This window comes from Ostrea edulis, chromosome 6 (assembly GCF_947568905.1).
Source record: "Ostrea edulis chromosome 6, xbOstEdul1.1, whole genome shotgun sequence".
NCBI classification, from domain to species: Eukaryota; Metazoa; Mollusca; class Bivalvia; order Ostreida; family Ostreidae; genus Ostrea; species Ostrea edulis.
In genome coordinates, this window is record NC_079169.1 from 7853801 (window position 1) to 7925889 (window position 72089).

The 72089-nt window shown below is 34.4% G+C and overlaps 3 protein-coding genes across 3 annotated transcripts; 1 reads left to right on the plus strand and 2 right to left on the minus strand.

Moving 5' to 3' along the window:
• Positions 1 to 27526: 27526 nt before the first annotated feature.
• LOC125645454 (uncharacterized) lies at positions 27527 to 28033 on the minus strand. Its single transcript, XM_048870979.2, has 2 exons — positions 27967 to 28033; positions 27527 to 27921 (listed from the first exon to the last, which is right to left on the minus strand). Exons 1-2 carry the CDS (start codon positions 28031 to 28033, stop codon positions 27527 to 27529), a joined length of 462 nt encoding a protein of 153 aa, XP_048726936.2.
• Positions 28034 to 29948: 1915 nt separating this feature from the next.
• On the plus strand, positions 29949 to 36310 carry LOC125648302 (uncharacterized). The gene is made up of 14 exons (XM_048875282.2): positions 29949 to 30232; positions 30344 to 30416; positions 30551 to 30719; positions 30834 to 30931; positions 31044 to 31507; positions 31616 to 31752; positions 31869 to 31991; positions 34039 to 34144; positions 34266 to 34338; positions 34467 to 34635; positions 34742 to 34839; positions 34949 to 35412; positions 35525 to 35655; positions 35766 to 36310. The coding sequence occupies exons 1-14, from the start codon at positions 30064 to 30066 to the stop codon at positions 35949 to 35951; spliced, it is 2460 nt and encodes an 819-aa protein (XP_048731239.2). The 5' UTR covers positions 29949 to 30063; the 3' UTR covers positions 35952 to 36310.
• An 18395-nt stretch (positions 36311 to 54705) lies between these two features.
• On the minus strand, positions 54706 to 58238 carry LOC125646502 (guanine nucleotide-binding protein G(s) subunit alpha-like). The gene is made up of 8 exons (XM_048872832.2): positions 57914 to 58238; positions 57714 to 57786; positions 57543 to 57597; positions 56278 to 56391; positions 56043 to 56140; positions 55459 to 55922; positions 55235 to 55371; positions 54706 to 55140 (listed from the first exon to the last, which is right to left on the minus strand). Exons 1-8 carry the CDS (start codon positions 58080 to 58082, stop codon positions 54955 to 54957), a joined length of 1296 nt encoding a protein of 431 aa, XP_048728789.1. The 5' UTR covers positions 58083 to 58238; the 3' UTR covers positions 54706 to 54954.
• Positions 58239 to 72089: the final 13851 nt, after the last annotated feature.

The window sequence follows — 72089 nt, forward strand, 5'->3', positions numbered from 1 at the left end:
TGTAACTTCAACGAACTTGGTTACAACTACACATTTGATGATAATTAGTCATTAGGTCAAATAAATATGAGTTACAGTACTATACTGGTTTCCGAAACTTCACCAAAAAACTTACAAAGAACATTGCAAGATCTAGTAAATGCTCTATCAAGCCTTTATCTTTACTCCTCACCAAAAACTAACTGCTTTGTAGGAAAACCGATAAATTAAAGACTAGGCATTTTGTCTTCATAGACAGCTGCTCAATAAACACGGAACTAGGAAATAATCACATATTGTCATCAATCATCCAAAAATTATTTTTCTCAACATCAATCTTAATTTATGCACACGTACTTCAAAGTCGACGATAAAAAGATGCTGGAGTTTTTCATTGATAATATCTACATGTACGTAGTCTTTGGTGATTAGTTCTTCAAACAGTCTTTTGGAAATTCCATGGGCATGAATTATGCTCCTTTATTAGTTTACCTGTTTGTGTATTCTTAAGAGGAAGAAAATTTATCCAAAAGCTTCTAAATAAGAAGAAAAGAATTCTTTTGTGACTATCAACTCGACATTTAGATACATAAACATCGTCAATAATTTAACTATTAACCGTACCAGTATTCATTTTCATTCCAATGTCGATTCGATATATTCATGTGAACTCCCGTGGGGATCCGGGTTAGAATAGTTCCTCAGTACCCCTTGCTTGTCGTAAGAGGCGAATAAATGGACGGTCCTTCGGATGAGACCACAAAATCCGAGACCCTGTGTCACAGCAGGTGTGGCACGATAAAGATCCCTCCCTGCTCAAAGGCCATAACCGCCGTGCCTAGGCCTAAATTTTTTCTGCCTTTCACCGCAATGGCGACGTCTCCATATGAGTGAAAAATTTCAAGAGGGATGTTAAACAATATACAATCAATCACATTTATGTAAACTTGAAATGAAACACGCCTCAGGTTCTTTTCACGTCTGCTTCTTATTTTTATATACATTATTTATATAGATTTCTCCCTGTTCACACAGAGATTAACGGCAGACTAACAACACAATTTTATAAACAGGTATGATTTCAACTTCCCATATTTCTGTAGCAGTGTTCCATTGTTACTTGCCAAGGTTGTTGATGTCTCTTAAATGATTCCACACAGGAGAACATGTTCTGCGTATCATGAATTTTGCAATCGAGACAGACTGCTGACGAGACACACTACTGACAAATTACTTGAAGTTACAATTTCAACACTTTCGTTTAAAGTCAACATTTTGCCAATTCTATAATAATGAAAAGGTGAAGATAAAAATCTTGTAATCCTATAAGCAATACAAATTAAAGAGTTGGGCAAACACAGACTCCTGGATATACATGTACCAGAAGTGGAAAAAGGTGCCTCGGAGGAGTAAGCATCCCATGTCGACCGCACACACCCGTCGTGAGCCATATACCTTGATTAGGTAAACGGAGTAATCAGTAATCCATATAACTATTTGGCCCAATGACAGGTTGTATTTGCCGGCAAATTATTCAATTTTGTTTTCCTTACATGAGTTATGAGATTAATGAGTGTTCGTTATCGTCACCTTTTCATGCACCAGATGCGCATTTCGACAAATAATGTCTCTTCAGTGATGCTCAACCGAAATGTTTGAAATCCGAAATAACTATAAGTTTTAGAGCTAAATATAGCCAAAAATAGCGGGCCAAAAAGTGTAGTTCACCGGATATTGTACATGTATGTGCATGGCCAGTGACTTATATAGGGCTAGAAAGATAGTGTGATCATTCTGTTGATTTCTCATGACCAGTGACTTACATAGGGCTAGAAATCTGTTGATTTCTCATGGTGTGATATTAGTTTCAATGGTTACATGCAGCTACTAATAATAACTTTCCACGAATCATGAGCAATGCGTAGTTAGCGTGCATGATATCAAATCGCATTCGTCAAGGTAAATTGTGGCAGTGGTTTAGAGAGACGCGGAATACAGTGCATGTCTGACAGACCACTACTAGTGATGTGTGAAGTTACAGAGATACTCATCTACAGATGTACCCGTATAAACATGGACATATGTCATAGATCGGCAAATTACAGAAATTAACATAGATGTACTATTATATATACCATTGTTGAATCTTTTAACGTATTTCTGTCTTTTAAAAACAGCAATTCAAACACATCTCATTTAACTTCGTTTCAGCCTTGAGTTTTCAAATCATATCATTATAATTGTATTGTTCCGGATTCTTTCACGTAATTTTTGTATTCCTAAACCGTGATTCATTCAAATCTAATTTAGTGGTAAATTTAATTCAATGTACTACTTACCGGGCTCACAGCGGGTGTGGCCGGTCGACAGGGGATGCTCACTCCTCCTAGGCACCTGATCCCACCTCTGGTATGTCCAGGGGTCCGTGTTTGCCCAACTCTATGTTTTGTATTGCTTATAGGAGTTATGAGATTGATCACTGTTCATTATTTTCACCTCTCATAGGGGTGTACAGCAAAGAGGACACCTAGGTCATATATATTCTTTATAAACTTATATAAATATTTCAGTGATTTAATATTTGAAATTGTCATTAATCAAGGATGCTAATATATGTTCCTTTCCTTTGTGAATTTTAAACGAATATAGATCACATTCTAGGAAATTTTCAACAAAATATTACCTTATCATTCCTTAAAGGAACTGGTTCACGATTTTTGATAAAAATATTTTTCATTTTTGATGTTAAACATTAGAAATATAGCTCATTTGATGTAGACAGCCAAAATTTTGACCTACTGAATGCAAGAATAAAAGTAATATTTTAACCTTAAATATGTGTTATGTAGACAAAGATTCGAGTCTTTTTATGTAAACAAACAAACAAGTGAAATATTGATTTTGCAATATAATGCATCTTAATTTTGCATAGTAACAAATTTTAACTTTTAGATGACATATTTCACCCCAAAAATGCTTGAAATGTGAAAAATACTTAGATCGATGTCCATTTCTTTTGAAAATTTCGTAAACAATAGCATACCGCAACCTTTGTTTACAAAACAAATAATAAACTCTCTAAAATGAGATTCTGTGATGATGTATCACCTTAATTTTCATGTGAAATCTTTCAAACACATTAGACAGTAGATTTTGATCATTAAAAGTGAAAAACAAAATTTTGGGTAAAATCGTGAGTCAGTCCCTTTAAGAAATCAAGAGATATAAAAAAATAAATTGGTTTATATTTGCTTAAAATTTGATTAATATGTAGGTCAAACAATACTGATTTCTTTATTCTAAATTGTGAATACCAGTTAGTTGAATTTGTGGAAGATAATAATAGATTTATGATAAGTTAAAACTAGATAGCAGAATGACAAATGACATAAAATCAACTTGTGAGAACCCCTTCCACTTATTACTATTAAATAAGTCCTATTAGCGAAACCTCAAGAAAAAAGTGATTGCTACAAACCGGATGCAAACTCATCTGATTTGCCGAAGTTTAAAGTTTAATTTTGACAGCTCTCTTAATTTTGCGGTGTCATTGCTGTAATTTGCTGTCGGCGAATATTAATTACAATTTACATGAAAAGATATCATCATTTGTCAAATACACATTTCTTTAGACAATTTGTTAAGACAGCAATTCTGGGTATAAGGGTAACATGAAAATAGATTCTTCATGATGTCTGATTGAAAGACAAGCTTCCAAGATGTGCCAAACATATCCCCTCATACTGTGACGTGATTTCAAATAGTTCCATTTTTATAACTTAGACCTACTTTCAACATGACACACGTGTGCGTGTGTGTGTGTGTGTGGGGGGGGGGGGGTTAACTCACACTGTCTCACACCCCATATGGTGATTTGTGAAGTGGGTGGGTCGCTACATGGATTGAATTCGTAACTTTCAAGGTTAAATATTGTAATGTACATGTACATTGTTCTCACACTCAATCACTGCTATCATCAAATAGGTGGCGGATCCAAGATATCTTTAATATCGTCGTCAAAAACAATGGAAGGGAAGTCTCCCCCCCCCCCCCCCTAACATTGTATTAGTGGTGTATATGCGGATAATATCAGATACTAATAACTAGGAAAAAGGTGAAAATAATGAACAGTAATCAATCCCAATCACCATACCAGCAGAATTCAACATGCACGAAGATGTTTTATGTTTTCACTCAGCTCTACGTACGTGTACGTGCCTACTCTGTACGTATATTATACACAAGCTTTTTTTTTTAATCGTTAAATATTCCCCTGCAAAATAATCACACGAAAAATAATGTCTCTCTAGGGGGCTATTCAATGGAAGCTATATAGAATAAAATCATTTTATTTCCAAATCAGGGCTTCATGGGGCATGGCATGCCACACTATAATTACACGTGCACGTATATATACACATACATAACATGCCAACAGACAGAATAAACTCTTTTTCAGCTTATAGAACAACTACATAACTTGATTTAACATTAAATACTGTTCGATTGTTTTGTTGTTTAAACTTATAATATATTCTCTAAGTGTATACCATTGAGAATATGACTTAGTTATGTGTTGTGATGGACAAAGTTACTAGGCATTCGTAAGTATTTATTCATACGTTATTCCCTCCCATTGGGGATTTTAAGTTTAGTAATTGTAGATATAACCACCATTGCATTCAAGCAAAATAGATAATACATTTCACTAACATTATGTGTGGGAAAAGAGAAAAGCTATACACAATTAGATGATTAAAAGAGAAAAACAAATATGCTTAGTGGTGTGCAGTCCAACATACGAGTATGCGCATTAGTAGTTGGTCCTCTGGATTCAATGGAGCGCCGGTTGTCATTTGTCCGAAGCTCATCGCACCAGTTTGAAAATTAGCAAACGAAAGAATGTACTACCCAACTGGTTTAAAGGTGCCACCAACCTATAGCAGTGCACACACATATCAATTTTGTTTAATAACATAAAACCATGATTAGAATAATAATTGCACACGTGAAAAAAAAATGACAACTGGAAAAGTTATAACGATATATCAAAATGTTTTGGGACAAAATAAAACGTTTCAAAACTCGTAAACATATTTCAAATCTAGATATATATTTTTTTTCATGTGACAATTTCAAAGGTAATTAAATAGCATTATTCATACAACCTTAAGATAGTCCTTTGACCCACCCTGCTTGGTAAGTTTTAACTTTAAAGAAATATTAATTATCGCTTGTTATTAGCGTGAGGTTGTCAATAAAAGATTGATTAAGTGCTGACATGATACACGATACTTATCACCGTTACTGTCAGCTTAAGGTCGTCTCTCCAGGGGTGAAGCGCGAGCACCTTGTCAACATGGCCGTACGTCGGTTCCTGTGAGGGTAATATGTTTCCAGAATTTTAAATAGATGTACTCCTATATTTCATTTTACATATAAATCTTTTTCTAAATTCGGGATATGTATTTTAGCAACACTTTATACTGCAGAAATATAAGTATATCAATCATATTGGGTACCAGTATCTCAAAGAAACGTGTCTTGCTTTGCAAAGGAAGAATTTGCTTTGTAAGTGGATCCAATGCTCTGTAAAAAAAAAATATATATATATAATAATAATAATAAAATTTTTAAAAAATGGAACGAAAAATCTCATATATGCATGTATATATGCACCTTAAATTTCAAGAAAACAATAGAATTATTAGACTGTTTTACATGAAAGATTTACGACTGCGATTTAGAATTGTTATGATGCGACGGAACACCTGTTGCACCGTTACGTAATGATCTCACCTGCTACAGAGTCATAGATTATGTGGCAGACGATACGTGTCCACCAACATAGGACGACCGTGTTCTGCGTTACTTAGTTATTACATAATTAAGAATGATGATGCTAAAAAGCATACCCACAAGACCACACACAATTGGACAAAAGGAAATCTTTCTCTAGAGTGTCATTCCACCTGAAAGAGGAAGATTAAAACGCTAAATAATGTATAATTAACTATTTCGATAAATTAGCTGCATGAACATTAGAGAAAACAAATTTATAGCCATTTCGCCTGTAAACTAGATGTGACAACAATCAAAGAGTGATTAAAGTTCACTTTGTTGGGAAAAGTCTCCCCCCCCCCTTCATTTCACGTAATAGTAAGTACAATGTACATACATGTATGTAGATTCTTTAGAAATATAAAAGTCAATTCTGAATCTTCAAATTCGTAATTACCCTCATTTCTTATAACTTTGGCGTGACAAACTTAATTTGACAATGTTCAAAACATTTCAATTCCTCGCGAACGTTTGGTTCTAATGAAATATCGTCAATACTGATCATTAAAAGTTTCATGTGTCCATGTTATTTATTCGACTACATAAAAATTGTTTCTATTTTCAACAGATTCGTCAATAGATATCGGTTTTCCTTTGTATGATCTTAATCATTTTACTCCAGTTTGCATTTTCTTTCCAGATAGAAAATCTACTTTTAAATATGGTATGGTGACTAAACCCCTTTTGATGACATGATTAACAAGCACGATTCATTCTTTATAAGAACTACACGGATTTTGAAATTACGCGTCATGTTCTTCATTTGTGACCAACAGCCAGTTCATTCAGGTCCCGCAGCTCTCTAGTTTCTCCACTTTTTAGTGGAAAATGTCATTTTATTTTGATTGATTGATTGATATTGTTTAACGTCCCTCTTGAGAATATTGCACTCATATGGAGACGTCACCATTGCCGGTGAAGGGGTGCCAAATTTAGGCCTATGCTCGGCACTTATGGCCTTTGAGCAGGGAGAGATCTTTATCGTACCACACCTGCTGTGACACGGGACCTCGGTTTTGCAGTCTCATCCGAAGGTTTAGTCGCCTTGTACGACAAGCAAGGGGTACTGAGGACCTATTCTAACCCGGATCCCCACGGAACCATTTTATTTTGGTAGAAAACTATAAAAGTTAACGTCAAGTAAAAAAAGAGGTGAAAACATCAATGAGAATTAAAACATGAAAGTGAAGTCAAATTTTTGAAATCATACCTAATGGAATCGTGTATAAATCAAAATATGGTCCTGAAATCTGTTTCTTTTTGTTTATTATGATCATTCAGATCTAGATTGTGTTCTGTAAGTAATCCAGATGGTAAAAAGGTTAAGTTGCCAATATGTCTCTGTTTTAAAGAGGAATCTTTTAACTGACCTTTTCACAAGCGACAAACAAAGCGAATGGTCTTCCTGCAATTTCCGGTTTTAGTAAGGTCATAAGGATAGTACAAAGGTCAATTTGTCATGTGAATCCGAGAACAGCCACTGCCTTGAATTAAGAAAAATAGTCTCTACTTATAAAATGAATCTTGCAGACTGACCCTTTTACCAACGACAAACAAAGTGATAAGTCTGCAATTAAACTAGTTTCTTGTTGTCGACAACGCAGCGTGGAATAACCGTCCTGACGCTGAACAACTTTGACCGCACTTTAACAATCACTCAGGTATGTGAGTCACAAAGTCTGAGTAATGTTTAAGCTGTTGAAAGGTGTTAGAGTTGAAGGATAATTCCACCAAATCCCGAAAAAGTATCTGTTTGAAAGGAAAATGCAAAAACAAACAAATGAGACTCATCAGATTTCCTGATTTAATTATGCAATAAACATTACGATTCATTCTGGCCTGTTTTTCCTTTGTTTTCAAGCCACTGAAATTTTCAACAACCACCGTTTCCCCTTCCTGTCCCATTTATAACTATGCTTCACTAATCAATTATGGGTTTATTATTGTGTATTTAGTGTGTGCCCTTTTTGTGCATCACCTTTTTGCTATAGTTAGTGTTTTTTAACATCTGTACATGGTTTTTTTATTGAACCACTTTGTGTCATGTGACTAGTTAGCCTGTTAAAACTATCTAGTCAATTTTTAGTTATTAGTCAATTCTCTGATGTAGGCTCAGCCAATTAATTGCTATGTAAGATTATGTAATATGCAATTTTAGCTGTTAGTCACTTGTTATTTTAATAAATGACAAATTCACACAATGGTATTCTTTCTTATTTTTTAATTTGTAATGTACATCAAAAACAAGCTGCAAATTACCAGAACTATTTTTTCTTAAATATACATCATTTGGGCAAAATTATGAATATAAACACTATCATAAGCAACGTACAGGAACGTGAATGTCCCCTAGCGTTGTTATCATGAAATAAAAATGTAAGAATTGATAATCAACTTCAATACTTTTTATCTTGCTTGTTATCGTATAGCGGGTTTATTTTAGCGGTTAGATAGTTTTCTGCCAAAATTTCACTCGCGAAATATGCACCCAATTTGCGACTTCAGTATTTTCAAAAGGGATAAAATTCCTTGTCCGCAAAATATATTACGCTAGATTTATAGAAGTTATGAGATTGATCATTGATCATTATCTTCACCTTTTTATTATTAGCATACCTTTGAGCAAGGAAATCGCCAAATTTTAGACCCGCGGAAAAAAACCGTTACACGGTATTTGAAATAGAAGCGTTTTGCCTGTGACAAAACGAGAAAATAAAGACGGACATGTCATGTGCTGCAAATATGTTGTAAAAACCATGCGTTCTCCTAGTTGTAGTAAAACCAAAGTTATAAATCAGGTTGAAAATTTTATAGTTTCCGGGTTGTAGGAAATTATGGGACAGAAGTTTTTATCCATCGGGTGATAGTCAGTACAACACGTGCAATATCATGAAGTATAACTTTTACATGCATTCTAACTTCCGGAATATTTACACCCTGACATAAACAACAATATCACATCATGTACAAAGAAGTAAGACAAAGCATTTTCAAACAGCAACAAATATGTATTATATCATTGCTATTGAGTATTGCGTGACAGTTTTCCTCTCTTTTAAAGATGGTATGTCTAAGGTACACACTCTAGTATATGTAGGTAAATCTTCAGATGTTTGAATAAAGTACACTTGTGATACTTTATGTCTTCCACACACACCGTTCCAAGAATCATATTTCCATAAAATAGAAAAATATAAAACGGATTTTGATTGGTCATTTTTACTCAATGTACGAAGTGATAAGAAATCGCAATGCGATTGGATGCTTTTTATATTTTTATGTTTCTGTCAATTTAAGCACAAATCCTATTAATATTCATAAATCTGTTTATAGCTATCAATCATTGTGGTATTTAAACATGCCGCAATCTACAGCTGTGAGATTTACATGTAAATGAGTGGTATTTTTAAGCTGGATTACTAGAGATGCTGTCCAGGTGATACATCGATAAACAGATATACACCAGTGAAGGGTTTGAATGTACTGAGGCTAATACAAGTCTATCGCAATACGAAAACGCTAAATTAGTAGCAGTTTCTTCTCTGCATGCGTGTCATCTTTTATATAACCCTTTACTACAGGTTTACATACCGATCACTTTTAAGACAGGGATTCTGATGAAGACCGAATGGGCAAACATAATCGAGTTCATAAATTAAAAAGAAATAACGTTTTTATGTGAATAAGGCTCTCCCCTTCATTAACACTACCTGGCGATATCGCTGTAGGACCTCTCAGTAATCATCATCGACCTTATATATAAATCATATCTTCAAGGTGCTCAGTATTCCATTATCATTGAAATACATGTGTATACCATTCATGAAAGAAATATAGACAGAATGATAGACACTATGCCTAATGTAGATTACAATATGGTTAACTGGTGAGAATCTGCAAACATTATCACCTCCTTGATAAATTCAATTTGCATATTAAAATTGATTTCTTAACATTCTTACATGCTGATATTTTGTGATTTTTACGTGTCATCGTCAACTGCAACGAGCAGTAGTTTTGGGCATGAGGAATGTAGCTTCATGTTTCTAAATATAGTGGTTTCCATCTGACAGCCAAATCTTTATCATAAAGACAACAAATGTCGTGTCCTACTTATTTGACCTATATAACCTAATATTCCACGAAAAAACTGAGCCGGGATTTCAAAAGTATCACTTTGCATATTTCCAAGGGGAGGTCTTTAAAGCTACTGAATACAATAATATATTTTCGATTTTGGCAGAAAAACCTGAAATGTTCTTACATTGACCTTAAAAAACGGAGACCCCGTGTCACGGGTGGCGTGTACAGTGTATATGATAGAGAACCATCTCTGCTACGGTCGGAATTATCGCACTAAAATTGGTGACATCTCTAATGTCACTTAAAACAACATACAACGCGGGTATGGCTGGTGCACAAGGAATGCCTACTCCCAGGCACCTGATCCCACCTCTGGTATTTTCCAGGGGTCCGTGTTTGCCCTTCTTTTAATTTTGAATCTTTATAGGATTTATAAAGAAACAATCAGAATATTGGCCACTGTATTTCATGATGTGGAGAAGACAAAATATAGAATATCTACTAAATGAATACACTGTCAGAATGAATGGATGAAATATGTGACAGTGTATTGTATAAAATTTGCAGCTGGTTTAGCAAGGATGTTCTTGTTTGATGGTGTGGTGTTTGGAATGAGTTCCCCCAAGGTCATTATGGCTGCTGTAGCAACAACTGCCTAATGACCTTGAACACATTTTGTGATTTCCTTCTGATCCATGCCCAACTGAAATTTTCATATACATTGTATCTCCCCATACCTCATTGTGACATTGGTACTGCACATGCTAAAACTAACAAAGCTAGAATTGTCTTGAACATTTGGATAATTATAATATGAATTATCTAAAATCAAATTATTTTCATCCAAGTCGCCATGAAATATTTCTTAGAAATCCTCCATGGACCAAGTCCCAGGTAAGAATGGTGCACTGTTCTGGAAATTGTAAACAGTTTTTACGCATTTCAATGGCATCCTGAGCCCGATGTTAATTGTGGTGTAAGGCCACACAACATCCGGTAAATGCAGGGTATTTTCTCGTGTATATGCTAAATAGTTTATTATCGTTTTATGGATTATTTTCAATAGAATTCAAGATCATTTCAAATTTGTCAAACTAAAATAGGTCTCAGAACATAGTCACTGTTTGGTTTAATTACTTAAAAATCACTTAATTTTTTCCAAAAATTAAATTCATATTTAAATTGCCAACATCAGTACATCTGGGCGTTAAATTATACATGCACAGGTTCCTTCAATGAATCTTCCAACTGACAAAAAGATACGGTATAAATGAATATGAGATGCATTTTTAGGCACACCATGGGACGGTCTTTTGAGGACACGTCAATGACACAACTGGTATACTACTGCACTTTTATACTTTGTTATAGATATGTAGAAATTGTTGACAGCAGAATCTTTAATAGAATTTGAAGGAAAGCGTGTAAAGCAAATGACTAAACTCAAGAGTTCCGCAAGGTGGGACATTCCCCTCACAATATAGGCAATCAGTAAATATAAGTATCTAGCTGAATCGATTTATTACACCTTTGACTTTTTGACCCCCAAATCAATAGAATTCTTCCTCTCTTGATAACAAAGTTATATGTGAAATATCAACTCAATGAAGCAAACAATATGCGACCTCTAGAGTGTCTACAAGCGTTTTGTATTCTCTCCCCTTGAAACCTTGACCTTTTGCAATTGACCTCAAAATCAATGGGATTCTTCCTGTCTTGATCACCAAATATCTGTAAAGTATCAAAACAATCAGACAGAAACGCGGTCTCTAGAATGTGTACAACCCTGACCTTAGGACCTCAAATCAATAGGGTTCTTCTCCTCTAGAGTGTCTACAAGCTTTTTGTATTAAGTACCCTGACCTTAGGACCTCAAATCAATAGGGTTCTTCTCCTCTAGAGTGTCTACAAGCTTTTTGTATTAAGTACCCTGACCTTAAGACCTCAAATCAATAGGGTTCTTCTCCTCTAGAGTGTCTACAAGCTTTTTGTATCAAGTACCCTGACCTTAGGACCTCAAATCAATAGGGTTCTTCTCCTCTATAGTATCTACAAGCTTTTTGTATTAAGTACCCTGACCTTAGGACCTCATATCAATAGGGTTCTTTTCTACAGTATCTACAAGCTTTTTGTATTAAGTACCCTGACCTTAGGACCTCAAATCAATAGGGTTCTTCTCCTCTAGAGTGTCTACAAGCTTTTTGTATTAAGTACTCTGACCTTAGGACCTCAAATCAATAGGGTTCTTCTCCTCTAGAGTGTCTACAAGCTTTTTGTATGAAGTACCCTGACCTTAGGACCTCAAATCAATAGGGTTCTTCTCCTCTATAGTGTCTACAAGCTTTTTGTATGAAGTAACCTGACCTTAGGACCTCAAATCAATAGGGTTCTTCTCCTCTATAGTGTCTACAAGCTTTTTTGTATCAAGTACCCTGACTTTAGGACCCCAAATCGACAGGGTTCTTCTCCTCTATAGTGTCTACAAGCTTTTTTGTATTAAGTACCCTGACCTTTGGAGCCCAAATCAATAGGGTTCTTCTTTCCTATGCATGGCGTTCCAGATCAATGGAGCAAACGATGTTGCTTCTGGAATGTTTACAAACTCAGAGTTAAACACAACCGCGCACGCACAAACACCCGTTACTATATCTCTCGCAATGTACTGCGAGGGGATATTAATCAAATTTATTTCAAGTGTAGTCAATCATTGAGATGTTTGAACTGGTGAAAAAACAAATATATTTTTTTATTCCGAGACTTAATTGCTAGAAAAATCTCTGTCAAAATGAATGTGACCCCCCCCCCCCTCACATCCCTCCTTAAGTATTCGCTATTATAGAGGGAACTTGAATGTTTATAAGTTTTAGGGAAAGCTTTAATTTCTGATCATCTGTTTAAGAAGTACCTGCCCCCTCTGTTTATTGAAAAACAGTATCAAATATGATCAACTTCAACATGGATGTCAATAGTTAGAGTGCAGACAATTCCTATCACTCATGTGAATGATGGCTTGTTTACTAATACCAAGTGTATTGTTCTGTTTTCTTTGTCAGTGTCGTGCTGATGCGAGACTTTAAATTCATTTTCTTTTTTGTAATAAACAGATAATTGACCCCGCACATCCATCACACTCTGTCCGTCTTGACACGTTCTGAGGTAAGAATGGATGAAAACAATGGTAATCTCATTTTAATCATCAATATCTTCATAGTTATTTACAAACGTATGTGAAATTTCTTTATCTGGAGACATTCCCACATTATAAATTCACAATCTCAAGGTAAGATATTTGAAATTTATTCAGGTCATGTTCCTGTTTCATCAGCAGATGACGAACTGACAGCTAAAATACCTAGTACCTACATGTTCAATATTTGAACATAAACTGCAACTTGGTATAGAAAACTTCTTCTTCTTCATAACTACTTAGAGTAAATATGGAATCCCTTGTCATTTAGCTGAAGGTCTTTATAAATCCAAGAACCTCGATGCTCCAACTTCAAGTTTTTAACGCCCACATGATATCAGGAACAAAGAAATTTCTTGGAAATCTTCTGTGAGGAAATCTAAATCGCCAAAAACTACATTAAACGGTTGATGATACACCGAACAAGACGGTCAATTAATCTCCCATACAATACAGGAAACAGCTAAGTGGCAGTAGTCCACTGTTCTTGACAAATTAAAATATTCCAGAGAAGCATCCGTTTTAAAGAAGAACAAGCGGAAGGCGAAAGTCACCAAAGTGTCACTAACGATTGTATTAAAGTGTTGCAGAACCACTTATAGGACTAGCGACTAAACTGTACAACCTGTTGACGATTGGTAGACTGTGAGTGATGTAAGACATCTGATGAAAGCAAATACAGCTCTAACACAGAGTTCCCGTATTCCATTCACATATCATAGTTCCCGTATTCCATTCACAGATCATAGTTCCCGTACTCCAGTCACAGATCACAGCTCCCGTACTCCAGTCATAGATCTTAGTTCCCATACTCCAGTCACAGATCATAGTTCCCACACTCCAGTCACAGATCATAGTTAACCTACTCCATTCACAGATCACAGCTCCCGTTCTCCATTCACAGATCATAGTTCCCACACTCCATTCACAGATCATAGTCCCCACACCCCAGTCACAGATCATAGTTCCCGTTCTCCAGTCACAGATCATAGTCCCCACACTCCAGTCACAGATCATAGTTCCCGTACTCCAGTCACAGATCATAGTTCCCACACTGCAGTCACATATCATAGCTCCCATATTCCAGTCATAGATCATAGCTCCCGTAATCAAGACACATATACATGTAGCTCCAGAAATCCGGTCAACATCACAGCTCAAGAAATTCAAAGATCATAGCTCCAGTACTCCATTCACAGACTATAGCTCTCTACTCAAGCCACAGATCATAGCTCTAGTACTCAAGTTAGATCATTTAGTACTCCATTCACATAGCATAGCTCCTGTACCCCAGTCACAGATCATAGACCCCGTACTCCAGTCATAGACCACAGCTCCAGTACTCCAATCACAGTATAATTATAAGCAGAGAAAATTTCCTGATGCAAGTCAGTTCTGAAATCATTTCCACCTTCGTGACACGAACGTACAGGATGGATGTTTTGGCTGAACACTGGTATCATTATGAACAGGAGAATGTTTCACTGGTATCATGTTACATTTCATCGCTTGATTGTTAAATCAAATAACAATTCTTTTGGGGGTTTTGTTATTGCTCTATGACTCAGATACAATTTTGCTCGCCAATTCATTCTGGGCACCTTACATTTCTAAGAATTCGTTACATGCAATTTACATTATTTTCTGTGTCCACTTCATATAAAAGAAATTGTTTTCTAACAGCAGAGTCGTTGGACTTTTTGTTCTTATGTGCGGTGGTTGGACTCTAATGATACCTTGTATAAGGACCTGGCTCTTATTGGGTTTCAAGGTTAAAGTTGGACGAACAAGGTCACATAATGAGAATATCAAATAACTATGAGTAATGTTTAACTAAGCAACATTTTATCTAGATTTTGTCAAGGTTGAAACATTTGTTCCTATCGGTTTTCAAGGTTAAATATGATGTTAAGACCACTGGAGGAGAACGTTTTGATTTTTTTTATGGAGATGGGTATTCGAAAATTAATGGTCCGACGAAATTCTTTAGTATGTACATGTCGTAATTAGCATTGGTAGTATATAGAATTGCTTTAACAATGGTATTAAGCCACAGTTTCCATAGAAACCAACACTTGTCAATCTTCAGTGATAAATACCATATGTGTTTCAAATGAGTTATATAAATGTTATAGATAGAAGGTCACACCTTTTTAATGTCGTTATTGACCACATATTGTTAATGTCAACACTTTACACGACAATTCCTCACGAAAAATTAAAGACTAGGTTTTTTGACATCACAGACAACTGCTTCTTCAATAAAAATGAAACAGAAAATATACCTTGTAATCAGTTAACCAAAAATCATTTTGTCAAACACCACACTGATTCTACGCACAGGTACTCTAAAGTTGAAGTTAAAAGATGCTGGAATTCCTCATTAACAGTATAATAGCTATTTGGTATTTAGTGATCAGGTATTCCAACAGTCTGTTGGATTTCTATGGGTACGAATTGTGCTTCTTTATTAGATGACCTGTTTTTATATTCTTTCGAGGAAGAATTCATTCAAAAGCCTCTACATGAGAAGATTGATTGATTGAATATTGTTTAACGTCCCTCTCGAGAATATTTCACTCATATCGAGACGTCACCACTGCCCGTGAAGGGCTGCAAAATTTAGGCTTATGCTCGGCGCTTATGGCCATTGAGCAGGGAGGGATCTTTATCGTGCCATACCTGCTGTGACACGGGACCTCGGTTTTTGAGGTCTCATCCAAAGGACCGCCCCATTTAGTCGCCTCTTAAGACAGGCAAGGGGGTACTGGGGATCTATTCTAACCCGGATCCCCACGGCTGTGGCCTTCAACTCGAGATTTAGATAAATCGACGATGTTTCATTTATTAACATTAATCATTTTCATTCATTATATCCATTCGCAATATGCCAGTAGACACCACAGAGTCATATAATTTGCGAAATGCTGACTTTAAGAGACTGTTGGAACCCCTGTAATATCAACGTATTTGTAGCCTGCCTCGATTAAAAAAAACTTATCATACGCAGAACGAGCTCTTGCGTATCGAATCAGTTGAGAGACAGAAATGCCATGTGCAGAAAATAATGCAATATTGCTACATCAATAAGAGAAGTTGACGATGGATATGCTGAGGCCATCTCCTTTGTCATATTTGAGTGGATAGTTTGAAGTTAACATTTATCTAAATATGAATCATATGTGGAAGATTCCATGGTGGCTTTGATTTCGAGTCCACTGGGATATATCAAATAATTGATCGTATATTGTTTAACTTTCCTCTCGAGAATTTTTTCACTCATATGGAGTCCCGTGGGGATCCGGGTTTGAATAGATCCTCAATACCCCTTGTTTGTCGTAAGAGGTGACTAAATGGGGCGGTCCTTCGGATGAGACCGCAAAAACCGAGGTCCCATGTCACAGCAGGTATTGCACGATAAAGATCCCTCCCTGCTCAATGGCCATAAGCGCCGAGCATAGGCCTAAATTTTGCAGCCCTTCACCGGCAGTGGTGACGTCTCCATATGAGTGAAATATTCTCGAGGGGGACGTTAAACAATATACAATCACTCATATGGAGACGTCACCATTGGTGATGAAGGACTGCAAAATTTAGGCCTATGCTTGGTCTTTTGAGCAGAGAGGGATCGTTAACGTGTGACACAGGGCCTCGGTTTTTACGGTCTCATCCGGAGGACCGCCCTATTTAATCGCCTGTTACGGCAAGCAAGGGTTACTGAGGACCTCTTCTAACCCGGATCCCCACGGGACACAGACTTATGGATGAAAGTAAATATTGTTACCTAAATAAAACAACGTCAGTAAAAGTCGAATTAAAGCAACAGAAAGAGAGATATTTCCATCTCGCGTAGGAGTTTTAGAATAACTTCTGCCTCAAAACAACATAAAACCAGGTCAGTTACTTTACAAAAACGATCATGGTTTTCAGGGTTCAATAATTTGGTAAAGGTCATTTGAATGGAAATTGTACATCATGGGTGTTCTAATTTCAATTACACTTAATATGATACTATATTCGAAATAGGCATGTTGCGAGGGGATTCCCCGCCGTGTGGGACTCTCGTTAGCTAAAATGCGAAATTTTAAAATTGAAACGCGACTTCGTCAGCGAGACGATCAAAGAGGGTCGTTGTGCATATAGACTTAACCCCGTCCTGTTATCTACTTTTGTCTCTATGCATTCTATGATTTGTATGAGGACTGGGCTATACACAAAATAAACGACACCTACTAAGGATAATGGGCTTCGGAATCATGAGAGTCAAGGTCGCAATGCCAGAATCTTACATGTGATTAACCAATGACTGGGAAGATAATTTGGCAACAAAGATGTTTTTAAACAATGTAAAAGTACACATGCTTCGCTTTCAATTCCTTGCATGCGATTATTACACTTGGCTGAAATTGAATATAATTACGTCATTCTTTCCTCTGTTTATCCTCCTACTACTCCTTGTGTTGTGTGATCTGTGGTCGGAAAATTTCTTTGATGGAGACAACAAATCTTGGCTTGTTCTTATTAATTATACTAATTACATGCTACCGATTTGATTAAAAACAAAGTAACGGTTTTGGTTTGTTTTTCAGTATGTACTTTGGAGAACATGCAACGTTAAAACGTAATGTTTTTACAGATTGAATTCAAAGAAGAATGCTGCTGTATTTGTGTTCTTTGTGTGACAGTCTTGAATCAGTCTCTCAAACTGTTATATATGTTGCTGCTTTTCTAAACAGATCTGTTTTCCATTTGCGAGGCTTCTTTTTTTTTTTTTTTTGATTCAGAGTCTATATATACATTACTGTCCAGTAATATCAAATGCAAGATTTTATTATCTTAAATTCATTTACCAAACTATTCAATGAATAATTCAGTTTTGTTACTTATTTCCAAGTTAAGTGTAAATTTCAAGATTAATTCAAATGAACCAAGGAATCATGAACATTAATATATCAATCACTTGTCCAGCGGTACATGATACTAACATTACTTACATTGTATAATTAGCGCTGATCCAGATTACGACACCAGGCATGCGAAACAAGCATATGATTGCGTCAGTTTACCTAGTTTCGTTGCCCTTCTCCTTCTTGAAATACACAAATATATCGTTCACTATATGCAAAAAAATGAAAATAAATAAGGTTTCACAAACACTAAATCTTAAGCTTGTCTCGCACTAATTTCTCCACACCTTACAATTTTTCCATTCTTATTGCAGTGATTAATGTTTCCAGCCGCTACTCTCTGCCTGCTCTATGTCTTGACAAAAACTGACCATTGCCAGGTGGTGAAATATCCTTTATGCAATAAACACACGTATATTTCAATCATGCAATTTAATAAATTCATATTTATTCCAAGAATATTCTCATTTATCCTGCGGAAAATTTGGCGAGCATTGGGGACCTTGACATACAGATTTGTCGCGTAAAGCGGCAAGCAATTATCGCAGGTGTCGAAGATTTAATTATTAAGATCACTGTCGTGTTAAATTGATCAAAATATGCTATTTCTTAAAGTCTTATTAGTGTAAAGCATGCATAGAACAGTAGTAAAACTTCCGTTGAACCCCGGTATGATTATTTTATCGACTTTGAACTCGCATTGTAGGTCTATGCATAAACGCATGAATTTCCATATTATTGTATATAGCGTGTTAGAATTGCGTACGAAGAATAATTTCAATATACTCTTCCTTGATTAAATAATTGCAACTTCAGAACAAGAGTAATATGCAATGATACTAAATCGTTTCAGGAGATTAAATACTTCACACCATTTCTTTATTCGGTAACATTAATTGCAAATGGAATATTAAATTCACATCGAATTCATTACCTCCATTGTCGACGGAATGTTTTCAAAAAATCTATCAACTGTTAATCATGGATAAAAATATTTCTAGTGATTGATAGTTTAATTTTAATATTTCGGTACGCTGTTACTTTTTTTAACACAATATCTCTGATAAAGTCCACTCTGTATTGAAGTATGACCCTATTCTTCGAGTGCACCTAAAATTGGTTGTATAAACGTTATATGTTTCGAATCTATTTTAGATTCTTTAGCAACTTGCAAATAATTATTGTGAGTTTATTGCCTCCAATAAACCACGTTATGGCCAGTATTTCTGCTTTATAGCATAAACTTACTTTACTAGATTTTTTATTATTTAAATCTACTACGCGACCTTCTTTTAGCGAAGAGAAGATTTAACGCCGAAACCATGAAATAAATCACAATAGCAGTGCCTGTTTCTTTCATTGTAAGTAATCATGCTTCTCCAGCTAAGAAAATAAAGACACGATACCGTTTATCCAATTACAATCGTCCTCACATACGGTTACTGCCCTGCTGTTTAATTTTTTATACATCCAAATGCACCTTAAGAAGCCATAAGATGCTCGTGTCCGAATGGCATTGCTATGTCAGTTTCGCACGTGACACATCGATGCTGCTATTGGACCCTCTTCTGGGTTACTGCTTTCCAACAAAACCCCAACAGAAAGAGAAATGGTATTAGATTATATGTGTTTGTGCGTCTACAGTATCATGTGACGGGAAGTTGATACAATAGAAATGGCTGACGTTGTTTTCCACGTGCGGAAAGAGGAATACTCGTTCCTTTTAGTGGTTAACCGAAGTGATCCAACGATATACAGGCATATGGTTAACCCGCTCGTCTGGTCTCTACATGAATACTTTGATAACATTATCTTCATCCATTTATCACGTATAGGGACATTCATTTATTGTTGTTTTGTTATATTTATTTACTCCAATCATCATGTCGTAGCTTGTTTTTATTTTGTAATAACAATCAGAACTACAATTGTACTTTATATAGTATATGTCTTGGAAACTCTTCTGCAGAATACTGAAAATTCAAGTTCAAATCCAAAAGAATTAAAAATGAGAAGTAATTCATTTTAGAATATCAACAGGTGCACGTTTTGATAAAACGTTTGAAAAAGTTGCGTTCTTGTTCAACAATATCATGTCGATATATTTTTTTAGATGAGATAGTAATAATATCATGATCAGTTTTGAAGAAAAAATATTTTGCAGATCTTGATATCTCATAGAATGACTTTTGATTCGCTGATCACTTGAAAAGAAAAAAAAGACACAGCATTTATAATGGAAATACCAGTTAAGTCATGCAGTTTAGTTTAAAAAGACACTACAGCTCACTTTGCGCAAAAATCATGAAATGAAAATTTCCCCAGCACTTTATCAAATTTTGTTGCATATTTTAATGTATGAACTCTGCGAAAATAACACTTATCTAAAGTTGAAATTCTCATTTTAACGCAAAAATTAATACTTTTAGATGACCTATACAAAAACAATATCAAGTCTCCTCCTTTCGGTCTTCAGACGCATGCGCATAGACGGTAAACAGCGCAGTATGTCGTCCAGTAAGATAGATAGATAGATCCAGAAGTTTGACAGATTCTGCGAGAAAAAAGTTAAAATAGAATGAGATTAACTAAAATTTACGTTGGGATCAGTATGACCGTTGGAAAACAAATAGCTAGGAGAAACGCACGCACTTCTCAGTGGCGGATCTAAGATTTCTGAAGGGGAATGCGAAATTCAAATATTAGCCAAATTACACAGTCACTTTGCGCGCCAAATTTGGAGTTACACTCATAATCTGTGTCGAAAAAAGGGAGAGGGGTCCTGGCGCCCTCTAAATCTGCCATTGGGACTAGCCCCGAAGACCCTGCTTTAAAAGTAAGACTACGGATAACTCCGTTTACCTGATCAGGATATAGGGCTCACGGCAGATGTGACCGGTCGACAGGTGATGCCTACTCCTCCTAGGCACCTGATCCCATCTCTGGTATGTCCAGGGGTCCGTGTTTGCCCAACTACAGTATCTATTTTGTATTGCTTGTAGGAGTTGTGACATTGATCACTGTTCTTTATCTTCACCTTTCACTATAGTGCTATTTTTTTTTTATCTGAACACGACACGTACGTGTTAGTTTATAAACATTGGTCAATAGGAATATGGAAGGGTTTCTTTTAAATTTTAAACTACTGATTAATAATTTCTTAATTATAAGAAGCAGGGAATAATTTCATACCTGAAAGGCGTGTGTGGACTCCCTAAGGGGTATTTAAATAAGTTTCTACACAACACCTTTGCTGTCATTCAAAATCACGTGATGGAAATAAGCATTCAAAAGTCTGAGTCAGCATGAAGAAACCTTTTATATCCGGATGATCTTCAAAGTGCTGTTGAGAGCAAATTGATGCATCCAAATTGTTCAAAATTGTCAGTATGGATATGCCTATTATCATTTTATCAATACACTTCATTATGATGTTGAAAATGCGCTGTAGTGTCTCTTTAACTATGCGGAATATATTTAACATTGACATACATGCTAATTTTAAAGAATATACATGTACGCTTTCTATTTGTAAAAAAAAAATATTTTTTAAATCAAATATCTATTCAAAAAACGAATTTTGTATCCAATTCCATACAAAAATTCTGTTTGAACTATGCACAGTCTTTATGTATATGATTAACTTCCACAGACAGATTTGAAGAGTGCGGACGAGATACCCCCACCCCCATCCGACCCACCCTTAAATATTTCAATGCATAAACAAATCATTATAACATTTCAAATAAATATCATTTATAAAACATTCTAAGGTAGATAAGCAAGAACCGAAAATATACAAATGGAAATAAATACATGTGTACTTTTACATAAATGTAGGAACCTCCCTAGAAACCACTAAGGCTCACATAAGACCTGTCTTAAAACAATGTGTTTAGCTTCACGTGACTATAGATTTCTGAACTCGACTCCAGTTTTGTTATTGTTTACTAAAAATTTTAAAAACATTCATAGTTATGTTCTTGCATGCACTTGGGCTACCGGGTACCTAAAAATTTTAAAATAAATTTTAGCAAAATTTCTTTTAATTTGAATTAAAAATTGTATGTACACCCTTTTTCATGAGATGTTTCAGATGACAAAAAGATCCTAAAACATGGCATCATAAATGCTCGACGTTTCCAATGTTTTTAAAAATTGCAATTTTGGGTACTTTTTTTCTTTCCGTAAACTTCAAAGGCACACTACACAATATATATTCAACAGGTACGTGTATGTTCCGAGAGTGAGCATATAAGATATATAGATATTTAATATCTAGTAGTATTTACATTCCTACACTGAATTCTTCTACTATACGCTAAATATACATGTATATATATTTTCCTAATTTACAAAGTTCATTAACACTTTTAAAATTTGTACAATTTTTCATATACTCTGTGTGTTTGAAATAGATAATACTCTTTTAAGTAGATAGGTACATGTTCATTAAAAGCAATGCAAGGTGAAGATAACGAACAGTGGTTAATCTCATAACTCCAAAACGCAATACAAAATAGATAGTTAGGGAAACACGGACCCTGGACACACCAGGCGTGGGATCAGGTGCCTAGGAGGAGTAAGCATCCCCTGTTGACCGTTCACACCCGCCGTGAGCCCTATATCCTGACCAGGTAAACGGAGTTATCCGCAGTCAAAATAAATACACAAAAAAAGCACACGATGAAATGTCACTTTCCAACTTCAAAGTGCTACGTGTGGATATGGCGCAATTTTTTTTTATCAACCAATTACAAAAGTATAAGATAAGTTTTAATTCTCGAAGATCACGCATAAATTTTCTACTGAATTTGATAGCGAATGCGTTCATGTAACTAACATGTGTGAAATACGTGATTTGATTTACCAAAAACAAGCAATTGAAAAAGATATGAGGAAGAAAATGCGTAAAACGAATCTCGAAACACGATAATTCCTGATAAATACTGGATATAGTAGTGCCAACTAATGCGCGCGCATGTGGATACATTTGTTGGATACCTCAGACGAACCGAAAGTGAAAAGCCGAGATCGATCTAATGACAAAACGTGCGGTCTGTTAACAGACCACTTTATGAGGGTATATGAATTTACCTTTTGCAAAAATAATTCTAGTGGAAGTTTATTTATACACTCCTATCCATTCTAAAAATAATTCTAGTGGAAGTTTATTTATACACTCCTATCCATTCTAAAAGTAATTCTAGTGGAAGTTTATTTATACACTCCTATCCATTCTAAAAGTAATTCTAGTGGAAGTTTATTTATACACTCCTATCCATTCTAAAAGTAATTCTAGTGGAAGTTTATTTATACACTCCTATCCATTCTAAAAATAATTCTAGTGGAAGTTTATTTATACACTCCTATCCATTCTAAAAATAATTCTAGTGGAAGTTTATTTATACACTCCTATCCATCCTAAAAGTAATTCTAGTGGAAGTTTATTTATACACTCCTATCCATTCTAAAAGTAATTCTAGTGGAAGTTTATTTATACACTCCTATCCATCCTAAAAATAATTCTAGTGGAAGTTTATTTATACACTCCTATCCATTCTAAAAATAATTCTAGTGGAAGTTTATTTATACACTCCTATCCATTCTAAAAATAATTCTAGTGGAAGTTTATTTATACACTCCTATCCATTCTAAAAATAATTCTAGTGGAAGTTTATTTATACACTCCTATCCATTCTAAAAATAATTCTAGTGGAAGTTTATTTATACACTCCTATCCATTCTAAAAATAATTCTAGTGGAAGTTTATTTATACACTCCTATCCATTCTAAAAATAATTCTAGTGGAAGTTTATTTATACACTCCTATCCATTCTAAAAATAATTCTAGTGGAAGTTTATTTATACACTCCTATCCATTCTAAAAATAATTCTAGTGGAAGTTTATTTATACACTCCTATCCATCCTAAAAATAATTCTAGTGGAAGTTTATTTATACACTCCTATCCATTCTAAAAATAATTCTAGTGGAAGTTTATTTATACACTCCTATCCATTCTAAAAGTAATTCTAGTGGAAGTTTATTTATACACTCCTATCCATTCTAAAAGTAATTCTAGTGGAAGTTTATTTATACACTCCTATCCATTCTAAAAGTAATTCTAGTGGAAGTTTATTTATACACTCCTATCCATTCTAAAAGTAATTCTAGTGGAAGTTTATTTATACACTCCTATCCATTCTAAAAGTAATTCTAGTGGAAGTTTATTTATACACTCCTATCCATTCTAAAAGTAATTCTAGTGGAAGTTTATTTATACACTCCTATCCATTCTAAAAATAATTCTAGTGGAAGTTTATTTATACACTCCTATCCATCCTAAAAATAATTCTAGTGGAAGTTTATTTATACACTCCTATCCATTCTAAAAATAATTCTAGTGGAAGTTTATTTATACACTCCTATCCATTCTAAAAATAATTCTAGTGGAAGTTTATTTATACACTCCTATCCATTCTAAAAGTAATTCTAGTTGAAGTTTATTTATACACTCCTATCCATTCTAAAAGTAATTCTAGTGGAAGTTTATTTATACACTCCTATCCATTCTAAAAGTAATTCTAGTGGAAGTTTATTTATACACTCCTATCCATTCTAAAAATAATTCTAGTGGAAGTTTATTTATACACTCCTATCCATTCTAAAAATAATTCTAGTGGAAGTTTATATATACACTCCTATCCATTCTAAAAATAATTCTAGTGGAAGTTTATTTATACACTCCTATCCATCCTAAAAATAATTCTAGTGGAAGTTTATTTATACACTCCTATCCATCCTAAAAATAATTCTAGTGGAAGTTTATTTATACACTCCTATCCATCCTAAAAATAATTCTAGTGGAAGTTTATTTATACACTCCTATCCATTCTAAAAGTAATTCTAGTGGAAGTTTATTTATACACTCCTATCCATTCTAAAAATAATTCTAGTGGAAGTTTATTTATACACTCCTATCCATTCTAAAAGTAATTCTAGTGGAAGTTTATTTATACACTCCTATCCATTCTAAAAATAATTCTAGTGGAAGTTTATTTATACACTCCTATCCATTCTAAAAATAATTCTAGTGGAAGTTTATTTATACACTCCTATCCATCCTAAAAATAATTCTAGTGGAAGTTTATTTATACACTCCTATCCATCCTAAAAGTAATTCTAGTGGAAGTTTATTTATACACTCCTATCCATCCTAAAAGTAATTCTAGTGGAAGTTTATTTATACACTCCTATCCATTCTGAAAATAATTCTAGTGGAAGTTTATTTATACACTCCTATCCATTCTAAAAATAATTCTAGTGGAAGTTTATTTATACACTCCTATCCATTCTAAAAATAATTCTAGTGGAAGTTTATTTATACACTCCTATCCATTCTAAAAATAATTCTAGTGGAAGTTTATTTATACACTCCTATCCATTCTAAAAATAATTCTAGTGGAAGTTTATTTATACACTCCTATCCATTCTAAAAATAATTCTAGTGGAAGTTTATTTATACACTCCTATCCATTCTAAAATTAATTCTAGTGGAAGTTTATTTATATACACTCCTATCCATTCTAAAAATAATTCTAGTGGAAGTTTATTTATACACTCCTATCCATTCTAAAAATAATTCTAGTGGAAGTTTATTTATACACTCCTATCCATTCTAAAAATAATTCTAGTGGAAGTTTATTTATACACTCCTATCCATTCTAAAAATAATTCTAGTGGAAGTTTATTTATACACTCCTATCCATTCTAAAAATAATTCTAGTGGAAGTTTATTTATACACTCCTATCCATTCTAAAAATAATTCTAGTGGAAGTTTATTTATACACTCCTATCCATTCTAAAAATAATTCTAGTGGAAGTTTATTTATACACTCCTATCCATTCTAAAAATAATTCTAGTGGAAGTTTATTTATACACTCCTATCCATTCTAAAAATAATTCTAGTGGAAGTTTATTTATACACTCCTATCCATTCTAAAAATAATTCTAGTGGAAGTTTATTTATACACTCCTATCCATTCTAAAAATAATTCTAGTGGAAGTTTATTTATACACTCCTATCCATTCTAAAAATAATTCTAGTGGAAGTTTATTTATACACTCCTATCCATTCTAAAAATAATTCTAGTGGAAGTTTATTTATACACTCCTATCCATTCTAAAAATAATTCTAGTGGAAGTTTATTTATACACTCCTATCCATTCTACAGAGACCTACATGTACGATGTTTTAGATTATTATTTAACGGGTACACCATTCCTTGTAATGTTAAAATAACAGATAAACATAAAATGCTTAGATTTAAATTTTCTCGATACAATGCTTTGATCTTTTGAAAATTATCGCACACGTGCTTTGTAAAATGGACAGCAGGACAGTTGGTTCGACTTGCCCGCTACTGGTTTTGACCGGTACCCAAACACGAGCTCTCTGTAGTGCTAAGTCAATGAGAGGCTGGAGAATGAGAATTGAGTGAAATGTCCTTTGGGTAAACACAGTGGGATAAAAGTATTTCCATTACCCAATATTCAGTCATTAAATTTGATGTTTCGCCAGTTTCTATTAGAACACCGTGGTATTAGTTGCAGGCGTGGCTGATAAATGGGGAAGTGACTTTCTACTTGACAGAAAACGTATATATTTAGATTTAAAATACATGTACAATGCAATGTATGAATACATGGAAATATTAATAATGTTTAAATTGTCAGGATTATGAGAGGCTACATCTGCATCAGGTGGTTTCTTCCTAATTAGCTTCTAGACATTTATGCCTGAATTTGTCTAATTCTTTGACACCAAACGCTCGGCAATGGGTAAAGTCGTTAGGGTAGGAGTAGTGAATTTGTGTATAGTACATGTAATTAACATTTATAGATGATGCTTTGTCGATAGCCGTGGAGTTCAGAAGGGGAGAGAACTACGTGACTGTGTACCCATGAGAGTCAACGAATCACAGAAACCTTAAAAGTTCTTTTGAAGACCTCGATGAATCATAGATCTATCACACGTTTCGTAGTGAGAAAAATATAGATTTCTTAGTCACAGATTTGAAGAGTTTACAACACTTTTGTGGCGAAAAGAAATGATTGATTATTGATCAGTCATGAAATGATTGAGTGGAAAAGGATGATCTAATTTAATTTCCATTTTTATGATGGAAGAAACATAATTTTCGACCGATTTATGTGACTTACTAATTCTCGTTATCTAAGTTCAATTAAGGGTGTACCTTGGAATATATGGATACAAACTACAGTATAAGACTATTTTAGATGTAGACTGAGGTGTTTTGAACACAGCCCTGATTCATTCTAGTCCACAATTCTATCACATCTTTGAAATGCCCTCATAGAATAAAATGCACATATTTTTATTATATTTGAAGAACAGAGAGGCGAAAATCAGTTCGTAACGAGAGACTGCATATGTAGTATTTGAAACTCGTGGACGATATATAGAGGTTATGATCATTGCTGACAAGTCATTCAATTGCATATTTACACAGAGGATAGCAGACGGTAGATGTATTGCTTTAGTAGATTGCAACCCTTATCCGGATACTCTGGTAGATTGCATTCCTTATCCGGATACTCTGATAGATTGCGACCTTCATCTGGATACTCTGATAGATTACAACCATCATCTGGATACTCTGGTAGATTACAACCCTTATCCGGATACTCTGGGAGATTACAACCCTTATTCGGATACTCTGGTAGATTGCAACCCTTATCCGGATACTCTGGTAGATTGCGACCTTCATCTGGATACTCTGGTAGATTGCGACCTTCATCTGGATACTCTGGTAGATTGCGACCTTCATCTGGATACTCTGGTAGATTGCGACCTTCATCTGGATACTCTGGTAGATTGCGATCTTCATCTGGATATTCTGGTAGATTGCGACCTTCATCTGGTTACTCTGATAGATTGCGACCTTCATCTGGATACTCTGATAGATTGAAAACCTCATCTGGATCCTTAGCCATGCTATCCACACGCATCATTCTTGTAGCATCGGTTAGGAATCGTGTTCTGTTGCTGAACACGACAGTCTATTTTTGTGATGAATCTCTCTGAATCATTATCTAACAGTGCAAGTGATCTAACATCTATACATATAGAGTACATATTCCCAAATTATTTTCTTAACCAATGAAATGACAGAAACATCAAATCAAATCAATTCTGTCAAAGCTGTCATGTTGTTTAGGGATGACTGAGACATCTATCGCGTCTTTACCATAAAGGTTAACGAGAACAAACAAACCTTACAGGTAAAATACGCTAATGTTGATGAAGATTTTAAAAAATAAGGTATATTATCTTGAATGCAATGCATATGTAACACATATGGGTTATTTGTCAATCTGTGGTATTTGATGTACTTTTTTTTGCAAACTTCATTAATGCCGTGACCTTTACAGAATGTTAGAATGTTTTCTGGTCATGGTGTAATCAAATAACTATTGTCTTTACATGTCTGGTTGGAAAATGAATTTTTAAAACTAAAGTAATAATCTTTTGCATATCTGAGAACTATTTTTTTTTTCTAGTTCAGAACACACGGCAGAGGAAGGACAAATGATTACCTTATTGCTTTGAAATTAATGCTCACACCTGTGTGGAGAAACAGATGACTATGGCAAGATTTTTCAAAATGCTTATTTCAATTATGCATTCTAAGTTAGATGTTACTAAATCTTGTTCACTCAAATTAGAATTAATAGGGATTACACATTTTCTGTGGTCTTTCTCACAAAATAATTTTCAGGTAAGATAAACATTTTCTTTCTTCTTTTCATTTCAATAGACACCACAGGGTCATACAGTTATAATTTATATAGTAATTGACAAAATCTGCAAGAGTTGAGCTATAAGCAAGTTGTAGTATTTCCTCATTTTAATCTCAGTCGTAAGATAATTTGTGAAAAAGTCACTCGCTCACATTTGCAAAAACTATATGAAATTTTGCAGATGTTGATATCCATCATGTCTTAATAAAACTCCTTGTAATGTTTAACCGATCATTTGTTTGTATGTGTTATATATGTAACATGTTGACATTAAATAATACTAAACATTCCTTGATTTGACGGTTATGATGTTGAGAAATTATGAATATTTGCAATCATTAACATGTCCCATACTCTCAGTCGTGTATGGAAATAAAAATGTTCTGCATACATATATCATATTTAGCATTCATATGAATAAGAAGAAGTGTACGGTCTGTAGGGAGATTTTTAACGAAATAACCTTTACTTTTGGATGATAATGCAAAATGAAAGCAAAGTACGGGTTATAGGGTGACAAATATTTCGTAATTTGTTTTAAATTTAATGTTGTGATAATACATATTTCATTTCAGAAGAAAGGTCTTTTTCGTGTTGCAGGGATTTTTTTCTCCAGAAAAGAAGACAAATAAGTGCATTAGTGATGAAAAAGAAATTCGATATCAATAGGAAACTAATTTCAAAAGTCAAGCATTCGGTATATGTTTGTTCGACTTTGACGCTTTTGAACATCATTCCGCATGATGAGGAACAAAATCACAATCCTTTGCAGTGCGTCGTATTTCTTTACACGTTACCAAGTTGCAGTAGCTTAAAAGGGATAAACGATTTCTCGATTTCTTTTTCTTTTGGATACCAGTATTATTTAGGGGTTAACATTAACCAACGACAGTGTATCGAGAACACAAATCATTCTTGATCTTTGAAAAAACCACACCAAGTGAATAAAAAGTAAAGAAAAAGTGCCCGTAGCAAGATAAGAAGGCTAATTGGAGAATCGAGCGCGAATTTAATATACTGCATAATTTGACACATTAATCTCGCTGCTACCGCGTGTGGCTGTATATAAGGACTGTCAACACGACTTGAAGTCAGTTTAACGAGATCAACTGTCGAGTTTACATACAATATTTAGAAATTTCAACGTTGATTTTACTGTTCAAGGACTGTGTGTTATTCATAGTAATTACGGATTATGTTGTGATGCACTTAACATTCTTGGGATAAAAGGACTTAAAATGCAAGAAAAAATCAAGTCAATATTCCGACCTGCTTGTGAGGATCGCTTTAATTGCTATCAGTCATCTGAAGAAGCCAAGAAAGCAAAGCTAAGGAACAAACAAATCAGCAAAATTCTGAAGCAGCATAAAAAAGAAGAGCTGAGGAAACTGAAAATCCTGTTGCTTGGTAGGCTTTGATCATTTTTCAACAAGTTTTATGTTTGCATAGTATTGTTTTGCCTGCAATACATTTATATGGCTAATAGTGGGACTTATGCATCTCTTTATATTTTTACAGGGACTGCTGAATCTGGTAAAAGCACAATTACGAAACAAATGAAAATAATCCACAGCAATGGATTTGACATGAGGTAAAGGCATACATCTGTATAGACTATTAAAATAAAGGAATGACATGCAGGTTTAATATGACTATACAAATGCATGTTGTATTCGTAATTTGTGAACTATGAATAATTCATTTAATCTTTTATTTACCTTGTAGTGAACGATTAGAGAAAATTTCGGACATCAGAAGAAATATCCAACAGTCTATTGTGGTGTTATTATCAGCCATGGATAAACTGGACATCCCTTTTGAAAACGAGGGGAATAAAGAGAGCCGAGATTTTATTATGAGTGAAGCTGGAGACCCAGAGAGTCACAGACGAAATGTACGTTCAGTGCATGATTATTTTGAATTCATTTACCGTATTACTTTTTCAAACATACAAAGTTCGTGAACTTTAGTAGTTGCACAAAGCTAACAAATCTTTTAATTCTTGTAGGAATGTCTGGATCATGCTGAAAAACTGTGGGCTGATGCCGGAGTTAAGACATGTTACAGCAGATCTCACAAGTTCCAATTGATTGATTGCGCTAAATAGTAAGTGCCTATGTCGTATCATTTAACATCATCGGAATACATAAAATTTGAATTTGTTCAATTTCTATAGTTTAAATGTTCGAGAGTAACCATAGTTTTGTTTTACTTTCAGCTTTCTTGACAAAATCTCTGAAATCAAAAGTCCTGCCTATGTACCCTCTGACCAGGACATCCTCAGGTGTCGAAGTTTGACAACATCGATTCAACATACCGAATTCGAAGTCCCTGATGGAGGTCATCAGGTGAAATTCGATGTTTACGATGTTGGTGGACAACAGGGGGAACGAAAAAAGTGGATCCAAGTGTTTGACAGTGTGACGGCCATTCTTTTCGTTGTGGACTGTAGCAGTTTCGACCAAACACTTCGTGAAGATCCAACAAAGAACAGACTTCTGGAAGCCTTAGAGAACTTTGAACAAGTGTGGAACAATCGATTTCTGAAATATGTATCCGTTCTTCTGTTCATTAACAAAATTGACGTCTTAGCAGAGAAAATTGCCCGTGGACGTGATATCTCAGAGCTTACCAAAATGTATCCAGAAATGTTCCCGGATTTTGAAACATTTACTCCATCAAGTAAGTATCAAAACATTGTAGTTTCGTTATCTTAAACAACTTTCGAATCAATTCTAATAATTTTACCCTTTTTCTTCAAAAGGCACTTACAAAATGTTTATTCTTCAGAATCTGACATCTTGGAGTTCCTGGAGGCCTATCCGTCTTACAGCAGTGAAAGTCACAAGAAATCCAGGTCCATTTCACGCTGCGACGTCCACCCCGACACGGTTAAAACAGCCGCCTACATTAAGCACCTCTTCATGGTAGGTAGTGGCTTTTCATGGATTACTATTGCATATCGAGAACGCTTTTAACAGTATTTCGGGCTGTCAGCTAACGAAACTGTGAAATTGTAATAATCTTGTGTTCGTTTTTGCAGAAAATTGTCAGTGGAGAGTTGCAGCTTAAAGAACGAATCACAACACATACACCAAACTGGCACGATGGTCACAGCTGTGAATACTTCTATACATGTGCAATCGACACGAACAATGTGCAAAGAGTATTGAACGGTTGTCGGTCTTTAATAATCCAGAACCATTTAAGAAGATTCGGAATTATCTAATATAAAAGAGAATTAGCTTGGACTAATGACTTTCGTTTGCCGTCATCTTTGTGTTTCGATGAGGACACGCTTTGTTTTCTTGGGATGGATTAAATCTGTTAGATTGTTTACTAACATGGACAGTATTGCATTGAGTGAACCTTATTAATTCTGAATGTGGATACCTAGAAACTTTGCCTTTCAATGTGATATGTGTAAAACCGTGACATGTACTTTTATGCAAAAGAAACTTTTCCTACATCTTGTCGTCCATTTTTGAGTACCAGCCTCATTATTTGCCAATTTGAACATTCTGTATGCCTTTGATTGAGTCATGTTATACAGCATATCTCTACCTTATTGTTTCCATTGATTTATCTTTGTTGTTCTTGATATTTTACATTTACCTGTTTTATCATTTTACCAAGTTTTACTTCTATTTTTACTCTTTTATCAACATATACGTTTTATACACCTTGTGATAATAGTTGTTGAAATAAATATGAAACAAAATGAAAATGGCATATTTTACTTTTATATATTCTGATACATCATACAAAAGGACTGAATTGGAATTGCATTTTAAACATAGGGTGTCCAGGTAGCGTAGTGGTCAACATCCTTTTCACCGCTGTGACCCGAGTTTGATCCTCGGCACCAGTAGTAGTTGTATGGGAGAGGATGATGTGGTTGCTAACTCAGACATGTGGGTTTTCTCCGGTTACTCCGGTTTCCTCGTACATGTATATATCAATGACCCCTTTGCGCCAATATCCAAGCCGACGAGATGCATTAATATCAGTTGTAGAACTTGTTTGTTTAAAGTTTTAACTTCAGAATGAAAACGATATGCTGCCTATGTTATAGCAAAAAAATGTATCAAGAAAGAAATAAGTTGAAAACAAGACAGAAATAATGGAAATACCCCTCTTGTAAAGAAATCATCATTTTTATCCCCCCCCAAACAATTTGTACGTCTCCATATTTTTGTTACTTCGTGTATTTAGACATCCAGGTGTTATTAAAATTGAGTTTCAATGTAAACACCTGAACATTTACTCCCATATTAATTTCGCAAGACATTGGACATCGCCACGGCTAATCGTGACAGTAAATATAAGACCACAGTTAGTATTATAAGTCAGCCTATTTTTAATATTCAAATAGCATGGTTGTTTATAGAGAATGAAATAAAAATAATGAGGGAAAATCTCTATTTCTCATTAGCTCACCGCCACCTTTTCTGGTTTTACATAAGAAAGGACATACTATGTTTTTTTCTGACACCTAGTTACCACCGATTCACCACGAATTGCTTTGACACGTATTGACTGCTCTGTGGTATTTAAAAAATACAGTCGTTTCGACATATTTTCAATGACGTTCTATCATCATTAAAACCATGTCTACAATAAAATGATCTTTCTGGTACTTTATTTCTTCTTTAGAAAATACGTTTCACCAGTTCATGATTGCCCTACATTTCTAAATGCATAAGTAAATCATGTACATGTAATAAAAACGATACAGTGATAAATCATATATCCTTAGTTTTATATCCATGACAGAAGTACTTAGACATATCAATTCCGAATTAACTATACCTCCTCTTCAATGACAGGCCAACCTAACAATCACAAATCATCCCTGATCTTTGAGTAACCACACCAAGTAAATGAAAAGTAATGATATATTGCTCACAGTCAGACAAGAAGGCTAATTGGAGGAGCGAGCATGAATTCTAATTAGTGCATAATTTGACAGAAGGTATATAAGGCTTGTCAACACTACGTGAAATCAGTTTAACTCTGCTAGCGAAGGAAACAACATATGTGTAGATGTTACCTTTCCGATACAAAATATAAACACGTGGATATATTATAAGACATTGGTTATTCTCAAAACAAGGATTATATTGTGATGTTTGTGAACTGATGTAAATATGCAAGGAAAATTGAAATCTATGTTTAGCTCTGTTTGCAACGACAGATTTCATTGTTATCAGTCTACTGAAGAAGCTAAAAAGGCCAAACTCAGAAACAAACAGATCTCCAAGGCTCTGAAACAACATAAAAAGGAGGAGTTGAAGAAACTTAAGATCCTGCTTCTTGGTAAGAAATTGTTTTGTTTTTTTTGTTCTTTTCTAGTTTCAAAGACTGTTAATTTCTTCGTATGTATAGCATACCGCGATTTGTTAAGAACATAATTGTAACATTGTGAATACCATTACAGGAACCGCAGAATCTGGAAAAAGCACAGTTACCAAACAAATGAAGATAATCCACAGGAATGGATTTGAAATTAGGTAAATATTTATATGTATATATTATAAAATACTGTGTTCATTATTAATCTAGTGAAATCCCATTTCTCAATAGCGAATGTTTATCTTGAAGGGATTTTTCTTCAACTTTGATTTGTTTTGATTTTTAGCGAGCGTCTAGAGAAAATTTCTGATATTAGGAGGAACATCCAACAGTCCATTGTAGTATTGTTAACAGCCATGAGTAAAATGGAAATAACCTTAGCTCACAAAGAAAATGAGGAGAGCAGACAAATCATTCTGAGTCAAGCTGGGGATCCCGAAAGCCATAGAACAAATGTAAGTTAAAAATAGAAGTTTTTACTTAAAAGTTTTATAACTCATCATTAAAATGTTTCAAAATATGTATATGCCGAAATCTAAAACGTTTTATTTCTGTTGACAGGAGTTCCTTGATCATACTGAAAAACTTTGGGCCGACGCTGGTGTTCAAGAATGTTACAGAAGATCTCACGGGTTTCAGCTGATTGATTGTGCCAAATAGTAAGTATCTGTATTATAGGATTGCTTAATTAACAATGACTTAATTTGTAAACCTATTCTCAAGTCAATGCGATTTTTCTTTATTTTCATTCATGTTTTTCTCTTTCAGCTTTCTTGACAAAATCTCTGAAATCAAAAGTCCTGCCTATGTACCCTCTGACCAGGACATCCTCAGGTGTCGAAGTTTGACAACATCGATTCAACATACCGAATTCGAGGTCCCTGATGGAGGTCATCAGGTGAAATTCGATGTTTACGATGTTGGTGGACAACAAGGAGAAAGAAAGAAGTGGATCCAAGTGTTTGACAATGTGACGGCCATTCTTTTCGTTGTGGACTGTAGCAGTTTCGACCAAACACTTCGTGAAGATCCAACAAAGAACAGACTTCTGGAAGCCTTAGAGAACTTTGAACAAGTGTGGAACAATCGATTTCTGAAATATGTATCCGTTCTTCTGTTCATTAATAAAATTGATGTACTGGCCGAGAAAATTGCGCGTGGACGTGACATCTCAGAGCTTACCAAAATGTATCCCGATATTTTCCCAGATTTCAAGAACTTCACCCCATCAAGTAAGTATCAATAGTTATGTTGCTTTGTAATATTTCTTCTCTTTTAATCAATCCTGTTATTTTAAATTTCAATATATTGCATTCATTTATTGAGTTTTATCATCATTTTCAGAATCAGAAATTATGGAATTCCTTGAGGCTTTTCCAAAGTACAACACCGATTTGAACAAGACTTCTCCACTAAGACAAGAAGTCCACCCAGACACAGCCAAGACTGCCATATACATCAAACACTTGTTTATGGTAGGTATCTATTCCACTCTTCTCTCTTTATCATATTATGTCATGGTTTCTTCCTCTGTTTGTTAATTACATCCATAAATTAACAATATATCTTATCTTTTTTTCTTCAGAAAATTGTAAAAGGAGAGTTACAGCTGAAAGAACGAGTCTCCAAACGTGACTTGGAATGGCATGGTGGACATAGCTGTGAATGCTTTTACACATGTGCTATTGACACAAACAATGTTCAGAAAGTTCTCAATGGATGTCGCTCCTTGATCATTCGGAATCATTTGAGGAGATATGGAATACTCTAACTTCGTGAACTGTGATACATATACAGAAATATGGACTAACTTATGAAAAAGAAGCGACTGTGATAATTAAATTGATAGTTATGCAATATCCTGACATTCCGTCCACTAATTAATTCACCAGTTTGATTGGTGTGTATCATCAGTCCCAAGGATGCCTTATTCATATACGGAATTTTCCATGTGAATAGGGATCCTTATCCACATAGCACGTATAACGCCAAATCAGGGATCTTTTTATTTATTTCACTTTTGTTCCATTTTGAACAAATTTGAACATTTACGTTTATTGTTATTTTACACTATTTTACAATTTTTTACACGTTGTTTTCTTTAATAAATTTCCATTGTGATATATTTGCTTTATGTGTCCATTAATTACTACGTACTTCACACTGAAGGGTGTACTGAATACCACATACATGAAAGATGAAGATAACGAACGGTGATCAATCTTATAACTCCTATAAGGAATACAAAATTAAGAGTTCGGCAAACACGAACCCCTGGACGCACCAGAGGTATTAACATCCTCTGTATAATATATACCAGCCTACTCTGTATATCAGGCAGAATCATACACCTGTAAAACTGGAGAACAATCCCAGCCAGTCAGTGAGATAATTTCAATATCTGAATGGCTGTCGCTCATTTTCGTCATTTTAAATGTTTTAAAATCTTCATTTTCACGGTAAAAGTGCAAAGTGTATTCAATTCAAAGATACAAAAACACGAAAGCACGTGTTCATTAAATACGTATTAAATTCTACTTCACCATCGTATAAGTTTATAATTGTCTTGTAAATATGTTGTGAAAAAAATTCCCTGACACCTTGAATGACTAAATGTTGTAAGTCTTGTTACTTTTGTCGCATGTCGACCAGTAATATTTCAGACAGATGTCACTCAGAACAGAAATAATATATAAAAAGCTCCTCTGATAGGGAAATGAATCCGAAGCGTATAACATTTCCTAATTTAATATACATGTATTACGAAATGTTTTGGCTGGGAAATTTAAAAAACAATTTTAATATTTTTAATAAGAATGGTAAACTGAACGAAAATTCTCCATACATTGGGATATGGGAAAACCCGAATAATTTTTCACCTTTTTATCACTATTAATAGAATTCTATTTGTAAGAAAATTGAACGCAATTTTTCATAAAATCAAAACTATCGGTCTACCACTTTCCATTCCAAATTCGGATTTAGAGAATATTTCTGTATTACATGGTACTGTGCGAGTGGACTCTTAGTCCTTGGGTCTCCATCATGTTAATCTGACACGCAGCTGCAGTGTTTTGATTTATAATATACAGTGTACCAGATCTACGTTTTAATTGTTATATTTAAGAGAAAATAAAGGATCAATTTAATAAGAATTATATAATATTGTTCTAGATAACTTAGTTGTCAGAAGTAAAGTATACGAAATGAATACAGTGCAGTCGGTTTAGGAGTGTTATTTTCAGAAAGGCGCTGATGGCTATATATAGCTCAGACATTACGTGCTGAAACATGTGATAAGTGTACGCAAACGCAGCCAGTCTCTTTTTTCAAGTATCTTAGAGTTATTCTCCTTTGTCAGCCACGTCGACTTGATAGAATTTTGACGTAATTTTAGGTCGATCTGGAAAGTTGAAAGACGAAATTTTGGATATTGTCTCACAATATAACCATTCATGAATTGCAAACTGAATTATAAATATGTACGTGTATCTATATAACAGTACATAGTGATGAAACAGTGAATAGTATGAATGTAACTGTTAGAAGTCTTCTGACACGTTTTATACACATCGAGTTGCTCCCTCCGTTTCAGAGAGTACATGAACAATGTAAATATGTTTTACTAATGACTTTATCAGTTGTTTGTGTTCGTCATGTGCCTAAATAAAAACTTTGGGTAGTAAAAATGGAGAAAACAAAGCTTCGTCATCCGAAACTACAGTATAGAAGCTTAATTAGGCAATAGGCTCCCCTTCAAGATTCAGATTTCGTACCTTTCTCTATATAATCTTTAAAAAAAATTTCAAACCTCCATTCTTATGTGTTAACCCCATGATGAAAGCGTGAAGATGATGAACAGTGATCAAATAAAGCGTGAAGATGATGAACAGTGATCAAATAAAGCGTGAAGATGATGAACAGTGATCAAATAAAGCGTGAAGATGATGAACAGTGATCAAATAAAGCGTGAAGATGATGAACAGTGATCAAATAAAGCGTGAAGATGATGAACAGTGATCAAATAAAGCGTGAAGATGATGAACAGTGATCAAATACAGAACATACATTTAAGAGTAGGGCAAGCATGGATCACCAGACACATAAGAGGTGGGACCAGGTGCCTCGAAGGCGTGAACATTGCCTATTGACCGGTCACACCCGCCGTGAATCCTCTATCTTGATCATCATTTATGATCATATTTGCGCCATTCCTACTGCTTTCACGTCAGATATAATACTTTTATCGTCTGTCATCTTTTATCCCACAGATAATGTCAGTTTTAGTGCTTAATGTTGATTTCAAATACACCGAGCGCGCAATATATGCGCTATCTTTAGACAATACGTATTTGGTAACAATAAAAATCACTTCTCTCAATGCCTTTTATGTCTGTGGATAGTGAAGATAAAAATAAAAAAAACATTTTGTATCAAATGTTCAAAAACTCGGTCTTACTCGTAGTATGTATTTAGGATCATTGGCATTTTCTTTACATTATACATATCCCAGTAAACATGTGCATACACAAATCTCTTCATACAATAGAAACTCTGTTTAAAAGAATTGAAGGTCAATTAAAGGACAGAATGAAGCCCACACAGTACGAAATCCACTTATATATATATATATATATATATATATATATAATCTCGTTGTTCGTGTCGTTGGTCATTTTAGTGCTTTGTATAATTTTTTGTATTTGACCTTGTATCCATGTTGTGGATCCAACACTGAGGTATCGGGTGTTGTTGGAACTTTAGTGCTTTTATATATATATATATATATATATATATATATATATATATATATATATAATGTATGCTAAAATGTTTATTTCAGATATTTTCTCTAAGGTTATAATTACAAGAATGCTTTAAATTGTTCCTGATTAAAATTCAACGAATATAATAGTTTTATTTTTCTTACCAAGAAGCGTGCTATGACAATCGTTAACAGTTTAGTCTAAATAAAATCTTGTTTCCAAAATAGCAAATATTGATGATATAATCATGTTTCCTTTACATAAAGGAAATAGCATAACATGATTCGCACACTGTAAAATAGATACTGCATAGGACTGTTTTTATTGGTTAGTATTCGGGTAATCTTCTTGATTCTATTTCGTCAAAGCAGATGCAGCATACTGCAGGTAAAAACACAAAAACGCCATTTTTTTTATTGAAATTGTCATTTATTAAGTAAATTATGAAAACTAATACACAGATATGGGGGTGGGTGGTGACTAGAGACAACGCTAAAAATAGACTTAGCATGTAAATTATATCACTATATATGAATATTAACACTGCTTTAAAGAATTGAAACATGGGGGTTAACCATGTAATACTAAATGCTGAATAACTTAAGTCGTGCAATGATAGTAGACATAGACAGGGGAGGGGGAATTTTCAAACCAGACCTTCATGTGTAGGAGAAGGAAACACCATGGATACAATTAGATGACTCCATAATAATTGAAACAATATCGAGCAATAAAAACATTACTTCCTGTTTGGAAATAAATCATGTTTGTTACCAAAGACAGCTCAACCTGAAACCTTGCCAAATTTCATAATTCATTAATTAGGTATCAACTTCGTTTGAACAAGCAACACTTCCTCATCAGTTATTGAAAGGTTCTCTGCAAAACCCATAATGGAATAATATGTGTGGAGGAAGATGTAAACGTTGCATATAAAACGATGTACAACTGTTTCAGAGTGAACGAAACATAAAGAATTTATCACTCGCAGTGATACCTCTTGATAAGTAAAATTCGAATATTTCCTCAATCGTGAGCTTAGTAATGTTAGAAGGATACCACACACTGTGGTTCTAAATGATGGATTCAAATCGCCCTCCTGGACCGATTTTCTGAAACAAAGAACACGACTTTCCATTGGCCAACAGCTTTCTCCCGAAATAGTTTATGAAGTACAGTCAGTTGTTAATGATGAAACTGGCGACTGGCTTCATGTTATCCTGCCTAGTCTAACACCTCTCCGTTCTGTGGTTATTTAAGTGAAGACATTAATTGACTTGTTTTGTTTAATCCGAGAAAATTATTTGAATTCTAGCGTAAGAGAATACTTGTTTGCAATGTGACAGATGATACCGGACAAATTGTCTTTAATGGTTTCAATTTAAAATGCTAATAGCAATTAACTTGGTATGATGATAAGTGTTAAAGGGTCCCAATAAACGTTGTACTACCATTTGAGGTCAATCTCGAAGAAATGAATTGTAAATTTAAAATATTTGATGAATTTCCCCAGAATTTCGGCAATTTAAAAGTGTCAGAAAAACAATCTTGTGAAACTATTTCCAGTTTCCAGAATTATAAAATTTACAGTCAGTTCTGATCTTTGGATGACTTCGTGATATATAATTTACATGTATATTCCCCCACTTTAATCATGTATGATTTCGTGATATATGAAAGGTGAAGACAACGAACAGTGATCAATCTTATAACTCCTACATGTATAAGCAATACAAAACAGAGAGTTGGGCAAACACGGACCCCTGGACACACCAGAGGTGGGATCAGGTGCCTAGGAGGAGCAAGCATCCCCTGTTGACCAGTTACACCTGCCGTGAGCCCTATATCCTGATCAAATAAACGGAGTAATCCATAGTCAAAATCAGTGTGCCAAGTACGGCCTAACAATCGGCATCAAACACGTCAGACAACATTTTACACAATTATAGGTTGTATTGGCAAACTTTATATGTTATAACCCCCCACTTTGACCATGTTGTATGATTTTGTGATATATAAGTTATATTCCCCCACTTTGACCATGTTGTATGATTTTGTGATATATAAGTTATATTCCCCCATTTTGACAATGTTGTCTGATTTCGTGATATATAAGTTATAACCCCCCACTTTGACCATGTTGTATGATTTTGTGATATATATAAGTTATATTCCCCCGCTTTGACCATGTTTTATAATGTCTTCCTTTGACGTTGATTTCTAATACGACCACAACCAGAACAAAGATTGAGTATGAAATGTGTGCTGTCTAGGTGTGATTTCGTAGTACAAATTTAGACACGAACCAGTACAAAAATGTCAACTTCGGAAGTAGTTCATTATAACAAGGCGATTATAAAGTTATTATAACTAGGCAACCAACCAACGGGTAACTTAAGATAATCGTACACGGTTAATGTGTGATCATCGATGACAACGATTGTAAATATATGTGTTGTCTTTCAACAAGTGCTTTTTCCTCCCAATGTAGATACTATTTAAACGAGTTTTGGGGAAATTGTCCAACTTTAATGAGCGTCATTCATGGATAATAGAATGTAACATGTAAAACCAAGATTAAAATCATAGAGTTGAAAGATATTTGATTTTCATTTTGTTTCAGTTCTGCTTAAAATTGCACAATTTTATTTTCAGAGACGAAACTTTATCATTCTCATGAACACAGATAGGTGAAAAGAGATCGGACGTCTTTTGGTCCCCTGAGATCCGTCGTATAATATATGTAGTCTCCATAATTCTATTACCAAACCCGTCCTCGGTGTAATCTCCGGATTGTTGGATATATTTTATTTGAAACACTGTGCTTTTCATAGAACAGTCCCGAAATGTGCGCTCTAATGAATTAATTGTTAAAATATATTAATGCTTATTTAAATTTGCAATGAATAAGCATCTAAGTAGTGAATGTTAATTCGTGTCTAAACTTATAGCTGTTTTATGGATGTGTTTGTCTGGATTCAGATTAATTCATAGTACATGATATAAAAAAGTGTTAAAGTACACGGATTGACTTTATATTGTTAAATTCAACTCTAAAAAAGATAAATCTGGATAAGAGTTCTTATAAAGTATTATCTATCCAAAATTTTGATTTAATTGTTCGGAAAACATAAATTACTCTAAAATTTACTTTAAAATGTTATTTGTCTCGGAACATTGTACAATCGCGTTTTGCAACCTTATATTTCACGCATGTACAATATAATATTTATGTTTCTTCATGCTGAACAATCTCACTGCATCTCTTTTTTTGCTGAATACGGATCACTAATGCAGATTTTTAAAAAAGGCACTTATTGAAAATGACGAAAAATATAAATCATAATAGGGGATCAGGCGAACGGCTAACTACGCAATCTAAAATGGTATTTCAGTATGCTGATCCCCTAAAATTACAGATGTATAATATATATGCACAAAAATACAAACTACATAAAGCATACAGCATATTCATGTCTAATTATAATAAGATGAAATAAAATTAAGATTAGATTTTCATTTGCCCCCTATACATAGTGTATCCAGTGAATATAATTTTAATCACCTAAATTGAATCTAAAGTGAATTGACTACCATTACACCAAAGTATATTCTGAATTCTAAATATCTCCACGAATTCATCATTGACTACTTGTACGTGTAGTAACGTCATCGCTATAATTTAAAAAAATAATTATTGACTTGTAATATTATTATCAGAGTTCCAAGAGAATTCATTATTGAACAGTAACATTGTTATTAGAGTTCCAAGAGAATTCAATATTGACCAGTAACATTATTATCAGAGTCCCAAGAGAATTCATTATTGAACAGTAACATTATTATTAGAGTTCCAAGAGAATTCAATATTGACCAGTAACATTATTATCAGAGTCCCAAGAGAATTCATTATTGAACAGTAACATTATTATCAGAGTTCCAAGAAAATACACTATTGACCAGTAACATTATTATCAGAGTTCCAAGAGAATTCATTATTGACCAGTAACATTATTATTAGAGTTAAAAGAAAATACACTATTGACCAGTACCACTATTATTATTGATTACTAACATTATCGTTAGAGTTCCAAGAAAATGCATTATCATCATATGTTATATGAACGATAGAATATCAAAATTTCTAGAACAAGTATATAATGAAAATTTAATATCAGAAAAGAAAGACTTCAAAATACAAGTAAATAATGAACATTTGATATCTATGTTACTTAAGCATAAATACATGTAGATTATTTCCTTTTTATTGTTATTTTTGTTGTATTTATGACTACGTATATGCATGCCAATGTATGAATGGTGCTGTCAATAAATTGAATTCACTAGTAAGATCATAGCTAGAGTTTAAAACAAAAAAAACCATGTAGAATAGTTTTTCTCTTGCCTGTGAAACTATGGTTATCTGTAAAAATGAAACACAGTTCATTACAAGCACAATTATAAACCAAACTAATTAAACACACACACGCATGCACATACTTTTCATGTACATGAAGCAGTAGATACAAAAACTAATTATTTCGCAAGAAATCTGCATTTCCTCAACTGTGCGTATTTTAAGTTCCTGAAAAGAAACCTTGCAGAAATTGCAAAATGTTTTCAAAGTTGATGACTATATGAAACGATGTCCAGTAAAATATCAACTGCGTGTTCATGATACGTGCTTCATCATTCTTCACAGGGTTACAGAGATTGTAAATTTACTTCTGTACGGAAACATATGTACATGTATGTCAATCATATCAATTAATATTGGCGATTACAGGAAGCTAGTTGATTATATTAAAGACGTTGAAGAAAATTACAGGACCAATCGTAGAGAATCATGTCAATCAACATTCTAAAGACGTGTGCAATGTACAGCCATTTTAACATATAGATTAGAAGAGATTTTTGATCCCACCCTTGAATCCCGATATTTCAAATTCATTTCATATTTCTGAGATTTGTTAGTTTAAGATGATGTATTTTGCATTTTAATTACCAGTCATAAAACATAACACATACAATGGGCAAGAATATTATACATTGCTCGTTGTTTTTCAAAAGGAACACATTTAATAATTTAAGCTTTTGTCAATTTTAACAACTAAATGATCTCTAAATAGCCCCTTGGTGGTATATTGTTTTTATTAAGTGCAAGGTAATTATGAAAATAAAACATAATTTGACAAGTTTTGTGTGAATTTTACGGGTTGTGAACCGTGCGACGTGAACGGCATTCTCGTTCTCGTATAGTTATTTAAACGGCACGGTTGGAAGAGACGTAAAGATATGCTGCAAGATTTAGGCAATAATAATCAAGACGATAGAATACGTATATATTGCAGGATTAGCATTTATGGTTATATTTAAGGTTTTTAGATGGGTTAAGTATATTTGCTTACCTAGAGGAATCCTGTCATTTCTTTGTATGTGGCTAACCATTCGTAGATTAACCCCGTCTCCCATTCCTAGAAGAAAATAAATCAGCGAAAGGTTCCTCATACGTGTACCGTTCGTTAAATGGACGACCTCTGTCCAAAATATAAATGTCAAATTTTCAAAAATGCTAGTGCTGTATATTTTTATGAGAAGATAATAAGGTTTAAGACAAAGTGGCTTTCTTCCTTCATTTTTCGTTCGTAAACTCAACAGAAATACTTTGGTAAAGACGTAATTTACAACGATGAAAATTGCATGCATTCTTAAACATCTCTTACGTTTTTCAGTTGTGTCTGTTTTATTTATTCTTTGTTATATCTTTTTTTTTTTTCTTTTTTTTTTTTATTAAAGTTTACTTTTATTGAAAACATTTCTTTTAGCCATTTAATTTCATGCGAATTCAACACACTAAAGATTTTAAAGCATATCAATATATTTGCACGTTTCAAGTCATTTAAAGCAAAAATTAAAAGACAAACAACAGTAGCATGCGTTGCTTTGGGGCGTTATTCATAATTTTGTCTTCCTACTTATTGCTTACAGAACACGTTCAATGACTCATTTTTCCTCTCACAGAGTTTCTTAAATCTGCCAATCATTTCTCTTTAGTCATAAGGTAATCTGTTAATATCGATCTTTTGATTTACAGTGAACTGTCAATGTTGATTTAATATTGATTTTAGTTTTTATGAATGTTTGAGTCCCCGCCAATTCAATGCATAATCAAGTTTGATTAATTCGTACGTGTATCATGCGCAGTCGTACATGTATGAGGTATTAAACTATCTTAGACTGGGATTGAAGATAGCATATCGAAGTAATTATCAAATTAATCAATACTCCTATTTCTACCCAAGCAATGACATTTCCTTTTTTCAGTGGCTCTCTACAATTCTACAAAGAAATGCACATACAATATGCATACACACGTCCAGCATTACTCACCTCTAAATATAGATTTAATAGCCTTCTTCAGGCTTGAATACATTTGTATGTCACCAAGAGGCTATTAATTTTTCTTAGCAATCTGTAGTTCTACTTAATCTTGTCTGGGAGCCAGTATCTACAGGGCCGTAAATTAACCTTCAATTTGGAGGAGGCAGGAAATTAGGCGGGGGTCTGGGGGCCGCCCAGGCCCCCAGACGCTGAGCACATTTTGTGCACACTGAACACGTTTCGTGCAAAATCCTTGATTCTAGGGCCTTCTAAGATGTTACTTGACTAACTCATTCTAAAAGAAAGATTTGGAATGCTTTTTAAGGGAGGTATCATGTTCTTAGTTATTGGAAACAACATAAATTCTAATGAACTTTAAATTTTAATTTTTTTTGGCTCAAAAGTTGGAGGAGGCCTCCATGTAATTTACGGCCCTGATCTATAGATATCACACGTATACTGCACAGACCTCTGCTTTAGGGGATGCTAATTCAATAGCGGGGGGGGGGGGGTATTACGACATACATATGTACTTATTTCATCGGGATGAAAATCTGCGCCCGATGCCTGGTACCCAAAATCCCCGGAAATAATTTATGATTGCACATAATATACAGTGTTTATTGATGATTCAGATAATTGAATATCAATAATATATTCTGGTATATCAGAAGCATATTTATTTTTCGAAAACTCGCAATGCGATTATATAATTTCGATATGTAATGTAAGTAATTGATGAAACTTTTTGTGTGGTTACAGGTTCTAACCTGTGTTAGGCAGTTGGTGGTTAAACAAATAAAAATATCACGCATCATTCAATTATAACAACTTTTCATGACATTTACATGTACCGGCAATCAATTAATCGATATTCATATGCAGATTTTGACTGGTTTTACCTTAAAGGTGACTCACCTCAAACGCGGTTTAATATTCACCTGTGCATCGTGTTCAAATCATCGATGCATCATCTCAAATCGAAAAATAATTTATTCAGCTCCGATAACATGACACCTCGCCCAAACGATATTTACATGTACATTACAAATAATGTTAAACATAATTTTTTTGTATCATTTTGTTATCTGTATTCCGTCTAAGATCAAGATTACATGTCTTAACTATGATAACTTCCTTGTAATGTCTCTTTTCCCTTCCTTGAATATTTTCCCCCTTGCGTTTGAAAAGATCATCAATTAATTTATATTTATGATCCTCATTAGGTAGTATCTTAGATATTTTATAATGATTGGTGTAAAACAAATAAGAATATTTCTTTTTTTCCCCGTAAGATTTGCGCAACAAGTTTCAGGTGTATCTTTTGATCAACACTCGACTGTGGCGAAAATAAAAGTTCAATATCAGCTCTTCCAGTATTGGTTATATCACTAAAAAGTGGCGTATCTAGAACACCCATGTTTATTGTCCTGTACCGTGATTCTGTTTTTCAGTAAGGGGGTTTCATCATGCCGTTCTACATCTAGTGGGTAAGGTAAAGGTGGGCGTGTCGGATCGAATCCAGTAGTCGACGTGTTGTGTATATGGACAACACACACTATCTACATGTATATGACCACAATCTGCCTAACTGTCAGTGTGTAACCCTCACCATGGGTGAATACTGACCCTGCAGTCAATAACAGAATTGAACGATTTTAAAATTGAATTGACGATCAAGACAAATTATTTGATGCATATTCTACAATAGTTATTGCGAAGATCAGGGGAATGCCGCGGAATGTTCTTTTATATTTCAAAACAACATTTCTGGACCTCGGAGGTTATCCAGCAAGGTACACGAAAACGCGATTTTATAACATTTGTTTTCATCTGCATATAACCCATAGTCCTCTACGTAATGGTGGTATATCACGTCCGTGGTAGGTTATTGCATTTATTTGTAAATATATATTCGAAACGTTTCTAAAGTCTTCTTTCCACACATTAGCCTTTTCAGATTTTTGAAGATTAGCATAAATCATTTAAAATGTTATAATACCATGATTAGAATAATTTTATCATAACATTTAAAGATAAGCAATATCACGTGACTTTATGACGTACTCTTGTATAAAAATACCAAAATATCTGACCGGACTAGTTGGACTCTAGAGTAATCTGAACAATTACATCAGCAGTATAATTATGTTATATAAGTATAAAAAATATTTCTTTCTATAAAAGAATTATGCAATAGCAATCGCTACCGTTGTCCTTCATCTGAAAATAAGAAAATAAAATAACTGAAAAACTAATTATCAATTAAAAAGATTGCTCATTAAAATGAATAGTTTAAATATTTGCACAATCATGTTTACAATAAATTTTCTCTTCTTTTGTAATTTTAAGTTTGTGAAAAATCAATACATATTCAATGCATAAAATAAATGTGTACTTTGCGTAAAACTCGTTAAAATTGCAATTAATAGTGAAGGTTATGATCCTGTAAAAGATTTCTAGCTCACATGCCCTCTGTCAGTCGGTACATATGTAACAGTACTTTTGACACAGAATGTGAAGTCCTCGTGATAAATCACGTGATACATATATCAAAGCATTTGAAACGTAAATATTTACTCACCATTTCAAAACCTGAAAATCCTCACGTATTTGCTGCTTGTGTTCTTTAATTAGGGATTTATATCAAAATTTTAGGTTTTGTGCAAATTTTCATCAAATTTGATTTCACTGCATCAGCGGACGTTAACTCTCACCATACAGAAAACCCCTCTTTTCGCTTTGCCTCCTAGTTTTGTAGTAAAATACCAGCATGATTTGCAGAGTCAGTATAACAGTAAATTTAACCTATTTGAATAATTAATATTTTGACATACATTTGATATTTGCACTTTTAGTTTAAGTGGTAAACACGATGTCCTTGGTCGGCTCTTTTGATATTTCGTTCAAAAATGTGTATTAGATAAAGGTCATTCACCACACGTGGGATTTTTGTGAATATTGAATTTTTTACTTAAAACGTATCTTTACTCTTTACTCTAAGTGCAAAGCAATGTGAGGATTGTTCTATGGAGAAAGATAGCAATAATGGTATCTATACTTTTAACAGTAAGTGCATTTCAAAACAATTTTGAACTCGGGGTTGTTTTATTTCTTTCTGGGCAGATTTTATTTTATCTATCTATCTATTTATCTACCTATCTATTTATCCATATCAAGGCTCACGACGCAGCATCTTTTATTTTCATAGAATATAAGAAAATCCCAAAATATAAAAAAAAAAATCGTCTATATTAACTCCATTTCGTAACCCTATATGTCGTTGATGAATTTACATGATCATGTTTAACATTTTATCGTATTAATTATCAAGGATGAATTCGCTAATTAAAGACATAATTTTAATTGTCAAGAAAATGTTATTCTTAGTGAAAATGTCATGAAAAGACATTATTTTAACATAATTAACTTCTCAAAACCTAATACTCTGTCACTTGAATTGACAACAAAGGACACATACCGCTGTTTGGACATATTGATTTGGGTTTCCCTTCATCTTAAATGCCTCTTCAATATTCCTTGTTTTCGATTTAACATATGGTGATCTTTCGTGAAATCGACAGAGATGTCGTATATGCCAAATACCGATTTCCGTTTTTGTATCGCTACTTGTAATGTAAGTTGAAATAGAGAATGTTGATATCATATATCTAAAAGGACACCTGATAATCGTGTTTCATCCTTGCTTCATTTCTGTTTTCCCACACCTACAAATATAATTTCTAAAATCAGAGAATCTACTACATCACTACCATATTGTAAGTGTTCTTACGATTAGAAAAATGTCAGAAATCTTAGAGATTCTGATCGTTTTATGTATATTCATATAGGCTCTCTCTCTTTTTTTCTCTCTCTCTGTGTAAAATTGTATTCTTAAACCTTATTACATGTTGCATGTTTGTGTGGACTGTTACAAATCTTTCATATTCAAAGCATCCTAACAATTTGAATTATTTAACTTTCATACATGCAGTTACATAAATTATCGAATGAATATAAAAAAGTCAGTTAAAATGTAAGATTGCGATAAGCATGCAGAAGGAAGTAATGTAAAACTTTCATCCACACCTAAATAATCCTTGCAACATTTCCCTCACAAGAAAATTACGCATTCAAGTTATCATATTTTGCTATCAGTTAATAATTCTTTATATATCACATTTGAATATGTGTTCAATCTTGATTTAATCATATATATATATTCCTCGCCGGTTGGTGGTCAGTCTAATATAATTTGTGTATTCCCACCTAACCCACAATATTCATCAACCTAGTAACATGACTTCGATGTGTAAATGTCATCAAACATGTCTCCATCAAGGGCAAATCAAAGAGGAGCATCAAAACGTTCCAGGGAGGTGCGTCAGTTGTTGATGCATTGTAGTTTTACATACCTTTGGAAGAAGAAAAAAACCAAAATTCGGTCACACGAAACACAATGCATTGTCTTGTCAAAAATTGCACGTGATTACAAGTCTCAAAATAAAAAAAAGACCTTACCTTTAACATATGGTCGTTTCTTCGTGTAAGATGACATTTACCACAATACGTCTATGACGTCATTTCTATATTTATAGAACAAACCCATAGGGTTCAATCCTAAATATTTGAGGTCGGAATGTATTGTACTAAATACAGCTGTAAAGAGATTGATGGAGCCGACGTTTTTACTGCACGGCCGCGGAAGGGAGAGTCGACTCCCTTCCTGCCCTTTATGTCGGTCAAGGGACGTTTGTTTCAGAATAAAATACAATTCCATTGTGTCAATATTATATAAACACAACATGAAAGGAATTGGTAATCTGCATAATTTGTCAATGATCAGTCTTGGATATTTAAATGATTCCGTTTTTTTACTGGTGGGTATTTTGATTAAAAATGATAAATCACAGCACTTTTAGAAAACGAAGCTTCCCATAGGTATTGAACTCCGTCCTTCTATAACCACCACGAAAAGCCACCAAATTAATTAATCTACTTCACACATACTACATATCAAAAATTAATCGCCGCAATAATAATCAGCTTCATGTACATTTCCAAAAATAAATTACAAATGACGAGATACGTCTCCGCTAGCTAGCATATTAATTAGTACGTTTATGTTTACTGTGTAGATTGTACTCAGACAGTCCGAAGTTTTAACTGGACGAGGTGTGTAGCACAAGATGAAACGTTGAAAGTGGCTAATCTTAAGAAATACAGGAACCGCGTATACCAAAATCACAGCGGTATATAAGTACTTTTCTCAATACGAACATTCACCTTTCCAGGAAAACTGAGGGAATAAACGCCTTTTGTGAACAAAATTTGTCACATTTTTCTGAAGACATTACAAATTAAACAGAAGGCTGATGAAATCTTCCTGTTGTTTAACATGATCTTGAACGAAGTCTAAAACATTGAAATTCCTGTAAATTTCCCACGTCAAGGTGAATTTGTATCGAGTAAGGGTTGCAGGTATGCATGCACATTGCAGTGCTACAAATCGTCTGACCATATAGTACATTCGACATGTTGAAAGTTCTAAATGATTTCCGCTATAAAAAAGAAAAAAAGAGGGTGGTTCTCGAATTCTTGTTTGTTATCACAAGTCTGTGTTGATCTGAATTTAAAACTGAGCACTAAAATATTAAGCCTAACAGAAATGAAGGAGAAATGAATCCACAGTGCTAAATTACCACAACATCCCACCACCGTGTTTACTTTTATTGGCAACATTCTGATAAGTATTACACTATATGTATAAAATAAGCAATTGAAAGGCAAATCTGGTACTACAACAGGTCACTAAGATGTACGTTTGAAGTTCATTACCTTAAGTATAAGATTCACGGTGAGAAGTTAGATCTCATATAGCTAAGTTCTTTATCTAAAAGTTATCAATCACATCTACCGTATTAGTTGGGTATCATCAACAACAACAACAAATAAATAAATAGATAAAAAGGTATGTTTTTATCAAGCAATAAAAGTTACATACTTTATGAAAATTATACAATTTAACCCCGTGGCATTAAAAAGCAACCAAGCTAATTTACTATTTATTCATCTTATAATCCAAGTAGGATACGTTTAATAAACGTCCAATTTCGAAATATTCAAGATCACGTGACGTTGCGAGCTGAATTTAGAGAGTAAACAATAATGGCGACGTGAAAGCGTGCACGCCATGCACAATAATGGCGACGTGAAAGCGTGCATGCCATGCAGACGGAATACATTCAGCGAGAAAAGAAAGTCAGGTGGGGAACGGGGTAGGGGGAACCACTTTGAAAATGGACGCGTCAAGGGGAGTTGAATTTTATGTTTAACATAAAATCATTTTGAATACGACTACATATTGTTAATGAATTCCTCTTCCTCCGTGTTGTTTCTAGTAAAAAAAAATTCCCGCTCTTTCGCACACCTCTACTTCATGCATTATAAATAATGTAACACTTGTATTGAATAGAGAAGATTTTCGATAATACCAATAAATATCTTGACGATATTGTTAGATATCATTTAACATACTTTATCATACTGCTGCAATTTTGCTCTGGTTTCCAACATTGAAAAAATACAGTTTAATACAACACATACACCTTTAATAGAAAGTAAAAACGAATGACGAAATTCGGAATATTAGAATCTATTACCTTCATTTAACTACAATATGATAGTACAAACTGTAATCAAAATCAATACCAGTTTCGAAACAAGTACCAGTATCTTTATGCGTAAGGCTTTAGATTACAAATTTTAACACCGTTAAATACTAACGAAAAGACGTCTATATGTGGTCTGAATTCCATGTCAGGTATGAGATCGACCAAAATAGTCTCTTCCTATAATCATCTTCCTTGTAAGAATTGCTAGCTTCTTATAACTGTTTATGGACGAAATTTCAACGGAATAACTTTCAAAGTAGATGGCTCGGTATAACTTAAGCCCTGTGGATCCGAAATGAACTTTCTGAAAGCGAACCTCGTTCAAAGCATCTTGATTCCACAAGCAGGCTTAGTCACGATACTGTTGTCATCAGTAAGGTTGACTGACCACAGATAAACCACTGGCATGGCGAGTTACGTTTGGCCCAGTTCAGCCCTGTCTATTTTGGTAAGGAGTGTTTTATAATTAGAATTCAGGGAGTTTTATATACTCTCTCTATTCATATCTTCCCCTGTAATTGATCGCGTATTTCAATGCAGAGAATGTTAAATAGGATAGTGTGCGACCGAAGCATGATCATAATTGTTTTCCAGTTATTCATTTTTGATGGACTGTATTGTTTCTATGGTAACAATTGAATAGGAAATAAATTTTAAATCAAAACGATTGTTTATATCCGCCTTATAGGTATGATGAAAACTTGTAGAAATATCTTGAAAAAATATAGAGATATGGACATTTTCACTAATTATTAAGATTTCTTTTAAAAACAACAACAACATCGGAATGGCGGGTGGGACTGTACAGTTTGGAACATAGCAATCGTATAAAATCTATACATATTGCATCAATGAATAGGTATATTTTCTTCATCTCCAAGTCCATGTACTACACGAAATAATAATTTGTTTGGATTAATAATAATCGGTAAAAAGATTTTTTCTATTAAAACAACAGGCAGTAAAAGTGACCCGGAACATCGGGCACTGCAAAAACAACGTTGAATCGATTGATTTGTTTTAATGTATCCCTTTTCAATATAAAATAACCATGAATTATGAATATAGATTATTTCATGGCATTTTTAATGTTGCATTCTTTATCATTCTGAGGTCATTTTACATCAGCCTGAGAATCGTCAACGAAGTGTTGCTCTAACACTCTCTATAAACATGTTACTATGATGGGGTCACAATTTGCATTTCATTGCAGTGAAGTTAATTAGTCAGATGTGATGGTGTTCGTTTCGATTGAAATTCATTTGTTTGTAAGCACCTTGCACGAGCTGGTCCAGACCATGACAGATACTCGTAAATCTTAGCTGGACATGTTCCGGTCTATTCTAGAGGAACAGGTATTATCAGTAATGTTACTGAAGTCAAGCCATATAAAAAAAAAACTTTCTAATTAAGTAAGCAAGTACTAAGAGGTTAATGAAATGAAACTGTGAACGATCACAGCAAATAGTCTTCTAATGTAGACTTGTTTTATATGATATGGTCACGTGAAGAAAGAAGTCAAAATATCATGTCTGTTAAACACATTTTCAAATCAACTATTTAATCAATGATGAACATCAATGTAGACAACGCTAGGTAGCCATTTTGTTTCCGTATCTGTCTTACTGAGTTCAAATTCAGTTCCAAGCTTTGAAATTCGTTTATGATATCTAAATCGTAGGAAAAGACAATATGTGTTCAACATTTATGATATACAAATATGGCAACATGGTCTTTTCATTAGTCATCGTATTATGATGCCCCGTCTTTGTATTAACAATATCGTGTCATTTTTCAGATGTTGAATACATTAACAAAACCGGAAATACGTCAACTGGGCAAATAACCGCGTTAATGTCGGACAACTAAACATCACGTAATTTGACAGGGGAGAGCGATGACTTATAATAGCCCTATAACATCAATGTTACGACCGTGGCATTGACCACAATCTATTTATAGAGGTTTGTAGATGCCCATGGTCAGAAATAGCCGTCAAAGTTGACATAACAGCTGTTAGAAATGTATACATGTACATGTATTTACTTTCTTAAATTGGTTTACATTTTACGTAGTGTGGATACATATTCTATACCATATGCGTTGTGCGTTAACACAGAGACTATTAGTGGCATTTAGATTTAGTAAATAAAGCATAAGAAATGAGAACCGAGTTCTTGGGGGTTTCGACATTTGTACTGCATTGCCGTTCAGATCGACCACCCTACCTTCAAGTTATTACACGGTGAATACCGGTATATACTATCATTGTAACCACAGTTTGTAGATTGTTATATTGATCTAGTTCGTCAATACAACTTATCATTGAGTCAAATGCTGTCTGACATGTTTCATACCGATTGTTAGGCCGTTCTTGGCCTACTGATTTTGACTACGAATAACTCCGTTTACCTAATCAGGATATAGGGCTCACGGCGGGTGTGACCGGTCGACAGGGGATGTTTACTCCTCCTAGGCACCCGATCCCACCTCTGGTGTGTCCAGGGGTTCGTGTTTGCCCAACTATCTATTTTGTATGCTTATAGGATTGATCACTGTTCGTTATCTTCACCTTTCATTGTTGTAACCACATTTAAACTGAAATTGCTATAAGTCTTTCACTCGGTATAAATTGATGGTGTGTGAAGGAAGACCTTTTATCATAATCATTTAGATAGATCAGAGGTAGGTAAACACTTTTAATGGTATTTTTTTACATTTTATTCAAACAAGAACTCTACACAAGCATAAATAAACTCTTACAAAAATATAACATGCACATGAATCCGTGTGAGAAAGACAGAGAATAGCATTATGCAGTTGACTAGATGTATAGAAAAATGGCTCTCTCCTGTATCTAAAGGAATATATATCCGCTGATTATCATATTGATCTGTCTGGATATCACTTCCAGTCAGAATAATAACATTTTGAAAATACCCACGGTTTCTCTTTAAATGATGCCATACCGCCTTAGATGATTTTGCACGATAAGAGTTCGACAACCGTACATGACTCTTTCAACGTTAGCAGTGTCTATTGCACAGGTATAGAAATATTCACACCCATGCTCATCGTGCCAGTGTTTATCCTGCTTCGTGATTCTTTCTCTCAGATGTAACTCTCCCCGCACAATTTTCTACAATCAATATAGACCGAGGATTAAAACTGAACAACGCAGATCATAAATGGTAGTTGTGACAAATCCATGATACGTGTAGAATAATACAAACCATAAATAGGTACTTGATGTAAATGGCTGTTTTAACGGTGAGGGGGTCAACGTTGGTGCGTATAGTCGGTCGAGATTTTCTTCTACTGTCTGGTGCAGGAGATGCAAAAGCATCAAGGAAGTGAAGTTTATCTGCATCTTTAAAAAAGGGTCGGAAATGTTAGATTCAATTTTACTAATAAATCAAAATTGTGGGATTACGGATATTAGTTAAGATAATTTTACCTGTGGGTGTGAATGTCTCAAAATCTGGGAATACGCCCGGGTACTTCTTAGTAAGCTCTGAGATATCACGTCCCCTGGCAATCTTTTCTGCTAAGACGTCAATTTTGTTGATGAAAAGAAGGACTGACACATAACGAAGAAATCGATTGTTCCAGACTTGGTCAAAGTTCTCTAAGGCTTCCAGAAGTCTGTTCTTTGTTGGATCTTCACGAAGTGTTTGGTCGAAACTGCTGCAGTCCACAACGAAAAGAATGGCCGTCACACTGTCAAACACTTGGATCCACTTCTTTCTTTCTCCTTGTTGTCCCCCAACATCAAAAACGCTGAATTTGACCTTATTACCTCCATCAGGAACACCAAATTCAATATGTTGAATTGCAGTGGTCACACAACGGCACCTTAAAATGTCTTGGTCAGAAGGAACATAGGCTGGACTTTTTATTTCATGAATCTTGTCCAAGAAACTGAAATACAAAACACTTGGGAATAAACGCTTTTCACAAATACGTATATTGAGACGGGGTGTTATCAATTAGTACTGACTATCCATATGCATCAAAATCTACATAACACAATATACATACTATTTCGCACAGTCTATCAGTTGGAACTCGTGGGATCTACTGTAACATTCCTGTACTCCAGGGTCGGACCAAAGCTTTTCAGCATGCTCTAGAAACTCCTGTGAAAGACATCTATACTGTTAGAGGGATATTATGTACAAGCGTTTAAGTGATCCAACGTATGGTTATAAAATTGTCCAGAAAGGTCATGTTCAAAATATTGAAATGGAATATTAAAACCATTCATCTGACATACGTTTGTTCTGTGAATTTCAGGATTCCCAGCTTCGTGAAGGATGAACTCCCTGCTTGTGTGGTTGTTCTCCGTCTGTAGAGGGATCCCAAGCTGATTCATGGCCAAAAGTATGACCTACACTTAGAGCAAATACTCCAAATGTCATTCTCAGTGTAAAGCAACTCATGGTTAAATTTAGCTCCGTTCTATTGCATCTTTGCACAAATTAAGAACACGTAATTTATTAAATGAAGTCATACGGAAGTACTACATCATCTTAAATTGATCATTTCTTGGATCTATTTTCAGTGCAGGATCAATTAATACCTTGTTGTTAAATTTTTTTTTTTATGATATCACTTAAGGTTTAATCGATGTGTTTTGTATGAAGTTCAAGTAATAAGCCTGCGTAGAATATAACATGCAAATGTAAAGGCATTCAAATATTAGGTTATTATGGGCATGGTCTTTGTGATATATATCGTTTAGTTATTGTCCTGTTATTTTCTGTAGAACTGTGAACTAGAGAACACTAATACATGACAGAAAAAAAGTTTTAAACACGGTGTTCAGATGAATCCAGGAATGACCAACGTGAACTCGTGTGTGAATGACGCGAGATTTAGTTTTACCGCTGAAAGACTTTTAGACCTTGCATCACGTCATCGTTCAAGAAAAAACCAAGGTTGTTTTTTTTTTTTTTTGGAAACAGAATTAAACAGTTTTTCTGGGCTGATTAAGTACCCAAACCTTCATGAAAAAAATGAAGTGTTCAATCTCATAAATCCTTTTTAAAAATACAAAATTAGAAGTAGGGTAAACACGAGTTCCTTTACATAATGGAGGTGGGACTAGATGTAGGGTAAACACGATCTCTTTACATCATAGAGGTGGAACTAGATGCCTAATAGTTCAAAAATATTTGGAAAGGAATTAATAGGATATCTAAATGTCGCAGGCTAAAAATTAAGATTTGTTGGTGGTTTACAGATACATTTGTATATACTCTCTAACGAAAATAGAATTACTTATATATCATTAGTAAGGTCACGAAAGCTATAAAAAGTACAAAAGTGGAGCACCAAAGTAATTATAGATTGTGGCAGTAGATCTACATAGTTTAAAATAGTTATGCTCTTTCTCTAAAGCTTGCTTTATCAATAGAGATAATTGCATCCTTAATTTGTGCAAAAAAACTAACCAAAAAAAAATGCATTAAGCTAACAAATAAATACAACTTTTAGTTTTTTAAATAAAATTAGAGCTGTGATTTCAAAAATACTCACCACGATTGATTCTTTGATGTTCTTTCTAATATCACATACTTTGTCTAGCCTCTCTCTATCAATAATAAACATTATATTTCCTGCATAAAATGAACGCATAACATATGTGTAGGAAAGTCACAAAACAGACACTTAATAAACAAAACAAACCCATCAGAAATCAGTTCTTACCTCATATCGAAACCATTGATATGAATTATTCTCATTTGCTTTGTTAAAGTACTTTTTCCAGATTCACCAGTCCCTAAAATAAACACAAAAACAACATTAAAATTTGCCGGGTGCCCATTGCATTAATTAATCACATCTTAAGATGAATCCTGGTATTATTCAGATCGGAGTTTGTGTGATCAGATGAAGAAGTGTCTCACCAAGTAGCAGGATTTTCAGTTTCTTTAACTCCTCCTTCTTTTGTTGTTTCAGAATTTTGCTTATTTGTTTGTTTCTAAGTTTGGCTTTCTTTGCATCCTCTTGATACTGATGGTATACGAATCTGTCCTCACAAGCAGCGGAAAAACAATGCTTAATTTTCTCGCGCATGACAGTTTCTAATCGTTGTAGATAAATAAATTATTGATGGATATAAGTTAAGCTTCTTGCAGAAAATCCCTGAACGTTTGCCTGTTGTGTATTCGGGAACTTTACATCACTGTGTCACACAAGTCCTGTAGTAATGTGATCATTTATAGACACTTTGTGTACTCTTTCACTGACAGTCTAACACTGGTATCTATTCGCGGTGACAAGCTTTATATAGCCAAACCATGTGGTAGTGGATTTTTTAATGTGTCAAATAATACGGCCTAATGAATTCATGTTCTTCACAGTCATTAGCCAGCTTGTCTCACAGCTACCTATTCATCACTTCTCATCTACTTGGTTTGTCAAAGATCAAAAATGATTTGTGAGTTTTTGTTTTGTCTTTTGATTAAAGAAAGAGTTATAAAGATCATGTCAATCTATAAGACAACGACAAACGAGGTCACAACTTTGAAAACAACATTGCACTTGGAGTATGTGTTGCATAACAGTACACAGAAATTCTCACGTGACTGATATGCATCATGATTTCCTTTATTGGTGTTAACATTTACAATTTACCAAAGTTCAATTTTCATATCATTTTACTTATTTTCATATTCCTATAATTATATTTCTGATATATAAATAAATCTTTAAAAACCACTAAAACTGTGATTTTGCAATGCATGTTAGGTTTTCTGAAATCGTGAAATATCACAAGTTAATGCAACAAAAAATGTAGGGCTCCAACAAACGACGACAACAGAAACAGCATATTTCCTGAGATGAGCTGGGACATTTGCTGCTTTAGATAGTCGTAGGTGACAGTTGATTTATTTATTAGGGATATGCACTGTTAGGGCCTGTTGTTATGTGGAATCAATACATGCCAATCACATCCCAGGTGATGAAAAGATTCTAGGAATTTTTGGCATCATCAGACATGCCTCTTGAATATCTTTTCTGTTTGTTTTTTTTTTTTTTTGAGTGAAAGGTGTCTTGAATTTGAAACACTTCCCTATAACATGAAACAATGAATAATTATTGAAATGGATTTCGATACTTGTTCAACGAATGGTACCGTTTTCATTCAATGGAAATCCGTTGTCTGCGTAATATATTTAAAAACAACAAAAGAAATATATAAATTTGACGGTGATATAGGCATACTTCATTTCTTCATAAGAAATATATTTAAATACACGATGAATGCACTGACAATTCAAATGCCTTTTTTCAAAATACGACCAATTTTCTTATTGCAACTTACTTGAAATGGGAATGTCGGATCTTCCTCTCTCCCAGAAAATCTTATCGTGACTTTAAAATATTTATCCATCACTGTCCATGTATTTACGCTTCACAGATAGACTTCTTTAAATCGGTATTCACAAGACGTTTGTGTCGTGTCAATAAGGTGTAGAAATCTCAATCTGTTTCAATTTCTACATATTGAAAATGTGAAAGAGTGCAGTTTTAAATTAGTCTTGTTTCAAATGAAGTATATCGTATCTATTAATACTCCCTGAATATACATCATTGTGGTTTTCTTTTCTAAATATATTGTTTTATACATGAGAGGAATAGAGTATCGCACCAATGTTGTCATGTGTTCCCTTTCAAACTATTTATATGCGACAAAATATATTTGGTGTGGTTTATATTCACTCACTACATTTTGAATCATAACATTCTCTACCCTATATAAATAATATTTTACTCACACTGTAGGTATATTTCTTCTTGCACTGCCGCAGATATGTGTAGCTGATGAAAAAGTGAATATAACACAGAGTAATCAATCTCACAATACAAAATTAAGAGTAGGACAAACACGGGCCCCATATATACCAGAGGCGGAACCAGGTACCCAGGAGGATCAAGCATCCTGTGCCGTCCTGCCACACCTGCTGTATGACCCACACCCCTATCAGTACTTGAAAGAATTCGTTTTTTTAAATCTATGTTAAAACGGACCGGCCTCTGTGTTTCAAGCTGACATTTTACGTAAGAATCGGCACATTATGTCGCGACTCCAAGATATGCGAGAATACAATCTCAAACGTCTGCGTCAAACGGGTGAGGATTTCATCTTGCGTAGATACATTTTACGTTGTCGCCTACGTTTGATTTCGTCGTAGTATTGGGTGATCAGATCTCCCACCAGTCTATTGCAATTCCCTTGGGCACGGGTGATGCTCCTTTCCTAGCTGACCTGTTGTTATATTCTTACGAGGCAGAATTTATTCAAAACCTACAGGAAAAGAAAATATATTTTGCTGTGGCCTTCAATTCGATATTCATATTTGTCGAAGTTTTATCTTTATCTATTAACAATAATCATTTTATTATATGTCGATTCGATATATCACAGTGAACTCGAAAAAAAGATACCACAAAGGCCTCCACATGTGCCTCATACATGTACTTAGACATCTTATTGAATGTAGATATTAACGGCAAACTAACCACTCAACTTTATGACAAATAAGATTTCAGCTTCACCACCTTCAAATATATAGCAATGTTCCATTATTACCTGCAACTGATTTGATACGCAAAAGATTGTTGTTCTTATGGTCAATTTTTGTAAATCGAGGCAGGCTACTGATAAGTTGATGTTACAGGGCTATCATCAGTCTCGTTTAAAGTCAGCATTTCACTTTTATGGTCTTTATAACGATCTAATTTACCGGTACATCCTGTCATTAGGTAAAATGCTGTCTGAAATGTTTCATACCAATTCAGGCCGTTCTTTACACACTGAATTTGACTACGGGTTACTGATGAGACCGCAAAACTCCGGGGGCCCTGTGTCACGATAAAGATCCCTCAGTGCTCAAGGGCCGTGAGCGCCGTGCATAGACCTTAATTTTGCAACACTTCACCGGCAATGAAGACGTCTCCATATAAGTGAATAATTGTCGAATTGAATAATATACAACCAATCAACCGTTTACCCGATGGAGATGGTCGACAGGGGATGCTTACTCCTCCTATGCACATAATCCTACCTCTGCTTTGCCCCGGGGTCCATGTTTGCTCTACTCGTAATCTTGTATTCTCTATAGCTGTTATGATATTGAATCACTGTTTCTTATATATATATTTTAGTTTATCAGATATACATGGAGTCAAAATGAATATTCTCCTCATTGAAAGATTGCCAACTTGTACTACTCTCCAGTACTATATATTAATTGTCCTTTTGATCCTCTTGTCAGAAAGTTCTTCTGGTGCATCATCGATTTTATTTCTTTGTCAATCATAAATTATTGATCACTTATCGATCCTTTTATGTACATCATAAAAATAACCCTTCATAATGAAATCCACTCCGTGAGTAATACATTAAAAAGTTTGTTCATTGATAAGGTGTCACAAAATAGGAAATGATAGGAATGATTCATGTCAAGAAAACTGCAGAAGTGTCAATCACTCCGTTTTCATACTTTTATCTTAAAAACGGCATGACAGATACCCTTATTGATTCACTAACATCCTTAACTCATATTTTCATTTTGTTACTACATCATTGCATATGCCTTTTAGCCTTACAATAAGGTAATTTATGTTGAACAGACGATATGTCCACTTAGCACAACCTAATCCTCCTAGTCTTGGGGTGGCTTGGTCAGCTGGTAGCCAACACTATGACAATGCAATATACACTCAAATAATCGCCTTGGCATATAACCTCTGCTGTCTGTTAACTGCGGAATAGAAAAACCAAACTACCACCATCATTCACCCATTTATTGAACTTACTCAGAGTATTGCAAATTTTAGCATAACAATCTGAAATCGACAGGGCATTGGAAATAAATGGCTGCATTGTCTATCAAATTTGATAGGTCTGGGGTGATCACCAAAATACCAACATAAAGGTGCCTGACGACAGCCTTGTTTTGCACATAGGTGTCAGGGAAGTCCCACTGTTTGGTGACCAACATGTAGACAGGGACCGGGACATATCTGTCTAACCTGTTTCCATGAGATTGCTCCCTCTGTTGATGGTATACAGTTAAATGATATCACCGAGGAAGTCAACAGGAATCCAGTTCTCTGAGAGCAAGCCTATTTCTCCAAGAGAGTAGGTTTGCTCTCGGGGAACTGAAATCTTGTTGATTCCCTGAATGGTATACTTTCAACGTTTTGTTGTACCGATGCAAACATGAAAATCAGAATAAAAGTTGAAATTGACATAAACAACGTTTAAAACCGGAATCCACTTGACATCATCGGCCATGATTGATGTCTTTGCTACTGTAAACTAACTGTAATACTTGTATCAGTTAACAACTCGAGATACGATTCCATTTAATAAGTATTCATAATTCCATTCGGAACACATTAGAACTTTTCATTAGATACATGAATTAGCTAGGTGTTCCGAATAAGTGTGTACAGAATCAGTTCATCCAACTCACGAAAATTTCTGTAAGGAAATCATATATTACATGTATCACAATATGTCTATTTGCATTAACAAAGTGGAAAATCAGTAGAAGTAATACTTACTGACATTGAGTACTCAATCCTGTGAGCCTCCCCTCCTTTTATAAGAGGCTTAGGGGGTACCAGATATAGCTTAAACTTGTAGAACCCCTATGATACACTGTGTGTGTGGGGGGGGGTATAATTTCTCCAACACTTGCTCTCCGTTTTAGCTGACAGATGGAGGTAAACTCTGATAAGATATGTCCAAAACTGTCCCTAACATCCCCCAGACCCGCCAATCACCAAAAAAAAAATTATAATGCGACGAACAACAGTTTAATAAGGCCTATAAATTTAGACAGCTATTATTTGGTTTAAATAATTAAAAGTAGACAATGTGATATGTTGGCATCCCATAAGGGATTAATTCAATGATGGAGTTGTTCAGGTTGTTGTAACCAAATATGTGAAATAAGAAACAGGCCTTGTGTTGTTGATGGACTATAGGTAAAGTTTTCTTGTCCTTTGAACGCAGTTACAACCCTTGGGCATCTCTCTCTTTTGGACCGCTCGGGTGATTCTGAAAAGGAAACAAAGACACAGAAACTGTCGTATTGTGAGAATGCGCTTTGTGATAAACTGTTGATCTCCATCGTTCCTCCGTTTACCTGATCAAGATATAGGGCTCACGACGGGTGTGACTGGTCGACAGGGGATGCTTACTCTTCCTAGGCACCTGATCCCACGTCTGGTGTGTCCAGGGATCCGCGTTTGCCCAACTATCTAGTTTGTATTGCTTATAGGAGTTATAAGATTGATCACTGTTCGTTATCTTCACCTTTCGTCGGTTAGGTGGTTGGTTTTAAAAGATTGTTTAACCTCGACAATGTGATTTATGTTGACAGGAAAACGTTATAGGCAGTAGAAAATTTTAGTTAACTTGTACCCCTATTCTCATCCTAATGAAGAAGCTTGAAAAACTTGTGCAACAACCATCCCCAGCTTGTATATAACCAAATTTGACTTGTATATGTACTTCAATAATGTGTGATTATTTATATTTCATCAAATGATATGTATTGTTACAAATTCCCTGGAATAATTTATAAAATGTATAAGGAACATGAGCTTTATGTCAAGACATTTACTTCTGATCAATAAGCATGGTATTTCGTTAATGCCTGTGTCACATTACTAGCGGGTACCGGGCGAGGTATAGGTATCGGTGGGGGACCTGTCAAGATCTAACACCGTAGGGACACATTTCCAAGTCTGCCGGGTGATTAGCTCTCCTCATATACCGCCCGCACCTCGGGCGGGACAAGGAAGGCAGCCGTGTGTTTACCGGGCGGGGAGCGTATGGAATGATGGTGTTGGTGGCCGCCCGATATCCGTAAGGTTATCGGTAGGTAACCGGGAGGGGTACGTCCGGTACCCATACGGACATCGTACGGACTAGGTACCCCCGTGCGGTCACCGCTCGGACACCTGAGGGGTATCGGATGAAGCCCGGACGATGTCCGTTCTGAGAACATCCGGGTATCGTTCGGTGACCTTTGCCTTTTCATGCGTGTTAAGTGCAATTAAGGCAATTGCAAACTGGTGTATATATACCTATCGTCATCGTCATCATCTCCAACATCATCATCGACGCTGTTGCCATCAACATTGACATGGCCAATCCTCCGAGGCATCTGAGACTGCCGTTCCTACGTCTACAACTCGCTGAAGCACGTGAGCGTTATCTTACGATGGGGTTGACATCGCCAGGATTTAACTCCGCGCTAAAAGCTGCCGGTGGGGTATACGGGCCCTGAATGGCGTGTTCTCACCGCATGGTCCCCGGCCGGACACTTTTCAGATTTTGGCATTCTCAGGCCGCTCAGAACCCGCTACCTAGTCGGATACCTAATCGCAGTGTAATGTGACACAGGTATAATGTAAAAATTCAGCGGTGCACGTAGCGCAGTTGGTAGGACATCTGCTTGGCACGAACAAGGTTCTAGATCCGTGTCGCTAACATGGATAATAATGACTATTCCTCGGTATTGGCAGTGAATGCATATGACACGGGGCCTAAGGCAGTGCTTTTTAAAACCTATATTCAAGTCAAAGTGGCGTTGGTACAATACAAAAACCAACTCCATTGTCCAGAGTCCATGACGTAAGTCAAAGCGCTTCCTCTACTGCTTGTGGTGTTTCATTATGAGTGTTTTCTACGACATTATTCAATAATTGTTCAATTATTTGGAATAAATATTTCCCAAAACTGTTACGATTATGTAATATGAAGGAAAGCTGTGAATACTAGCTTGTAAACGTAATCTTACCAAGACAGAAAGAAACATATCATGATAGTTGAAGATAACGAACAGTGATCAATCTCATAACTCCTAGAAGCGTAATCAATTCGTTCCATGTGCTATAGTCGACATACTAGCACAATGAGGTACTCATTAAAAGCGTTAAATATTAAGTTTTATTCATGGTAAATTCAGCTCTATTGTTCGTATAAACTAGGGATTTTTTCTTTCAGGATGTTACTATTTAGCTAGCATTCAGTAACACATATATGTATCATATATTAATAATACAATTCAATTTGCCTTTTACGAAACTTTTTTTTCTATACCAAAAACATACGCCTCGTGTCTACAATGTAAGTCACATAGGTTCGAATATCAATATCAGCCCTCATTATTTCAGGTCGTAAATCTCTCCTGGGACTGAATACGGTGTTTAAGTTTCCTTCCTTACGTTTCTGTCGTTGCTCGACTTACCGATAGCGTGCTTGGCGCATTCTTGTTCCATATTCATCCAATCCAATTACTGCCAGTTTGACCGTGGCAAATGACGTAACACAAGCACCACAGCTGGGCTTTTTGTATGTGTTGTATATGAAATACCAATGATAGCATTTATTATGCGGAAAAAATAAGAAAACATGAACTTCAAGATTATTATTGTGATGTTAAGGAAGTTCATAACAGGATAATTGCCCACTACCAGTGACACATGTACAGTTACTAATGCCCCTTCTTACATGTGTACACTGACCGCAGAACTTGAAAATGGGATTTTTCATTAAGGATTTAGTATATCATATCCCGAGTTTAAGAATCATTTAAGCCAGGATAAATTTTCTTCTGCATCAAAAAGAAATTTTGTCTCCATTTTTTTGATCTGATCTGCAACAAGGTAACATTCAAAATATGAGCCATTCCTAACAAAAAAGACCCCTATCTTCTCCAACAATTTTTTTCAAAAAACGTCATAATGAAAAAACGTAACGTCATTTTTTGCATACTTGAAAAGAAAAAGGTCTTGGTTACCAATCACGAGTTGGTTGTCATCTTTGATTGACTGTAATGTTTTAACGACAATCAACATTGGTCTAATATTTTGAGAGATGTTCTCTATAGTTCACACTTTAGCACTAATATACTTAAGGGCCCTTTTTGCTTGGAACGGCTCAAATATCTCGATAAGAAAGGTATTTCATGTATAATGAGAGGTGAAGATAACGAACAGTAATCAATCTCATAACATAATATATAATATAATGTAATATTCTTCGCTGCAGTTTCTCGTGAATTAACATTTTGTAATTTGAAAAAAAAAGTATGGGGGTCTATATCCAGATTCTCCACCACTATTTCATGCTTGAAATTTGTCCATCAGCTACTACTAACACCAAATATATACAAAACCAATTCATCAACTACTACTAACACCAAATATATACTAAACCAATTCATCAACTGCTACTGACACCAAATATATACTAAACCAATTCATCAACTACTACTAACACCAAATATATACTAAAACAATTCATCAACTGCTACTGACACCAAATATATACTAAACCAATTCATCAACTACTACTAACACCAAATATATACTAAACCAATTAATCAACTGCTACTAACACCAAATATATACTAACCAATTCATCAACTACTACTAACACCAAATATATACTAAACCAATTCATCAACTGCTACTAACACCAAATATATACTAAACCAATTCATCAACTACTACTAACACCAAATATGTACTAAACCAATTAATCAACTACTACTAACACCAAATATATACTAAACCAATTAATCAACTGCTACTAACACCAAATATATACTAACCAATTCATCAACTGCTACTAACACCAAATATATACTAAACCAATTCATCAACTACTACTAACACCAAATATATACTAACCAATTCATCAACTGCTACTAACACCAAATATATACTAAACCAATTCATCAACTACAACTAACACCAAATATATACTAACCAATTCATCAACTACTACTAACACCAAATATATACTAAACCAATTCATCAACTGTTACTAACACCAAATATGTACTAAACCAATTAATCAACTGTTACTAACACCAAATATATACTAAACCAATTCATCAACTACTACTAACACCAAATATATACTAACCAATTCATCAACTACTACTAACACCAAATATGTACTAAACCAATCCATTAACTACTACTAACACCAAATATATACTAAACCAATTCATTAACTACTACTAACACCAAATATATACTAAACCAATCCATTAACTACTACTAACACCAAATATATACTAAACCAATTCATTAACTACTACTAACACCAAATATATACTAAACCAATCCATTAACTACTACTAACACCAAATATATACTAAACCAATTCATCAACTACTACTAAAACAAAATATATACTAACCAATTCATCAACTGCTACTAACACCAAATATATACTAAACCAATTCATCAACTGCTACTAACACAAAATATATACTAACCAATTCATCAACTGCTACTAACACAAAATATATACTAACCAATTCATCAACTGCTACTAACACCAAATATATACTAAACCAATTCATCAACTACTACTAACACAAAATATATACTAACCAATTCATCAACTGCTACTAACACCAAATATATACTAAACCAATTCATCAACTACTACTAACACAAAATATATACTAACCAATTCATCAACTGCTACTAACACCAAATATATACTAAACCAATTCATCAACTACTACTAACACAAAATATATACTAAACCAATTCATTAACTACTACTAACACCAAATATATACTAAACCAATCCATTAACTACTACTAACACCAAATATATACTAAACCAATCCATTAACTACTACTAACACCAAATATATACTAAACCAATTCATCAACTACTACTAACACAAAATATATACTAAACCAATTCATCAACTGCTACTAACACCAAATATATACTAAACCAATTCATCAACTGCTACTGACACCAAATATATACTAAACCAATTCATTAACTACTACTAACACCAAATATATACTAAACCAATTCATCAACTACTACTAACATCAAATATATACTAAACCAATTAATCTACTGCTACTAACATCAAATATGTACTAAACCAATTCATCAACTACTACTAACACCAAATATATACTAAACCAATTCATCAACTACTACTAACACAAAATATATACTAAACCAATTCATCAACTGCTACTAACACCAAATATATACTAAACCAATTCATCAACTACTACTAACACCAAATATATACTAAACCAATTCATCAACTGCTACTAACACCAAATATATACTAACCAATTCATCAACTACTACTAACACCAAATATATACTAACCAATTCATCAACTACTACTAACACAAAATATATACTAAACCAATTCATCAACTGCTACTAACACCAAATATATACTAAACCAATTCATCAACTGCTACTAACACCAAATATGTACTAACCAATTAATCAACTACTACTAACACCAAATATATACTAAACCAATTCATCAACTGCTACTAACACCAAATATATACTAACCAATTCATCAACTACTACTAACACCAAATATATACTAAACCAATTCATCAACTGCTACTAACACCAAATATATACTAAACCAATTCATCAACTACTACTAACACCAAATATATACTAAACCAATTCATCAACTGCTACTAACACCAAATATATACTAACCAATTCATCAACTACTACTAACACCAAATATATACTAACCAATTCATCAACTACTACTAACACAAAATATATACTAAACCAATTCATCAACTGCTACTAACACCAAATATGTACTAACCAATTCATCAACTGCTACTAACATCAAATATGTACTAAACCAATTAATCAACTACTACTAACACCAAATATATACTAAACCAATTCATCAACTGCTACTAACACCAAATATATACTAACCAATTCATCAACTACTACTAACACAAAATATATACTAAACCAATTCATCAACTGCTACTAACATCAAATATATACTAAACCAATCCATTAACTACTACTAACACAAAATATATACTAACCAATTAATCAACTGCTACTAACACAAAATATGTACTAAACCAATTCATCAACTACTACTAACACCAAATATATACTAAACCAATTCATCAACTACTACTAACACAAAATATGTACTAAACCAATTAATCAACTACTACTAACACCAAATATATACTAAACCAATTAATCAACTGCTACTAACACCAAATATATACTAAACCAATTAATCAGCTACTAGTAACACCAAATGTATACTAAACCAATTAATCAGCTACTACTAACACCAAATATATACTAAACCAATTAATCAATTGCTACTAACACCAAATGTATACTAAACCAATTCATTAGTTTCTATGCACACTGAAAAGGTACTCATCCAAGCCATTTTGATTAACTATACTATAGATTAAATTACAATGTTTCAATAGTTTCTCTGATTTCTTTTAGAGAGACCAATGCCTGGAACTCTAAAAAAACCGACCAGATAAATCTGCACATGTAGAGTTTTAATATAAGAATTTATCTTTTTTAAACATAATTTATCTTTAGGCACATTTTCCGAATATTTTTTCAACAGAATAACACAGCTGCTTAGATGCATTATGTATTCACTGCTCTCAATATCATAAAAGTCTGAAATTTTCTGAAAAACAAAATTTTCTAAAATTTATGAATAAAAAACTAATAAATGATCCACTAACTGCTCTGCAAATCCTATGGTGTCATGTAATCTTACATATCTTTAAATAATACTTATTGAAACTATTTTAATTAGGTTCATTTATAACCATGAATACCGTAACGACACTTTTACACTCCAATGTCGTCTCTTTTGACTTAAATGCTCTCTACGAACAAGCGGTAATCATGTTGAAAAACGAAAGAAAATTTAGAGCAATAGCGTGCACTGCCAAACGGGATGGAACCTTTTTTTCAATTATGAAACCAAAAAAGGGGACAACAGGGGAGAAGACCCCTGTCATTCAACAGCCCGCTACATAAAAAAACGAACCTTGCCTTCGTGTGATTCGTTCATTTTCGACAAGTGAAAAACAAAATCAAAATCAACTCTTATTTGACATAAATGAATGTAATCAAACATATTATTCTACTGTTTTTCCCTATAAATTTATTTGTTATACATAGAGCAGATAAATCATTTTAGTAAACTTCTTTTGAATCAGAGTATCGTTTTGTGCTTAATTCGTAAACTATTCACTGCATGGCTATTTTCATATGGACTGGAGTATCATCTCAAGACAATCTAGACCTTTTTTTTTCAGACCCTATTTTTTCTGATTCGCGTTGTTACAAATGCACCTGGTAGCACAAATGCATGCATACAAGATGAAAATATTGAAAACAAGCTCTCAGCCTTAGTCTTATCTTCTAACATGACTGATATTCACAGGGGGGGGGGGGGGGGGTGGTTAGAGCATAGCGCTCAAAATCACACGGCCTCTCACCTCTGTCGGCGCGGGTTCGAATGCCGCTCGCGCCAGTAAGTGAGAAAGTTTCCCAGTTTACTTTCGGAAGGACGGTGGTCTGCGTTAGCACGTTAAACAACTCACTGCTACAGCCCTGAGCACTAAATATACATGTAAGTCTACAGTGGTACTTCATCTACATATATGTACAGTTGGTGACGTCTCGTTAGGAATGAAAGATTCTCGAAGGGACTTAAACCAAAAAAACTAAAACAACGAAATGTCCCCCAAAAAATCTGAAGAAAAGATAAACACACATCTCGGATGATCTCTAGCTCTTTCCATGTTCTATAAACACACATCTCGGATGATCTCTAGCTCTTTCCATGTTCTATACAGTTGCCACTGATTTAAAACCGAGTTGTAGGAGGATTACATTGTACTCACTATTACGATCTAACTGAATAACAATATACACAATCTCAATATAAAGAACTGCACTTTTAATATGTTTGTGACTGAAACTTATCTAGGTCAGGGATTTTTAGTTGTTCGTTTTATGTATCGATACGCGTCTGGCTGATTGTAACTTCTCATGTTTAATTCATATGGCGACTTCTGACTGGATTCCAAAACAAAACTCAAATTGTACAAATTCAAAGCACTACATCCGTTCCCCAAGATCACTGACAAATAACAAACACCGTGTACTTTTACTTATTGTGGAACTGGGTATGATTGTACCGTATATATGGTCCTAAACGGGATAAAGGTTTGAATGGGTATGAATAACAAAACTTTACTTATAACAGAATGGGAGTGCAATGTATGTATTGTCATCAATCATTCAGTCATATTTTTGTCATTACAAGCAATATGAGTGCAGCTTTTGCTTTTTAGAAATAAGTGCTTGGCATCTACCAACCTCAAATTCATATACATTGTAGTACATGTACATTGTAGTACATGTACATTGTAGTACATATACATTGTAGTACATATACATTGTAGTACATATACATTGTAGTACATGTACATTGTAGTACATATACATTTTAGTACATGTACATTGTAGTACATATACATTGTGAATGCACTCTTTACAGCCTTGCGTTTGCTTCAGTTTATTTCTCTCTCTTTTTTTTCTTTGGTTGTTGTTGTTTGTTATGTTGTTGTTTTTTTCAATCTATGCCAAAACTAGAACTGTTGTTCCTAACTTTCATATGGAATGGCCATAGTCCGCACATTTTAAACTGCGTACCAACAGAAAGACTAGACAATGTTAAAGTAGTTCAAACTATATACAATAAGACATAATACACTTATACGGTATTTGACGGTGTTCTACAAGAATTAAGAAATAAAAGTTCCACGTTGTTGTGATAAATGTGTAAATTACGTACATCTATTGGACATTATATGCGAGTATATATGTATGTGTATATATTATCTGAGCGTTCATTGTTCCTAATCTGTCCATTTGTTTGTTTGACCCATATGGGTGTATTCTGCAATAAAGTATTGATTAATCATAGCTGTTTCCATGTCTTCAGCTGGGCGCCAGATTTGTAGTTGTTTTATGAAGTCGTAACTTCATATTCGTAGAGTTTTGATTTCGTGGTTAGGAAAGTGTTTTCTAAATGGTTGTTGGTTGGTTGCATATCGTCACTTGCTGTGACACGAGGCCTCGTATTTTTCGGTCTCATCCGAAGGACCGCCACATTTAGTCGCAATCTAATTAAAATTAGACCTTCCATCCGCTCC

Excerpts from the sequence above, each read along its gene's own strand:
- LOC125645454 (XM_048870979.2), bottom strand. The coding sequence starts at position 28,033 with ATGCGTGTGGATAGCATGGCTAAGGATCCAGATGAGGTTTTCAATCTA. Across the intron at positions 27,922-27,966 it reads ATCAGAGTATCCAGATGAAG|AATATCCAGATGAAGATCGC; the intron begins GTCGCAATCTAT and ends GCAATCTACCAG.
- LOC125648302 (XM_048875282.2), top strand. The coding sequence starts at position 30,064 with ATGCAAGAAAAAATCAAGTCAATATTCCGACCTGCTTGTGAGGATCGC. Across the intron at positions 31,992-34,038 it reads ACACGAACAATGTGCAAAGA|TCTACTGAAGAAGCTAAAAA; the intron begins GTATTGAACGGT and ends CATTGTTATCAG. Across the intron at positions 34,840-34,948 it reads CTGATTGATTGTGCCAAATA|CTTTCTTGACAAAATCTCTG; the intron begins GTAAGTATCTGT and ends TTTCTCTTTCAG.
- LOC125646502 (XM_048872832.2), bottom strand. The coding sequence starts at position 58,082 with ATGCGCGAGAAAATTAAGCATTGTTTTTCCGCTGCTTGTGAGGACAGA. Across the intron at positions 56,141-56,277 it reads CTGAAATTCACAGAACAAAC|GAGTTTCTAGAGCATGCTGA; the intron begins GTATGTCAGATG and ends TGTCTTTCACAG. Across the intron at positions 55,372-55,458 it reads TGAGACATTCACACCCACAG|ATGCAGATAAACTTCACTTC; the intron begins GTAAAATTATCT and ends CCTTTTTTAAAG.